Consider the following 72,089-nt stretch of genomic DNA (forward strand, 5'->3'; position numbering starts at 1 on the left):
AGGGAAACGTATAATATATATGTGGAGTGATGCAGTTCGTGAATTCAAATTAAACCTCATCGAGAATTTCTGAGACATACCCTTTGGATTCTATCCCCAAAAACAGTATACGAGGGAAAGAAAAAAGAGCTAGCTTATATAATCCCACACATGTCATGAAATTACACGTAGAAAATTAACCCTTTGGAATATACAAAAATTCTGCTATGCTGGCTATCAATACCAAATGGAAATATATACCTAGTGGCTAAACTAGTTGTGGTTCATTCAGTACCCCCCATGACCATGACCATGATGAAAGAGGCAAAACCATAGCCACCGCTGGTCTCACCATCATGGTGGGCTAAAGGATTGAACCGGATCGATTTGGACCACGAGAAAAAAAAAAAGAATTAGGATGTATTTGATTGTGATTTGTTAAAAATTTTATATCGACTAATGATACAATTAAATTAAAATATATAAGTGAAAAATATCTCTCATGTTATAAGTTAATTTTATAAGATTGAGATGGACTCAAATCTAAATTCTAACATGATATTAGAATCTATATATTCTAATCAGTGCTATTAGTCTTATCGGAAAACATATATCTAGATATTTAACCTAAAAATTTTTATGTTTGAGATGTTTAATCTTTAGCATGAAAATATGTGATAGAGATCTTACCTAAGCTAATGATATAATCAAAATAAACTATAAGTAAGTTGATTTTGTAAAGTTAAGTTATATCTAAATTTAAATTCTAATATTGTTTTCAAAAAAATAGTTAAAGAAAAAACTTTTTTTTAACCAAAGTTAAAAAAAAAATTTAATAAATTTTAGATGAGTTGTCCATAGTATAAAATTTCGTTAGAGATTAAAAGTAAATATATATATATATTTTTTTTACTTTCTATTGGGGTTGGATAGAACCATTAAGGTAAAGAAATTTTTTTCCTCCAATATTTAACATATATGCTCAACGTTTGAATTTGAAACTACTAATTAAAAATCTCGTATTAATTGATATGAAATATATATATATATATATATATATATATATATATATATATATTAAAATCATAACACGTGATATACATGATTATTTTTTTCAGCTTAAAAATTTTATTTGAGATAAAAAATCTGAAAAATTGTCTAATTAATTAAGAATACTAAATATCAAATAAATAAATATTACATACCAAAATTTGTTTGGAGAGAAAGCAAAACCTCTAGTTCAAGCACATGCCGTACACACTAACGTGCCGTTCTCTCTGTTAACCACGTGGCACTGCCTCATTGGTAAAATTGAGTTATTCCCATTTAGTTTCCATCTCAAATAATTTTAAATAATATTATAACAATTTTCTATGGATATATGTAATGGAATACTTCCAAACATATTCTAGCATTTTAATTTTTCCCCTTTATTTCTTTCTGTGCCACCATAACGTATCATCCAATCAAAGAGATAATGGGAGAAGATCTTCCTTCATGAGAATAATATAGTGTTAAAGAGCCCTTTATTACTGAAAGCTATACTTGTTGGTATGGCGAATATCTCCCTTTTCTTTTATCCCTACACTTTTTTCCTCTCAGTCAGTCACAAACACCTTTTAATCTCTCTCTCTTTGTTTGAATAAATTTGAACGAAATTTAATTAGCTTCCAAAAAGTAATTGGAAAGTAGAGATGCTGCTTCGACTGACGTATACATGTTTAGTTCTCTTTCGGTTTAAAAGCTGCAAATTCTGATAAATACGAATTTTGAGTTCTTGAATATGACACACAAGGGATCTGAATTTATGTATCACAGTAATTGCTAGCTAGCTTGAATTATTCGCTTTAATTAAAGAAAACATTCATATTATTTTATCTAACAAAGAATTTCATCCCCTCCCATCTATATTGCATGCCCTCTAATTAAATCAGTCTTGAATAAATTGTAAGAGGTGGTAACTGAAAACATGTTATGTTTAATAAAAGGAACAACCACAAGATTGATTTAACTTATTTTACAAGGAAGACTATTCTAAGTTAGATTAGTTAAATGCGCATAGCAGATTTGGATTTCTATAGCTATCACACTCCATCTTAGAATGAGGTCATTCGTTAATGCTCTCAAACAACTTTTACTTCTCATTCATGTTAAAAGAAAATGTACATAAAATTTAATATTATGAGTTAAGGATATAAGTATGATGGAAGAGGGTTTAGAATGATTTTTATTATCTCCGTTTTGATATTTAAAATGCCATAATTTAAAAAAAAAATCATTTTTTTTACTGAATCTCATGATCAAAATTATTTAATAAAATTATCTCCATGATTAGTTCTCAATGCTTATAATTTTTTGTAATTTTCTAAATACCTCACCCCATCCAAATGTGCTGTAGATTTCTTGAATTGATTGATGGACTCCGGATTTAGAGGGAATCAAACGTGAGCTTACCCTCACCTCTTCATTTTTTTTCTTAAATTATATATAAAAATCCATTATATATATATATATATATATATATATATAGAGAGAGAGAGAGAGAGAGAGAGACTAAAGTTTGTTATTTTTTACCTTCTGTTATTTTTTATATCAGTCTTCGTGGCCTTCTTAATCTTTTATTTGATCTTTCGGTAAAATTCAAATAAAATAGGACGACAAATATATTACGAATTTTTTAGCTTTATCATATGACACAATGCCGTGGACCATTCGATCGGGAAGAAACATTTATATTACCAACATAATAATCATAGAAATACTGTAACACTTTAGCTATTACCCACAAAATTATCAACGGGAAGAAACATTTATATTACGAATTTTTTAGCTTTATCATATGACACAATGCCGTGGACCATTCGATCGTTAATGCTTTCAATTAGCCAGTTATCTCATAAAGCTTCGGAATATATGGTTCTCATTTCTCAATTCCAAGCTTCAAGTTGTACGTAGCTATGATCGTCAATTATTCTTTTCCTTGTTCATTTTGTCCTTTTCCTAGTTTGATCATAATTGAAACACGTAGCAGAGAGCTGTCATAAACTTTTTGCTCGATAGAGAAATGAGGAAAAAAACGATTATGATTGATTGTATGCCTATGCATTCACTAAGATTTTATTGTCATGGGTTAACACCAAAACTCTTTCGATTGCTTTTCCTTTGGTAGGGTAACGAAATTTGATTGCTTCCATGCATGCATGCATGGCCCATTAATTATATATGTGGGAACGTGGGATCCCCTTCATATCTTTACATAGATAAAAATCTTAGCCACTAAGAATTAATGATTAGAGAAGAAAATAATTAGGAGTATGTGTATAGACCCTCAATTTTTTTTTATAAATGTTAATTATTAATTTATTACTTTTTATTAACATGAAAATTCGACTTCGCGACCTTTTTATTTTTCTTATTCCTTTTACCACTAGGTCGACCTTTTTATTTTTCTTATTCCTTTTACCACTAGGTCAATCTTGTATCTTGTGGACTCTCACAATCTTATAAACCTTAAGGGTGTAAACATCAAGTTTAGTTTTCAAATTCTAGTTTTACCATTTGCCAAGTTAATAACGTGAGACAAATTTAGTTTTTAATTATTTTGGTCAAGTCACATTAATAATTAGGTAAAATTCCTAACTTTAAACCTTAAATCATTGGCTTTTTTAATCATCTTATTTTATTTTTTAAATCTATTACTTAAATGGGTGGGTCAACTATTTACTAGAAGGAGTGACCCTTGCCATATTAGATATGGTTCATGCCAGTCAGCGCAACTCCATCTGGGAGGTGCCAACCTAATCTATGCCACCTTTTCGAGTAGTGTGTCAAGACGGGTGACACCACTCTGTACCTCATTACCAAGGAGGCATAACCCCATGGCTTGCTTCCAATGCCAAAGTGTTTTCCAACAAACAGGCACAAAACGCACCACGCTGTTGATTGCCAATAGGAGGCATCATCCTGTTTATTGTCATTAGTTGCTTTATTTTTTTTATAATATTTAGGGTTTAGGGTGTGTTTAGTGTTTAGAGTTTAATAATTGTAATATTATATGTAATTTTTTATTTGGTGCTTAGGTTTTAGGGTTGTTGGATTAATATCTAAAGTTATGGTATACATTTTAGGGTTTAAGGTTTAGGTTTTAATAGCTTTAATATTATATTTAATTTTTTTATTTGAGACTTTATTTGCAAAGATAATAATATTTAAAGTATTGTTCATGTTTTTTCTATTTTTTGATAATGTATTCTATTTCCCTTTTATAATACTTATAGTAAAGATGTTGATTTTTTTTATGAAATCAAATAAAGATATTATAGCTAGAAAATTTTCAAAAAATGAAATGTGAAAAATCTAAGAACCACAAAATGAATTAAAATTACAATGGAAAAATTATTATGATTGTTGTGTTCATTCACGCCAAAGTAATGTCAATTGTGTGAACAATTAGTCTTGTTGTGACCTTGATGCCTACATTGGCTACATGTTTGGGTACATCGAGATTATGTCTAATCCATTTTGTTCCTTATGTACGTAGACTTTGGTTGACCCTTTTCAAGTGTTTAGGATTCATCCTTAACAATAACAGGGTCACTCCTTTTAGGGATGGTTTCCTCACAGCTAAAGGGGTTCCAATTTCCAAAATAAGCTTGAATGATGTTTTTGATTTTGTATACTTTATCTACATACTTGTACATGCTGATGTTAACATGGGCACACACTACGATGACATGGGAGCAAGGATGTTTATAGGCTTGAAAACTCCACACTCGCAATAATGTTCATTCAATATAATAGACCATGTTTTTTCCCTTTTGTGTTGCATGATTGAACGGCTCTTCATCATCAAATTTTGTTCGTCCAATATCATATCTTTTAACATGACAAACACAAGCTCCAATGTGGTTTTTTTCAATGGCATCTAGCAACCTCTTACAGTAGTGTCGACAGACAATGTATTATGTTGTGGCTTGCACAAGTCTTTGCACAAACTATTGGACCAATTTGTCTGTGTAACCTTAGCTAGAGCAATTATGGACATATTTCATGCACCTTTGCACATCTTATTTACTACCTCTGATAAATTGGTTGCCATATGCCCATATTTACACCCACCTTGATCATGTGCTAAGCTCCATTTTTCTTTCGAAATGTCCCCTATCCAACACTAAATTTGGTCATTAATCTCCTTAAACTTTTCAAGTCTTCATTCAAACCGATGCAACACATGTTTTATAGCCTGTAGAATTGTGTAAAAAAACATTAATCTCCTTAAACTTTTCAAGTCTTCATTCATATTTCCCATACAAGAACGTACCATCAATTTGGATTATGGGTTTGCACGAGTTGAATGTGTCAACAAGAAGTTTAAAATCCAAAAAACATGTTTAAACTGTCGGAATTGCGTGTGAAGTGCACCTCCATACCAAAAGTCTATGGTTTCGATCTCGTAAGTGGAACCTCGACATTTTTGAATCATCCACTCCAATCAGCTATTCAATAGATCATACGATTCTTCCCAATTTTCATAAACCCTTGCTAAAACTATTTGCTTAGCTTTCCATGTTTTACAATATGATAACTCAATATGTTTTTGGCTTGAAATTTGTTCTTGAATCATGGATATGGACACAGATAGGTCATTTTCAATGATGGTTGCATTAAAAAAATAATTAGATTTAAAAAGTTCATGCTTAACATGAATATAAAATTGATATTATACCAATAATTTGATAACTTCTAAATATGAGCTATTTTTTATAATAAAAATATATTAAAAATATTTATTTAGCAGTTATTTTTGGCTTAAATGATATGAATTGATATTTTTCTTATTTATGGCTTGCAGATATAAAAAAGAAATATTAAAATAAAAGAAAAGATCCAAAAGATGTCAAAAGGATAAATAAGAAATATTTTTTGCATCAAGCCCAAGTCCACTCCAACAGCTATAAAAAGGGAGTCAAGCCAAGGAGGAAACACACCGAGTCTCAGAGCCTTCCAGTACATAAATCCATATCCCGAGCCTCTCCCTTAGGGAAAATCCTCTTCTTAGCCATTCTCTCCCTTTTTTTGGCTTGTTACTTGTTATCTATCACTCCCTTAGCCTTTGAATTGTAAAACCTCTCATGACTATGAGAGGTTAAACCCCCTCAGTTGGGGCCTGACAGCCAAAAGCTCTTGTAATGAAATTGTTCTTCTTATCTATTAATACAATTTTAGTTTCTATTGTTCTTTCTTGCTTTTATTGTTATTGTGTGGTTTGAGCATCCATGCATCTGTTTTAGGGATTATTCATTGGGAAGTGGTAATGTCTAAAAGAATTGGGAAAGAACATCTCAACATTACATTGCTAGGGATAACGTGATTTTGTTGTGCATCTGCATAGCATCTTTTTACTTAATGTTGTTTATTATTTTGTCTTTGCAAAGGGATTTGAAAGAAAGAATATATAAATTAGGCTCTTCAGCGTGAGGGATCCGGGTTGAGCATATTAACATATGTGAGGTGAAAATTGGGAAAGCATTCAATAGAGAACATTATTAAAATTGAATCAAGGGTAGTTAGGCATGCTAGGTCCCAACATTATCTTATTCTGAACAGACCTTTAACATTAAATTTATTGTTTAATTTTCTTATTACTTTTCCTTTTGTCCTCTTTACTCTCAATTTCATCTTTATCTCTTCTCCTTCTTATACTGCTTACAAAATGAGTATTTACCAACATAAGTACAAAGTCCCTATGGAATCGATACTCGGACTTCCGTTTTAATCTTTATTACTTGTGATAAAATTGGTACACTTGTCAATCGGTTAACAGAATCTCATTGCTAATGAGTTGTGATGTTAGGTTGGCATAATCCATTGTTAAGTTTACATTGAAACATTGATGTGAACCGCCCCATTTGGTTACTGCCCATTTGTCTTTCATGGGGATAACGAAGCTCTCATTCTCCAGGGACATCCGACTTCACTTCTTGGACATTTTAATTCAAGTGTTGTTGTTCTACTTTCAATAGTCTTGAACATTTGGTGCACGTTCATTGAGTAAGCCACTACGACATTGCGGACATCCTATTCTGAATGAAAATGTAATCCTATGTAGAACTCACGATCAATCTTCCACGAACTAGGTACATCCAAGCCAAGAAAATTTATCTCTTGGTCAGGATGATCACAATTAATGTTGGAAAAATATGATGAATTAAGAACCCCAAAGTGATTGTTGTCTTTGGCCTGTGAAGATATATTAATTAGTAGTAAACAATTGTAGTTGGTTAATTAGAAAGTAAGAAAACTAATAGTATTGCGTATCATGTTGTTGTTGATTAATGGGATCGACACCTTTGTCTTCCGTGTCAGAAGAATTTTCTTTTGGAATCCCGACATCCTGACTTCCATTACCCTCATTGAAGTCGTAATGGTCACCATGAACACTTCTTCATAATCATAATCATCACTTAAATTTGTGATGTGTTGGTATATATTTGTGCTAACATGTGGAGGAAAAACACTCTTATTAGCAAGTGTTATGGAATAACCCGACCAATTCACTATGCCAATAAGGGTTGACGAGCTATCAGCTTGGTCAATGTTTACTTAACGTTCAATTCTAGTTTTCTAGTTGTAAATGCATTTTGATGAAAAATACTTGTCATATATTGAACGTCTTCATCATCACAAACTTTAAGTGCATCTTAAGTAAGGGGATTTATTGTAATAAGGAATCTACATGTAAACTTACTAATTATTTGATCATTTGACGGATTAAGTTTTTTGCAAACTTTTTTTTCAAGCTTTTGTAACTAATATTTTTATTAATTTTAAGGCCTCTTTTAGATCCCTCAAATGTAACCATGTTTGGCTCTAAATATTTTCGACTATTCCAATAGATAAAAGCAATGACAAAACTCATTGTAAAATACTAAAGCATTGTAAAAAAATGACAATAAATCAGTAAAACAAACAATGGAATTCACGAGGAAGAAATGGAGTAGGTTGGCTCATTTCCTACATAATTTTTTTCTACAAACTAAAAAATAACAAAAAATTTCCTATTATATTTTCCTACTAAAATATCAACTAAAAAATTATAAACACAAAATAACACAATAACAAATCAATAATACTTATGAAAAAGTGAAAAATAGCATGGCAAGTGAACAAAATAATACTTACTATATATTATAACAAATTACTATATACTTTAAATCCTAAAATTTAGGAAATTGATAATTAATATTTTATGGCATAAATTGGCAACAATAATTTTCTATTAATTTTTTCTACAACTATATTTTTTTCTATACATTAAATTTATATTAATTTAGTTCAATAAAACAATATATTTTTTCTACAAAGTAAGAATAAAATGCCAACAATAAATATTTTGAAATAAATATTTTTCTACAACTGTATTTTTTTTCTACAAAGTCAAAAACAGCAACAAATTTTAAGATTATACTTTAAAATACAAACTAACAAAATGGCAACATATATTTCCTATTTTCTTGATTTTTTCATATCTTTTCTACGATCTCAAAATAAGTCAATAAATCTCTTCTACTGTAATTTTCTAAAATCAACAAAAAAAAAAAAATACATCATACTGTAACATGGAAACAAATATTTTCCACATCATTTTTTTTCCTACAAACTAAAAAATAACAAAATATTTCCTACTACATTTTCCTACTAAAATATCAACTAAAAAATTAAAAACACTAAATAACACTAAAACAAATAAAGAAGACTTACAAAAAAAATAAACAGTAAAAGAAAGAGGACTTGCCTAAATACCAACCAAGCCTCCAAACACAAAAACCCTCCAAGCACAAAAACCACCACAACAAACCCGGCATCCAAGCTAAAAAACGCAAGAACTCCTTCAGAAACAACAATGCCCAGCACTCCTCTTTCAGCAGCGTTTTATAGACAAAACATAGCACCAGCTGGCGTCACAAATCAGCTGGTGACAACCTGCATTGTTCCCTTCTTAGGAACCTGCCTTGACCACCTTGGACAACCTAGTACATCAAACATCATTTAGTGTGGTGCCTCCTGTTCTTGTTTGTTGGAAAATGCTTTGACGTAGAAACCAAGTCTCAGAGTGACGCTACCTGTTCTAACACTTAACCTAAAAAGGTGACACCTCCCAGGTGGAGTTGCGTTGACCAACATCACACATATCTACCATCTAACGTGGTAAAAATCATCCATTTCGGTAAATATTTTTTTGACCCACTCATGTAGATAAGCAGTTTTAAGAAAACTACAATGGTAAAAAAAAAACCTTAAATCATTTGTCAAATAATATTTTAGCTTCGAGTTAATATGGGTAGATGTTTAAATTTATAATAGGAATAGGAATACTATTAAAATGGTATTGGTGACAATATTTAATTGAGTAAAGTGTACTAGTCGTGCAGCAAATAAAGATAAACACATACAGTGGAACAATAGTGAATGAAGAAAACATTGCATGCATGGATGATGGACTCGCATTTGGAGTCCATATATATGACGTACGTCATCAACGTGATTTATGATTTTATGTTCAAAAAGTCCAAACTTACTCTTGATCAGAGCAACCGGTCTTATTCACAATATACAAAATATATGTATCTGCACATACAAACACGTAGTGATTAAATTCAGAAAAGGACTCGTATACTTTAGGGGCAGCAATCGAGTACTACAAGAAGTTGATACTAGGTAAAATTGTTCGATAGCGACTAACGAGTTATAATAATATTGGTTAGGTTTTTTTTTTTCATCTAACCAATATTACGTTAGATTTGATTAGATTTTTTTAAGTTTTATCTTTTTAGATTTGATTTAGAAATTTTATATATTGTAATTCTTTTATAGTGATAAGTTAAGTTTGAGTGTCGCGAAAAAATTCAACAAGCTTCAGTTTTTATATATATATATATATATATATAGAGCAAAAAGGAGATGATAAAAGGAAAGGAACAGGGATTGGCATTCAAACTATGTTGACACCTCAATTCCTACACCACCAAAGACTCATCTCAAAATATATTGCAAAACACTTGGGAGGATCAAATCAGACCTAAGAACTCAACTATGTGAATCTATAGAAGGGAAACTCTTGTCTGAACCTAAAGAGTTTCTCTAAAATAAAAGGGGAAGAAGAATCCCACCAAATATAACCTAAATTCTAAGCACCAAAAGAAACAAACTTGTTAGCACAAGCATTGTCTTCATGGTAAATGTGAGAAATTCTAAAGTTGAAATTATTAGAAAGCTTTATACAAAATAACCAATGATTTAAAAGGAACAAGGGGAATATTGAAAGAAAAAACAACATGAGAATTTAACTTTGTTTCATTCGTAATTCCCTCAGTGAACCACCATATTGTTTGATTCCCAAATTTCTTGAATTAAATTAACCCATTCAATGTTTCATTACATTTCTTTGACTGAACTCTTATGCTTGGATGAATAATAATTTTAGTAGGACTTAAATAGAATTATTTTCATGTACTTAGGTCGTTTATTCTCATATCAACAAGTATCCATATACAAGTCAATTAGTACATATTTCTTCTTTAATTCTATGAATATTTTTAAAATAAAATTTAAATTTATGATATTATTAATTAAAATTAAATAATTTAATTATTTTTATTGATATGATAAATTGGATATTTGTTTTTTATACATTGGACCTAACGTAATATAATGTGATTAGCTGATTAAAAAGTGGAAAAAACTAACTTAATTGAGAAATTTCAATTTCAAAAATTGTTTTGAAAATTTAATAATTTTAAAGATTAATTAAATAACACCTTGTAAGTTCATCAAGTAAAAAGTTAATTCACTCAAAATTTGGAGAAAAGGAAAACAAGGTGAGATGAAATCACGGGAGCTACACAAAAACCTGAAACTGAATAAAGTCAATAAACTGAAAACTCATCCACGATTATAATTTAATTATAAACATTCTCAAAATGATGTGAGGTTGGCGCATTGATTGCAGTAGCTGCAGTTAATTAGCACAAAGCTCAAGCAAAAAGGAGCCACCAAAAAACTTGAAAGAAATCGACAAAAGATAGCCAGAGACCAATCATTGTCAACAACTTATATTCCCAAATATAGAAGAACGGCACACCATGCACGAGCTTGAGAACAATTATACCTTTTATGGATAACACGCATAAAAATGGGAATAGAAACAACAGATTTTATATATATATCATAAATTATTGAAATTTACTTCAAAATTTATTTTATGAACACCCAAGCAAACACACATCAAATTCAACTAACATTTTACACCATGTTTGATTTTGGATCCTGGATGTGATTTTCCAAGTAAAAGCTGAACTGTTAGTTGTAACTTTTCCATCAACGATTCAATGGATAGATTTTTTGAGTAAAAAATATCATTCCAAACACACTATTAATATTTTCACTCAAAGATCAATTTTATTTCACAAAATTATTGTGATAACATGATAAGTAAAAACAATCATTTATTATTTTTGTACTGTTAATTCTAACTTTCGCATTTGTAATTCATTGGATAGATTTTTTTTAGTGGAAAACGCCATTCCAAATACACTATTAATATTTTCACACAAGAATCAATTTCGTTTGCACAAAATTATTGTGATACATGATAAGTAAAAATAATTATTTATTATTTTATCTTCGTTAAGAAAAATAATTAATTATTTTTTACATGAAAATAATTTAAACACACTATTGAGTTTGTCGAAAATTTATATTAATAAAAATAAGCTCAACTTAATTAAAATTTAATATCCAATTTTTACATTTTAGTCAAATAATTAATTTTTTTTCACCTCCATGTTTGTATAAGAGTGTTAGCATAGCTAGTGGGAACGAGGGACAGAATCGTATGCTTTCCCTTTACAAATTTTCCATAACGATTGGTTTCCCTTTAAATCACAAATTTTTATTAGGTAAGGCAAAGTAGTGGCCTATGTTGCTAAAGTTTTCATGCTCGATCTTCATTGCGTGGCATTTTCTTACTGGTCACATGTTACAATGGGCTTGCCACTCACAAATGCCATTTTATACGTACTTGAATTAACTAATAATATACTAAAAACATTCAATTTTTATGGAATGGGGGAAGGATAAAATAAAATATATACATATAAAAAGGGCCTTTTGTTGAAAAGATAATTTCATGTTCAATCTGTCACTCAATGCCACTTTAATCTTGTCGCGGTTGCTGCTCAAACGGATTTTACGAGTAATTGGTATTTAGACAAAGTTAATTAATTGAATTTAAGTTAGGAATGTTTTCTCAAGTTACCATAGATTCTAGAAGCACACTACACATAATTTATATTTCACTATTTTTAATTATAAGATTTTTTTCAAAAATTTATTTATTTATTTTATAAGATTTATTTTTTAATTTTTAGATGTATCAATTTTTATATATATATCCTTACTTAACTATTCTCTTTTCAAATATTAATGAGAAATAATTAAATAAAATCAATAAATAAATAAGAAAATAATAAATTTAAAATAATAATATAAATAATTAACAAATTAAATATGATTAATTAAATTAATTATTTTTTAAAAAATAAATTAATTTAAAAAAGTCTTATAATTAAAGACGAAAAGAATATATTATTGCCACAATGTTGCCATAGAATATTACAGAATCGATGCAGTTAATTCATATATTAGGTTAATAATATATGAATTCATTGAATTGAATATAGTGCTTATGTAATATGAGGCAACTCAATAAAATACATGCGTAAACTACATAGTTTTTAAAGTAAATTTCAATTCCTAAACCTACTTAATTCTTTCAACGCTGAGTTGTGAAAATTAATTCAAAATATAAACATTTAACTCAACTTTGTAAGGTCCTCCCAAAAAATAAAACTCAACTTCTGGGTTAATTAACTTGTGATAAACCGAATCTGCTTGTGAATTATTACATACACATATTTTTATTTTAAATTTGTATTTTTGATTTTTTTTTTCAATATCATATAATGCTACCCTTGAATCAATATACTATATTACCTTTTTTTATTACTATTTTTCTATTAATTTAGATATCTTTTAGATTTTGTATAATTTTAAAAAAAAAATTAGGTTCATTATTTGCAGTTATGTTTTATTCTTTAGTATTTTTCTTATTTTATTTGAGAAAATTATTTAAATTAGAGAAAAATAACCACACATGCCAAGGATCTCACTTTTAAAGGGAAAGAAATACAAATAACAACAGTACTGAATTTTTTTCCCCCAAAACTAGGAGAAAATCATCAATATTGACTTTGCATGAGCTTCTCACTAGTGTTAGGCTTATTCTTTATTAAACTCGATGCAGGAACAAAAAAATTGTGTTATTTTATTTCAAGGAAGCTGTAAATTGGTAGAACTAAAGTATAAAAAAGGGGAATGATCGAGTGCATGCTGAGCTAAATTAAGTTCATTTACGAAGCCTAAAATACTGTAATTGCTAAGTTCCTAAAGGCCAAATTCTTATTCTTTTAATTCTTGTGGGTAGTATCTTTACCTCAAAGCTATTGTCAACTATCCCCAATCCATTACTTCAAAATTTAACCCAAATAATGCTGTCATACGCAATCTTTAATTATTTTATAATGAAGAACAATTAATGTTTCAGCCGATTTTATTAATGAGAAAGGAACTAATAAATTAACACGATCGTGTCTACCGACTAATTAATTATCTAATCAAAGAATGAAAAAGAAAAATTGTAAAAGAAAGAATACAAACAGAAAAACAGACATAAGAAAAGTTTTACTTCAATAATTTAGTCATTTGCGTAATGCATGCTAATTAATATACACCATGCCAAAGGCCACTAAGGTTTGTTCCAATTTGCTACGTGCAATAGTTAATTCAAATTTATAGGTCAAACACTATACTATCGAACCTTTATAGGTTAAAATAATTCGTAAAAAGTTTGAAATAGTCAATTAAGCTTTATTTCTAGCTTAGGTCCACTAATGATGCATGCTAATCCAATACTATACCTGTGAGACTTAAAACAATAGCCCGTGTAGCCGTGTTGGTTGACGGAATCCATTAAATAATAATCAAATTATTAGTAACGTTTTTAATTAGTACTAAAGAAGATGCGGATACTGGCTGCTTAATTACATGAATTAATTAGTGCCACAAACTTATATATGCTTTTTGGTGTAGCAAACTGTCATATGCTTGTGAATATTATACTGCGTACTAGCTAGTTATGCTAAATGATAGCTTGCTATAAATACCTCTTTTAGTTATCTTATCAATAGTAGTATATGTGAAAGAACTTAAAAAGTAAAATTCTCATTCAAAGAATGCAAACTTCTATAAACTGAACCGAGGAGTCAACTCCGAATCGAACCGGCCAGATCATTGCATATTAACACAGCATTATTAAAATTCTATTAATTAAATGGCTAAGCTTCTATTATACTACTACTTTCTTATTTTGGACTTCCATTCCCTCAAAGTCATGGCACTAATAAAATACAAAATACTACTAAAGGAGTACTTCCATTAATTAGCAGCCTCAATATTTGCCTTTAAGGATTTTGCTATTCTAAAGTGAGTACGGCTAAAATCAGAAATCTTAAATGTTAACCACAAAATCAATTGACCATTTCTGCAATACAAGATGAAATTAGTTAACTTAAATAAATGAAAGCACAAAAAAAGAAAATTGTATATTTGAAGGAAAATTTTAATAATATATATATATAATGAGATTTTACTTTCTATTTTATTTTTTTCTTTATCTAATTAGAAGAAGCACTCAAATCTCAACCAGTCCAGCATAATTATCTAACAAATTAAGGCTTATAAGCTATTTCCAGGTAAAATTATGAAGAAAAAAACGCAAACCAACCATTGGGCATTTGAGTTGTACTGTTCTTGGATTTCTTAAATGATATTCCAAACAGCAGCAAAAATTCTTCCATGAAATGTCACCTCACTTGTTTTTTGGCATTTGTTTAAACGTACGTATATCCATCAATTCCTTAATTCTCTGTTTATTCTCATCAAAAGAACTTGTGAAATGAATCTTTTCCCGCTACCACCACCGCTTATTTCCCAGTAAAACTTATTTAAATAATGTAAAGTTTATATATGAATCTTAGCTCGTTAATCTCACACTTTGCTTAGCACTAGATTCGCAAGAGATTTTAAAAATATACACTTTCTTCCACTAAACATTAGATGAGCTAAATGAGAAAGAAATGGCGTACAAAAATGGCATTTTCCATGCTCTTCTTTCTTCAGAGGTGCAGTCTGGATTCTAGTTCAATGGTAATCAAACACATATTACAATAGGCATAGATATTAATATTATATTTGAGGTTAAATGTACAAAACCGCGTGTTATATAATATTGTTCTTAGCTCTGTAGCTAAAATTATATACTCGACATATATAGATATTTATAAGTAAAAATATATATCATTCGTCACACACACATATATATATACTTACTGTGATTACTAGACATTATTAATTAAATGATGATCAACTTACTTGGCTCATAATTATATTTTTTTGTTATACTTAACTCATTGAAAAGTACATTAAATTGTCTCAATTAATAAAATACTTAAAAGTTTGATTATCAAATCCACGAAGATTTTATTTTGTATTTGAATTAATTCAAACTCAATTTACAACTGAGATAATTTAGTTCAGAATGTAAATATGTTGGGCCTAACATGTCAAAACTATTTATAATACAATGTTAATGATTTTCTTTATCTAATGATATCTTTATTTCCACCCACATGTGTTTTTCCTTTTGTTTCCTACTTTTTTTTATTGGCTTGAGGTAACTTACTTTTCATATTGACTACACACTAAGCATGGGCTTTCACGCTAAGCGCGCCTCCGGGCTTCCTCGTGAGCCTTCTTCATGCTAAGTCTGAATTTTTTTGCTTAAAGAGGGTGCACGTTAAGCAAGCTATCCAATTCTTTCCATTTTTTTTTCAATTTTTTCATCAATTTTTCTCCAAAACACTTGAAATTTTCTTCTTTTAACTTTTCTTAATAAAAAACTATAAAAATATTAATTTCTTTATTATTTCATTAAAAAATAACAGTAAAATAAAGAAATTGTAGTCATTATTAACTAAAATTGACTATCAAATTAACTTAAATTTCAAAGTTATCAATACTCCACATTTATTTAGATATCAGTTCGTATATTCGTACAATATACAAATTAAATATTTATTTATAAATAATTCATCATTTTTTCATGAAAATTATTTTTTTTCATTTTTTTTCATGGGTAAAAAAAATATTTACTTTGATGATTTAATAAATATATTAAGTTTCTATTTCTATAATTCAAATATTTAATTAATGATGTAGATAAGAATATAATTTTTTTTGTTTGCAAATATTTAGCTCTTTCATTATATATATATATATATATATATATATATATATATATATATAATTTTCATATATTATGTGATGTAAATATCGGCCTTGTGGTTCAAATATTAATGTGGTTTTTATGTAAAAAAAAATAAAAATTATTCCCTTTGATGTATATAATATTTAGCTATATTTTTATTTTAAAAAGTACTCATGTAAAATTTTCATTTTCACAATGTAAACATTTATCCCATGATTCAAAACCCAAATGATTAATGTATGTGTTTACTTTTGTATGATTTGAATATTTGCTCTTTTAGTTTAGATATTAATTTAATTTGGTGTAACATGTTCATTTTATTATGTGATGGGAATATTTATCCTAATTTTTAAATATTGATATTTTTGAAGTTTTCATCCATGAGTAATACATATATTTACTTTTAATTTAGATATTCATATGTTTGCATGCAATATTTTTATTTATGTACGTATGGTGTAAATACTTGCCATTTAAAATTTATAAAGTAGAAGCTATAATATCAACTTTTCACTCTTATGTATATAAACTTTTATCATTATACTAATAAGGTTTCATATATAGTTTTATTATTGTATAATGTAACTATTTACACATAAATATTTTATTAAAGTGATTAAGTAAAGAAAGAAAAAATAGATTTCCTTGATAGTATGAATATAAATCATTATTCAAGTAAATAATGATAAACAAAGGAAAACAAAATAATGTTATAGTAAATTAGAGAAAAAAAATATTATTCATATCTAACAAAGAAAACTTATTTAAGGAGAATAAGACAAAAGATGAAACGATAATATATCAATTAAAAAGGAGAAATGATATGGCATATATAGTATGCAAATACGCACCAATATAAAGAGAGCATTTATTCATAAATATGCATTTATAAATGTGTACATGTGTTTTTGAAATTTCAAACACAATGAAGACGAGAAGAGCCTGACAATGTAAAAAGAGATGAGAAATAAGTAAGGAGTAATTATTGTCAGGTTTTCAGTTTGAGAAACACGTGAATGAACATACTATACATTGAAATAAGTGGAATATAAAGAGTATGCAAGTATTAAGTGCATGATTGAAGATAATTTAAAAGAATTACCAAGTTATATCGATAACATGTATTTAGTTTTTTTTTAATCGATCTTTCCAGTTTATAAAATAAAAAATTTTGAATAATTTAAAATTTGACTAAAAGATAAATAAAGTCTGATTAAAAGTTATTTTTTGTTAAAAATTAAATTCAAGTATTACCCAAACAATATATTTAGGCTGTAGTAGTTTACCATTTGAGAATTTCATAATAATTAACCATTGGAGCAATTTTTTGAAACAGATGACCTTTTAAAACAAATTAAGAAGCGTGTGAATAAGAAGAGCGTACGTAAAAAAAATTGCGTTAATTTATGGAACAATAATATCTTTATTTTTATGAATACAAATACAAGCAGTCATATTATAAATTTTGTTTATATTAAATAATTATATAAATAGACTCTTGCGTATTTTGGGGTCAGATTATTATTATTATTATTATTATTATTATTATTATTATTATTATTATTACTTGTCATCAACGTTACTGACTGCATCATTTTGGACTTCTTTAATTATCCTTTTCACACCCCAAATAATTGGTATGTGATTCCTCCTTTATTTTGTATATTAAAAGGATAAATAAATTATCAGCGTTTAAAAAGGACATTTTTAGAAGTTGTAAAGCCAAATGTGCTTAGGCCATGCTCGTCCGAATTTGGTACCCAACTATCTCTTTCTATCAATTTTTAGGATCACCACCCTTCCCTTTTTGGTTGAGGAAGGTCTCATAGAATTAGGTCATTATAATCATTAGGGGTGCAATGGCAGTTAATTATAGTTGATCATGTGAAAGCGAGTAGAAAAATATCCTATACATACATCACTCCAAATTATGCATAGGAAGGAACCTAGCATAAATAACATCACAAACCACTCACATATGAATAGTTAAAACATTTACCTTGCGTGGTACGAGCTAGGAGAATTTGTATAAAGGTGCTCCCCCAACTTTGAACGTTGGATTTGATTTAGACAAAAAAACAAACATAATATAAACCATGACATGAAGCTCTATGCTTGGTTAGTGGTGCTTGCCAGTTGCCATGTAAATATCTTCGAGTGGCATCTGCCTTGGCATTTGGTTAAAATTGAAAAGAATTTTTTTATAATAAAAATATTTGTAGAGCCTATAGCGTTGAACGTAGTAGATAAGCTTTTGTAGGTTGAGTGGTCTTGCTTTATAGTTTATATAGGCAGACAAGGAGCATCTAGTTACCTTCTTTGCGTTCCTCAGTTCGTGGCAAAGCTCACTAGTTGGCTTTCAATTGCTCTATGTGTTCATTCATTAATAATCTGTTTATACTATTTGGTATTTCCTATGGTATTATTCTATATACTCTTCTTTCAATTAATCAACATCATCACCTTTTAGTTGGTGGATGTATACTATTGGCCTTGTATATATCCTTTACTTTCTTTACAATACTTTTTTTTTATCAAATATTAATCGGTGACCATGATAATTAATTTTCACCGAAAAATTTAATTAGTGAAATTTATTTTCTTTGTCTTTTTTTATTATTTAAAACTTGACAAGTTTAAAAAATTTGGATCTAATTTCTCTGGTTAACATGATGAAATGTTGGTGTATTGTATAAACCTCACCTCATGACTTTATACACGCACAAATGCAAAAACTAGAGTGATCAAACAGGGAAGGGAGAGAGAGACAAAAGAAGTGAGGTTTGAATCCAAAAGGGGTCCCCCAAAATCAAGACGTGACGCGCGTTCATTTGTTTCCACATACATTATTCCTTGTGATTAAACTATAGTGATTTTAAATTAATATGTATACATGTAAGTGTATTCTCTTTCTCTTAGGCTATGTGTTGTGGGTTTCTAGCCGCCAATCATAATGTCCTTCCACAAAGTTGATTCCTTTGCTTCCTTCTTAAGCCAACTTCACCCAATAAATGTCACTTTCTGTCTTGCCTAATTGGTAACATTAGCAATGTGCATATAGCTGTGCTTTTCTCCATTGAGTAAGGTTATGGTGAAAACTAATTACATCGCTTTCCTTGTCTTGGTCTCTTTGGCATTTCCCCTCCCCATATGATCACTTTTATGTTCCTTTCGAATTTTTTTTAAAAATTTCTTTTGTTTTTGTGGGAGAGGAGGGTAGGAGGCAAATGATGGGTTATTTTTACATTGGAAAGTTTATTTGATTTGCATAACATTGTTGTACAGCTTTTTTTACAATTAAGCAAGATGAGAAATGAAGAGTAGCTGAGGTGTGTGACATAAGATGATTATTTTTTAGAGGTTATAATAAAAAAAGCAGAACTAATGAATGTTTGTTTACAATCATAAAAATTTCCTTTCTAAAAGAAACAATTGATTTTATGAGAGAATATTTAAAATGGTTTTTAATTTTAATCGGATTTTATATTCTTTTCCACTTCTGATTATTTTTAAAAGCTATGGACCAGTTTGTTGAAAAATAAAAAAAGAAGTGATATTGATATAAAATAAACTAGTGATTATCTTTAAAGATTAAAAAAAGAAGAAGTTAATTTATGTTTGCTTATAATCAAAACAATGATTTTATTAAAATAAATAATTGGTTTTAACAGTTTTTATTATAATCAGGTTTTTTTTATTTTCATTTTTTGATTATTTTGAAAATTTGTAACAATCACATAAAAAATTTAAAAATTTATATTTTTTAAAAACAAATTATTCTTTGTTAATAAAATGCTGAAATAAATGGGCCCTAAATCAAACACATTTTTTTAACAAACCTAAATCAAACACATGAAACACTAAAAAAAAGTGATTTTTTTATTAAAAAAAATGATTATTTTAAGAAAAAAAATGTAATAATGTCAATGTAAAAAGTATATGTAAAAATAATATAACTCGTTTGCTTTTATGTATAGTTGATCAGCTTTGTCCTTCCATTATTAATTTAAAGCAAAGTTCAAGTTACTGAACCAGGAGAATTTTACCTATGCTTTTAAGATTTTTACATTAGCAAAAGTAATTAAGTAGGGAACAATGAAAGTGACCTAGCTTATTGCATGAACCAGATGAAATATGCAGGGGACTATCAGTAACTAATGCATGTTTAACATGATAACATATAGAAGCGACAATGAAGAATAAAATAGGAGTCACTCCTACAACCAAATTTGATTAACTTACAAATCTTCATCACAGGTTTAAACACTACGCATGGAATTTTGGAAAACCACATATTAAAGCATGAAAAGAAATTGAAAAATGTTAGCTTAATCAATACAAATAATAACTTTAAGAAGAATTATTCTTTATCTTTATTATTTATTATCTTTTAATTAATATAACAATAATTATAATAAGTAATTCATCTTCAACCATTTTAAAATATGAAATATTTGAATAGAGACTAACTCCCTCTCGTGCTCCCTCCCCCTCCTCTCTCTCTCCATCTTCATTATTATTATTATTATATAGATATATATAATTAATGGACCAAAGTAATTGATAAACTATATGTCCTGATCAGTAATTTAATATATATATATATATATATATATATATATATATATATATATATTGTTATATCAACTTAAAAAATATCGATATATATATACAATAAAACTTAAATAAATTATTCATAATAAAAAATACCTTTGTTTTGTAATTTATTCAATTTATTATTGTAATTCCATTAATATAAATAATGCAAAATTTTAGAAAAAATAACTTTGGGAACATTTGTTTTACACATAATTTTTTTAGTCCCAAGAATAAAATATTCGAATATTATTCCCAGATATACTGTTAAAGTTTGTTAAAAGAATATATAAATGTGTCCTACGTAGGTAAAAATGTAACTACCCATACGAATGCCCCCAAAAAAAAACCTCATTACAATTCATCACAAGCCCATCATTATTTTACTCATGATTACATTTTACCCAAAAATATACATGAAGGGAGGCTAAGAGGATAGTGGGTAATAGATAATAAGGAGGATATATATTTATATTTACTCACGAGGAGTGACTCCAATCCCATGGGAAAAAATATTATTTGAAGGTGGTATTATGACTTATCCAACAATAAAATTATGTAGGGTTAATTATTTTATTATTACATCGTAATAAATGCAAGATAAATTTTTCTCTTTCAATATTTTTAGGACTAAAAAATTTATTCCTGCTACAAATTAACGCTCCCTTTATATTTAATATAAATATTTTCATCTCAAATTCAAAGAATTTTATTCATCATTTAGAGAAAAAAAGACAAAAGTATATTTATCATCATAATAATAATGTATACTTTTAAAACATATAGAGTAAATAAATAATTGTATGGGTTATAATTAGTCTGGAATTAGTTTCAGGTAAATCCGAATCTATAATTATGATTTTTTTATATTTTTTATGCATATAATAGGTGTAAATATAATATTTTTTTAATTATGTATATAATCAATGCAAATGTAATATTTTATACCGATAAAACATATAATTGATATAAAAAGTTATACACGTAGGTTCGGATATCTAAATCTTATTTCAGATGAAAAATAACACATTTAAATTTTACAAAGACAAAAAATAAAATCTAGATATTTTTTTAATTTTTGAGAATGAAAAATATTTTTTAACTTAATAGTAATAAGGTTAATTTAATAAAATGGTTACTCTCTGATCTATTTTAGTTTCTTAATTTTTATCTATAAACAAAACTTAGGAGGATAACTATAATGACACAAAAGAAATAAATATAATTATACGTGTGTGATCCATTCTGATTGTTCATCGTCATCCATTTTCATTCCTTTCCAGTTTGCATGCATCTAGTTATGTAATTCAGATCACAAGTGAATAAAACATGTATTGCGGGACCGATCACAGCGTATTTGATGTCATGTGAATCAAAACGCGAGCCCTCTTAGTATCCAAACACTGTTCCTGTTTCTCTTCCCAAAAAAATTCGTATTTTATTTAAGATTTTTCTCATAATTGACTGTATTCATGGTAGACTTTATCCAAATATACATGATTGGGAATTGATGTTATTGAAAAATTAATTTTAAAGATAACTTTTATACATTTTATAACTAATATTTTTTTTATTATCAATTTACACTATAAGTAAAATGCATAGCATTAACTAACAACCAAGGTTAATAATGAAAAAATGATTCTAAGAATGATTTTACTGTTGGTAAATATCTAATTTGATCATTGAAAGAGAGAGGCGCTGATATATTAATTTATGAAAAATAAAAGTTTTAAATTTAGCTTTCAAATTGCAAAAAGTAAAATATATTTATCTATTAATAATTTAATAATAAATTCATCCTTAAATTTTTGATAACTTATGTTAAATTGATCTTTGAAAATAGAAGTTATTATCAAATTTATCCATAAATATTATAATTTAATAAAAGTAATTTCATAAATTTGACGGCTGAACCAATATTTTATTACATTTTTCAAAAATTAAAATAAGTATTTATAATCCATTTATTGTCCACTAAGCAACTGTCTCAAGACCCGTGCTACGAAGGTCATCAATAACTTGTTTTTATCAATTAAAAGAGGTTGTTGCTTAATAGTACAATTAAATATTAATTAAAGAAGAAACACTAGTTAAGAAATTAAAAAAAAATTATTATAAGAATCATAAGATAGTGTAAAAAAAATAATGAATATTATAATTTTATGTATTCTAATAAAAATATTTTTACTTTTATTTTCTTAATTAATGCATTAAAAAGACTTATTAATATTTTTCTTAATTAAATTAGCTCTTAAATCGTCACTGATACTTCTTTTTTATAAAAAAAAATTGTTGTTGACACTATTTTATTTTTAGTTTAATCCCAACAAGGTCTTAAATATTTTCATAGATTTATATATATAGTATTTAAGATTATTTAATAATTGGTTACGTGATCATGTATTGAGAAATTTATATATGTTTGATGTTAGATTAATTTTGGTACTTTATCAAATTACAGCAACACTCTTTTTTATTCAATAAAAGAGCTTTTTTTATTATCAAATTACACATAATATTACTTTTTTTTTCTTTCACTAACCTCCCTTTAAGTTTAAAAATATTATAATAACATTCACTTATATGTTTAAAAACAATATATTGACGACAATTCCTCAAATCTTACATTTATACCGATGGTCAATATAATGGCTAAAAAAATGGGAGATATTTGTGTAATTACATAAAATCTAAGAAAATATTATTGCAATTTAGTCTTTATTTTAATATATTTAGACTCTTTGGAAAAATAAATAAAAAATTGTATTATCCATATTGAAATGAAGTAAATTAAATTGAATTTTAAAATCAAATTGATTGAATGGTCAAAGAACAGAATTAAAAAGATTGAATAGGATTTTTTTTCTTAAAATCAATTCAATTCAATATGTGAACATCCTTATGTTATTTATTTTATTTTATATTTTTTTTCAGTTCTCTTCTTATCACTTCCTTAATTTTTTTTTATTATCAGTTATCACTTCCTTAATTATAAAAATATTACAGGAAAGGAAATTCTCTATAAAACTATAGTGTATGTCTCTTGAACTTATACAATATTAGAAAGATACATATCCAAAACTTGAAACATTATATTAAAAAAAACTAAATATTACTTTTATATTTTCATATTTTTCATTTTGATACATTAAGTTTTAAAAAAAATACTTTGATCATTTATATTTTTAAAGAGTTCTATTTTGATTTGTTTTAATTAAACATTAAATGTGTTAAAAAAAACATTATTAACACCGATTGAAATACTCATGTGACATATTAATTGAATCGATATGATTTTAAATACATAGCCCTCTGAACCATAAAGCTACTCATATGTTTTAAGTCATAAGGTATTGATAAATGTTGACAACATGAATAAAAATTGATCTAAAATAATAAAAGGACACATTATCATTTTGAAGAATCCATGACAAAGCTGTGTCCATAATAAAAAAGGGGTGTTTTCCTGGTGCTTAGGTAGGGTCCAGTGAACACGGTTCCTAAAGCTTTTGGCCCCCTACAAATAGCCTCCCTCCATTCATTCCCTTCATCAAACACAAACCAAACCATTCCAATTCTCAACACTCAAACTAACTGCAACTTGCATTCCCTAGAGAACACACCTCTGTTGCCTTCCTTCACTTCAGGTAATAAATGAATCTTCTCATCTGCTTCTTCCCTTGTTTATTTTTCACTCTTAATTACTCTCCTAGTAACAATTCTAGACCGTTTATTATTTTATGAATATATCCTACGGCTGTTACCTATATCTGACTCCACTTTGAAACTTGAGAAACTCACTTCACGTACGTTGTTGGAGGGTGGTGAACGTTGTTGATATTTGCCGTTTTGTTTTGTTCTAAATTCTTCAATTTGTCACTTGTTTTGTGCAGTTAGCTGAGTGTGTTGGTAAGCACTTTCCTTCTCCTTTGGGTAGTTATGTCATCAGCACCTATGACCGACAACAACAAGGTTCAAAACAAAGGCCTTTTATCTTCTTCTTCTTCTTCTTCTTCTGTGAGGATAGAGGAAGAGATCATGAAGCAGGGCATCATAACCATTTTGAACTCAAACACAAACACAAACACACCTTCTTCTTCTTCTTCTTCTTCTCTGCGAAGAACTCTCTCCGCAGACATGTCCTCAAAGAACTACTTGCATGCAAAAACCATTGCTGACTCAGAAAAAGAAGAAGAAGATGATGAAGATGAAGCTGAGAGAGAGAGGCTGGAGATTTGGAGCTCCATCCAACGGAACAAGAAGGAGGAGCAAGAGAAATCAGGAGCCTTTGATATGTGGAGCTCAATCGTATCTCTCAAGGGCAAAGATGAAATCTCCAAATCAATGCCTATTACACCTTATGTTCACCCTCTTGTCAAAAGGTCCAAGAGTTGTTTGAGTGGCAAGAGCCTCGAAATCTGCACTGAGAGTCTCGGCTCCGAGACTGGCTCTGATGCCCTGTTGTTATCTTCTCACTCTTCTTCTTCTGAGACAGGGGATGCAACAGAGCAAGAACAAGACAAAGAACAAGTTAACGAAGAAGAAGAAGAAGAGTTATGCAATTATGCTTCAGTGGTGGCTACAAAGAAGGCTTCGGCTTCGGCTTCGGCTTCGGCTTCACCACCACGCGCTTTCCCTCCACCACTTCCTTCACTCTCTCATCACCAAGCAAGTTCTTCAGTAACTCACATGCGTTCCCACCGCGACAATGGAAGGTTGGTTCTCCAAGCTGTTTCTGTTCCTTCTCACAACAATTTCAGCATTCAGCGCCAAGATGGTCGCCTTGTCCTCACTTTCTCCAATCACCAAGAGGAGGAGGAGGAGGAGGAAGAAGAAGAAGAAGAGAATGGTGATCATGTGGAGGAGTTGGGAGAAGAGTGCTTTGGAGGGTTTGAGTTTGGAGAAGAGGAGGATTATTATGACGAGGGTGAAGATGAAGAGGAAGAGGAATACTTTCTTGGCACGAAGCCACAGGTATCCTCTATTGAACCCAATTCTGTTCTGATGGGGTACGAGAGTGTGATAGAGAAAGCGCCGCTATTGCCTAGTGGGGTGACAAGTAGTGTTCATGAGTTGGCTTTGATGATGAATATTAAGAATAAGCCAATTGGGGTAGTGAATAGGAATCCAAAGTGGTCGGAGAAGTTCAATGAGATGACCAATTTTGATGATGTTAATGTGGCAGCACAATCACTGCCTCCAAGGCCAAGGGTGGCAAGGTTGATTCCATCAGCACCAGCTGCTTCTTTCAATTTCAATGCTTATGAATACTATTGGAGGACCAAGTCTGCATCATCAAAAGGTACTAGTGTTAACCTTAACCAACTTGACCAAGAGAAACTGAAGAGCAAGGTTGTTGTGTCCGGGGACATGAACAAGGTGGTCTCAAGGGAGCAACAGCAGTTGCTGGTTCTTAGAGGGAAGAATGGTGATTACTTGGTTCACAATTTGAAGAGTTGCAAGGATTCTAGAAGGTCGTTTCTGTTCTGGGAACCCTATTGCATTGCCACCTCCTGAATCAGTCACAAACAATAACAACAACAACAACAACTAATCCAAAATCCATTGCTCAAAACACTATTTATTACTCCATCATCATTTTATCTCTACCTGGTTCAACTCTTTCAGGGATCTGTTTAGTGTAGTCAAATAAAGGAAAAAGGGACTGGGAGAAAAGGATAGGGAGAGAAGAAAATACTTTAACTTGTATTTGTAAGATCAGAAAAATGACTTGAACAGTATTGTATACTATTACTACTACTATTTATCTGTTGTATTTGCTATTGGCTAATAATCTAATCTAATACATATATACACAAACGTAATTTTAGCTTTTCAACTTTGACTTGGTCGATTGTCTTGTCCTGCCCTAAAATTATCATCGTTTCTTGGCTTTTCAACTTTCTTGCTTCTGTAATCCTTGCCAATGGGGTTTTGGAATCGGTTCTGTCGTGCCTAATTGGTCTTATTTTTTGGGAACACCATGATCATTCCCTGATATGCTTTGCCCCTCCTCAGTTTTAAGTTAGGACAGTCACAAATATATATACACAACACAGGCAAGAAAATTAAAAAAGATATAATGAATATTTCTTAAGATTTAACAAAAGGATCCCCTTCAATTTCAACCACCATATTAAATATGGGTCTTATTTTAGATTATTTGTAATGAATTACGGTCACATCAGATATGTTTATCCATTATAATATCAAAGATCATGATATTTAAGTGATTTAACTTAATTGAATAAATTATTGTAAATTTCTTCGATTCATATAAATAAAAGAAAATCATGAAAAAATTGTGACTGTTACTACAATTTAAAACCTTCGTTATATCAATGCTTTTGTTATTCTTAATAACATTTAAAAACGTTAAAAAATGTTTCTTAAGATATAATGAATATTTCCTAAAATTAAAAAAAAAAAAAGGGTATTATTTCAGACTCACATCAGGTATATTTATCCACAATGTTCTACAATATTAAAGATTGGGATAAAATTGTGATTGGGACTACAATTTAAAACCTTTGTTATATTATGTTTTTGTTATTCTTAATAACATATTCTCTAATATAGACTAATTTATACAGCAGCTAATACTTGTTCGTGCATTTTCATTTTACTTTTGCATCCCTTGGTTTCAGAAATAAAGTTGGGTAAAGAGCCTACCACGAGAAAAGGAAAATGTAGCCATATGTAGCAGCATCATCAATGCATTTTTTGAATTATATGATTAAACATGTAAAGCAACCATCAAAAGGATGATGACAACATCTCCAACTTCAACTGAAATACAGTATTATTTTAGCTGTCAATTTTATGCGGGTGGACATGACACGACGACTTATCAATGCAAAACAGAACTATACAAACTTAGGAATAAAAAAATTAACATGGAGTGTGATTTTACTTCCAATAAGTAACTAATGGTAAAGCATCGCATGCGTCACATGTTGCTCACTGTTTTTTGTGTGTAGTAACCTACCTTTTTGGTAAGCCTATCTCTTTCTTCTCTTGGGACCAAAGTTCCTTTGTATAACTTTTCTCATTATCCATCCATCCACAGTTCCACAACATGAATTAAGTAGCTGGAGTCTTGTGTATAAAAAACCGTGGCTTTTAGCCAGAGATATCCTTCTTTTGCGGTCCAAAGTATTATAGTTCCTCAAGGAATTCGTTTATCTTTATTTGTATACTTGGTCGTTTTAATCGCCTATTTGTTTCAAATTAAAAATAACCTTAATGAGGTGCAGGCATTTAAATCAATCATGTTTGGATCTAACAGAAAGGACTAGTATCTCACTACGTGATGAATTAAGATTTAAATTTTCTATAAGAGATATATTTATATTTAGTATTTAAGCTTGTCTCACACATGATTTCCTATAAAGGAATAGACTAGTTAGCTGTGGGAAAAATAAACTTATATCACAATTTCAGGTATTCATAATAAATTAAAAATATCATTTATATATTTAAAAATATTTATTTATTATAAATTTTAACTAATGGTTTTGATTAGGATTAACCAATCAATCCTATATTTGTATTCGTACTAAACAGTTTTATTATTTTAAAAATATATAATATTTTTAAAAAAAAAATACCTTTTAATATCACTAAAATAAGCCAAACCAAGACATAGAAAAATAGAACTCTCCAGTTTTATTTGTTTCATGGGTGGGCTAAGAAAACCCGGTTTAACCCAATACTTTTTTTTCGTACATGGTGTAAACCTATTTTTTTAATAACAATAATCAGAGCTTAACCCAATATTTAGTTCAACACAAAGTTACAAATAAAATAAAAAAGATAATAGAAAGGATAAAGGAAGGTGAAATATGAGAAATTATTTGTAATTGTTCAATTATTTTATTTCGATTAGAATTGAAATTTTATTTTGATAATTAATTATATTAAAAGTTAATATAAATAACTCAAGTAAGACTGATTTTGATATAAAAATATATATTAAATAAATTTAAAAAATTACATTAAAGTTTTATATTGTTTTATTTTTTTTAACTCAAGGCATTTTTCTTTAAAAGATAAAGATTAATCTTTAGAGATACTAAAATTCATTTAAGAGGATTGATATCTTTGAATAGATAAATTCTTTAGGAGATACTTAAGGGACAAGATTATTAATATTGATAAAGTTTTAGTCTAATATGCAGGTTGAAGAATGAAGAACTTCGACACTTATAATAACTTTATTTGTTTTAAGCATAATTGACTCCGATAAATAATGCATACGTACAGACAGAAAATCTGTTAATGTTTTTAGCAAAATAATCATTATTCTGTAAAAGAAAAAAACCAAAATGATTTATTGTATATTCAATATTATTAATGAGTTCATATCATCATATAATTCATTAAAATATCATTATTCAATATTATTAAAAAAAGAAAGAAAAGAACGAACCTGTTGAACAAACAAAACTAGGAAAAGAAAAAACGCAGCGCCGTTTGGAGGTGGAAAATTGAATTTGAAGGTTTGTTTTTAGGTGTTGGAGTTATTTTAAGGTGGAAAATTGAATATCAGAACCTGCCCTTTGATTCTTCAGCTGAAGATGTTAAAAAACAGTATCGAAAGGTAACTAACTCCTTCCTCTGCCTTAGGTATATGTTTTAAGTTTAACTAATTATGTAGGCTTCTTATACTTTTGTTAATCTTTTGTAGATGTCGTTGATGGTTCAACCTGACAAATGTAAACATCCTCAGACAAAGGAGGCTTTTGCTGGTTCATGATTACAATTTACTAGTTTAGCAGCTAGAGGGTGGGTTATTTACTTGTATGCAGCAATTGTTACTTGATCAAAATGAAAGAGATTACCTTCTTAGCCCAGTTAATTCGGCGAAAGGTTAGTGTGAAGCTTGATCAAAACGAAAGCTGTGTTTTTACTATCTTTTATTATATATAACAAATGAAAGACACCCCCCAAAAAAATATTTTATTTTCTTGTGTTAGAAGATTTTATTGTGGACCATTTATCTTCTGAGTACTGTGATTCCCTCCTCCTGGATAAAAGTTTTTGGTTTGGTGTCTGTTCTTTGTGCTTGCTCATATGCCTGGATTCACACTGTTGAGGAGTTGCAACATGTGTTTTGAATAGTGGAAGTGTGCATTGGATCTTGAGGGGGGCCTCCCCCAAAAAAAGAAATTCATAACATGGATTTTTGTTTTTTCAAATAATAAATTTAACTTGGTCCCCCTCAAATGAATTATTCCCTTTATGGTTTCCCTCACAATCATCTTTTTGTTACTCCACTACTGGTTTGATGGTTATTGAGATTCTCAAATTTTGTGACATGAGGTGAAGCGAAGGTTTCTCTTATTGTGCATGCATTGTTATTATTCTTCCTATTTCTCTTTAAGTTTCTTATATTTATTAATCTATTTCTTTTCTTTTTATTATCATGTTTATTTTTCCTCCTGTATATGTTGAAGAAATGCTTTCTTCTTTAGAAATTTTGGGACATATTTGGGGGAAAAATGCCTCAACTAGTGAGATAAAAGAGTCGTCTATTTTCCACCAATATGGCCCGCAGAAGAACTTAGAGCAAAAAGGAAGAAGCAGCTGAAGAAAGATACAGCTCCAAAAATTAAGTCTTTGGTTGAAGAGGTACATGTAATTTTACTAGCATTCATATCTAAGTTGTGGACCGTGATCCCTTCAGAATGCACAAGCTAATTGCGGAACCAGTGCACACTAAATAGTGATATTACCAGATTTTAACCTTGTAAAATTAGTATGTTACAAATATTAATTGGACAAAAGTATAAGTATGGACACTAGAAAAGTGCTTGCCAATGCAAATTTGACTGAGGGAAATTATTTACATTTGTAATTCATGATTTGTGACCTTGGCATTATTCATGATCATGAAGATATCAGAGGAGGAAGGCAGATTAAGAAGGGATGAAGAGGAACAAAAAGAATTGTGGAAGGAACGAGAGCAGACGATTAGTTTTCTATGATTTCTCTTATGACCTTCATGTATTCATCATCAACCAGCAGCTCAGCAAGTGATCATTGACTTGAAAGGAATCTTAATTTATTTTATTTTTTTTAATAATTTGTGCCTGCAAACTGATTTCTATAATAATGACATTAAAGCCACTGTGGCATGACAGCATATCAGTTGATACTAGTAAGAGTCTACGTGTGCGCGTGCCCCCGCATTATAAAAGCGAGATGTTTGAACAGAGGATGAACCACTGATAAATTAACACCGATAATTTCATTATCAGGACACGTATCCAGTAATTTTATGAAGGGTGGAAAGAAGGTGAGATATTAAGCTTGGTCGTTGTATAAGCAAATATTCAGCCTACCAATTATTTGAACGAAAGATGTGACAAATTGCTTGACTTCATTACCTTTCAATCTGCAGAATAAGAAAGCAGAAGCCACCTAAGCTTAAGACAGAAATCCCAACAAATCCTATTTTCAGAGGCCTGTAAAGAGAGGTTAGGTTCTGCCATTTGTTTTGACTTTTGAAGGATTTTCCATAGGCAATCGATAGTAGTAAAAGGGAACTTGTGCAGGCTATTGCTGCTTCTACTTGATACTTGTAACTGCATATTTTTGGGTTGTGTTGTGGGAAGCATCTCGAGTGGAATGTAGTTCATGTAGACCTCCTCAAAGGAGTGAAATCTCATTTTAGGATATTACATCTTAACAGATAAGAATTTTAAGCTCTATACCACTTTTTAGTGAACTGGTGTATTTCATGGCCAAGGGTCAAACTTAATTTTGTTATTCTAAGATCTATTTAAGAGACTGAATTTTTGTAACAGAAGATAGTTTTTTATTATTATTATTATGGGCAAATGTTAGTTGTTAGTTCTATACCATTCTCAGTTATTTTGTGATAGTAGTAGTCGATTATGTCAAACCAGTATCTACTGATGTAGGGTCCAAAAAAGAAATTTACTAGGAGAGAAACAATATTTACTGGTATAATAAGCAGGCAGACAGATGAAGGGTTGGGTTATACTTAGGTTTATGGACAATTCTATTCTGGTTTTATTTAATATTATTTATTTAATTCTGTTACAATTTCATTCGTCTACATCTGAGATGATGGTGGTGGTAATCACATTTTCATCGACGAGTTTGATTGATTCCTCATATCTGCAACTACACCCATCTTGGACACAGTTTCCCCCCTTGTAAACTAACAGTATAAAAATGGATTACTAAGAGCTCGTGAATACTTTGTGCTTATATGATAACTAAAGAATTTTAAGTTTAGATTAAGAAGGCTTATATAATACTTCCTCCATCCAATCTCTTTAGTTGTTTAAGGTTAACACACAGAATAAAAAATATTGAATAGAAGCAAAATATTGTTAATGTTCTTATTTAATGTTGTTATCTATTATGGTTGCACCATTTATAGTGGATATTAAATGAGAATATATTTGAGGAAAAAAGCGTATTAGACTTTGAAACTTTAAAACAACAATTGTTTTGAGAACAAAATAGAAGGCTAAAACAACCAAAGAAATGGGATAGTTGGGATGTCATCCCCTATTGGTCAATTACATATATACAAAGTGTCTTTTGCACTAGTCATGTATAATGCAAAAACTGAAACACTTAATTTATAAATATAAACATTACCCCTACAACTATAATTCTATATCGGTCACTGCCTGCAACTGCTATACATCTTCAGGAACAGTCTAAAGCTATTTGCAGCATAAGGCAATATACAAAATTCTATTCTCAAAATTCACATTTCTGTCAGAATATGTTGATTCACACAAAAATTAGTTGTACAGAGCATGGATGGGAACTACACAACCCCTATGATACATGGACCCCCAAGAAAGATTTCTGATTTATATATCTCACCATCACAGGAAAAAAAAAAAAACCCTTGTCCTCTTGATTTAAAAATATATAAATTGAAAAAAAAAAAACAATAACCTAGGGACAATGAGTAAAAAAAATATGTAAAAAATAATGAGAAAAATAGCCAGCACTGACATTCCATGACACGGACATCCATCCATGACCTTGATTTTGTACCCTAGGGCTCAATTTACAACAGGTGGGTAGGAACCCATACTGCAACTTCTAGCTTTTGTCAATTGAACCAACCTAGCAGTGGCTACCAACTTTGCTTGCTTCTCGAACTTGTATCGTCTACAGGCCAGATGATTGAGTGATGAGAACCGGGACAAATAAAAGCTTGATCCTTGAAGCTTTCTGCGGGTAAGCTCGAATACCCTGTAAACGGCATCATGCTATATACGTAACACCGGAAATTCAGGCAATAGCACAACCCGTCAAGGCATAAACAATAAGGCCATTCTTAATAATGAATAACTATATCCAAGCAAGAGAACCTCGGTCGTTTGTTACTTGAGGACGGCCTCTAGTTGGTGTTGGTGGTCTGTTAGCATTCAACTCCTATATACGTTTTTACCCAAAACAAGAAAAATGTATGAATACCAAAAAGAAAACTTCAAAAATATAGCTCTAGTCCCATAATACTGTAAGATAATCAGCTCAACATTCATTTTAGATGTGAACATATTTATTTAATACCTGCATCCATGTATCCTCAATATGACGTTCCGGTGACGTTTCTGGTGAAGAAATTGCAGGCGGTAATGGATGAATCAATTTAGGAACCACAACGAGATCTCTACCCAAAACTAATATTGCCCCAGCATTATTTGCCGTACCTATTGACACAATAGCGTGCCAAAATTTAGAAGGGAGAATTATCTGTGGAGGAAAGTGCAATGTAGAAGCTAGTAGCAAATACCACAGTAGTTTGTAGCAGAGAAAAGTGTGATCAAATGCCCCTGGGCAAAACGCTCAAAGCCATCCATCACACATTCATGTGCACGAACAATCAGCTGAAGATCATTGTTGTTGCAAAATTCCATTACTCGATCAGGCTGCAACAGTAAGACTGATTAAAGATGAGCATAATAGCACATATGAAAGTTTAACCTATTGAGGTAACACTAACAGTTGCGTAAAAATTAAGAAAGCACAACATCCAAGGAAAAAGAGTAAAAATAACAGCCATCATAAAAAGGAATTCTTCAAATTAGACGAAATATCAAATGTTGGCATTAACAATAACATGACCAAAGGGGAAGGGAATAAATGAGATTTGAGATGTGCAGCACAGCAAATCGAAATCATGGCACTAACAAAATGAAAGTAATCAGTTTTAGAGTTTTTTCAGCTTATTAAAGCATAGCATCGAAAATAATTGTCTTAACAGATGCATGTTACAATTACAAAAGTTTCAGGGCATAAACACTGCACGATTGATTTGAAAAGTTACAAAAAATGCTTCAAAATTCGGAGTCACTAATACATCAATATGGATTTTCTAGAATAATAAAACAATTAATACATGAGCATTAAAAATTATCAAATTCAATCATAAACCTGTATTGATCAGAATTCAGAATTTAATATCATTATCCAAGAAACTAAAAAGATAATAAAATAAATAAAAAATATTGATCAGTATTAATATACAAATTGAATTAGAATGTACTGGCATTGAAAAGATTTTATTCACCATCATCCAATCATACATTGTCATGTAATAAGATTGTTGACTTCATAATAATTACTTTAAAAGTCATATTTAGTATAAATTTTAATTGGTCAATAACGTAAAAATATTCAAAATGACAGCATACAAAAATTAAGCTCTTAATATATTTATTGTCAAATTTAAAAATATCAAATCTTGAATCTATTTATATCATTCTCCAGGAAGAAAAACAAAATAATGACCATTTTACAAAATACCAAATAAAAATCACTCACCCCAAAAGTGACTAATCCTGGACCCCTAGCATTTGGCCGCAGCCCTTCAACACTGTCATTCTCCGTAGGATCAGACCTAGAGAAACATTTCATGCTGTCATTCTTCCAAAAGAACATGAAATAAATTATCACAAACATGTTTGAGTATACAAATGCACCAACCATAATAGATCCATAAGCACAATTGATCCTGCTTCCATCGTAATTGGACGCTGAATATTTTCAATTTGTTCCACATGATTTATTGAACGGCCAATACCCCCATGCATGCAAATAATTTTTTTCTCAATTAGGGCAGCCAGAGGAAGCCAATTAAACAGACGGTTTATACGGTGCCATGTCCAAATTCCATCTCTCTCACCCTATCAGCAGATTACAAAGGTTGCTTGAGTGCCAAATAAGAATGGAAAATACTGTCCACTATATGAAATTCCTTACCATCCTCTCAATGCACTCAATTCGGAAACCAAAAAGGGCATTAATATCTGCAGCTTCATGGTTTCCACGTATTAAATGTACATTGTTTGGATACTCAACCTGCAAAATCCAAATAACCATGCATAAACCTTATGGCATTAAACTTGACAAACAAAACAAAAAGGCAACCTATACATCCAGAGTACCTTCAGAGCAAGCAGAAGGCTGATAGTTTCCAGGCTGTGTTGGCCCCTATCAACATAATCTCCGAGGAATAGATAGTCAATGTATCTGAGTCATGCATCCAAAATTAGCATTAAAGGAAATTAAATGCCTAACTCACTCGCAATAAAATACTAAAAATAGTCCAAACAAAATATTATGCTAGCCAGTCATGAGGGAATGGAGAAAAACCTATTAACAATTTATTCTCCTGTTTGTAATCATAAACTCTCAGATCACTATATAAATATAGCAATTCATTTGCTTATATGCACTAAATCTAAGAATCAATCTTTTTTCTGTATTAAAATTTAGGGGGAGAGGATGGCGCCCCAGTCCAAGGCAGGGAAAGCCTCCAGTATAAGAATCAATGGTACTCATACTATTTTGCCCAGGAACTAGTAAGGTATGCCCAGGAAAAATCCCGTTTAGAGCATAAAAAATAATCTACAAAAACAATGGTACATCATACTATTTTGCGAAGGCAATGCATGTATCATATACATTGGTGCAAGCTAACCAAACTAGGTAGGTTACAATGCAAAGATATAAAAAAATTGAAAAGAGCATGAGATCACTATAAAATGCTGAGTTGGATAATCAATCACAAGAACTTGCACCCAAAGATAAAAGATCAAAACAAGTGTATAAAAACTAATAAAGTTAACGCCATAGTTACTAAAACTGGACCGGACCAGTAGCTTTGACTGGATGAATAGAGAACCAGTCAGATCATTCCTTTGGACAGCTACAAAACTGGTGGAGCAGAAAACCAGCCAAAAAACCAACCAAACTGGTAAAAGGTGGGTAAGAACTGGCACACAAACTTATTTGAACCGGTCTTCACAGAAAAAAATAAATTGTTTAAATAAATAAAGGCTCATATATGATATTTACACACTTTGCTATTATTTATCTATTTATCAATAATTTTTCATTCATTAGGACATGTAATATGATCCTTTTATGCTAATTTAAAATTTCACTTATTTTTTTATTATTTTATACTAGTTTATTGCTTAATATACAATATTAACAATATATATTTTATTATTACCACCGATAGACCCTCTACTTCAGCCACAATGATCCAATGAACTGTAAATCAGTGCCTTTGGTCCAACAGTTGGTCTGATTTTAAACATTGGTTAACACACTCTAAACTTGGACTCCACAGATGTTCAAACCATATTATGAAACCAAACCCACTGGCAAAAATAATTAAAAGCAGGTTCTGGTTTTAACATCTTGATATATTATCAATCATGCTTAGATGTGCGCTGATAAGTAACTATTGACCCAGAGGTTATGGCTAGTGGCACATAGTAACTATTCTTCATTCACATTTAGATATAAAACAATCTGTGGGAACTAAGGAACTTACGCTATGTCACCAGCAGTTGATGGTGCACCATACTCATCAAAGAGGCGCATGAGATCTCCAAATTGCCCATGTAAATCACCAAATATTTTAATTGGAGCCCTAAGCTGTAACACGCTCGGTTCACTTGAAAATATGCGTTCTGCACTATCACAAAGATCTGCAATTTCATTGCAGTCCAAGAAAAACTGTCGACGAACTGGTGGTTTCCAGCCACGAGGCTTTAAAAGGTGAGCTACAACCTACAAAAAAATGTCAGGAAACTCCATAAGAAACAAGTTGAACATAACTTAAAGCCAACATGGCGGATGGTTCAACATAATACTTATGGAAAAACCAACATGGAGACATAAAAGAAAATCAGGATTCAACACAAGGGTGTGAAAGAGTAGGTAACGCCAACAAAGGGAGGTTAATGAACAGGGCTTATTGAATGTTCTGCACCTGACCCTACTCATGACTCCCAGATTTTATAGGTCAAGTAGGCAATTTTTAATAGTTCATGTTAAGTTAAACCAATTAGATATAGATATATAGTGCACCAGATCCACTACCATTGCCTAATTATTAAATAAAATATCTATTACTTATAATAAAATTTAATTTTGATCCACTAGTACTAACAGTGTTAAAAGTTTCCACACTACCATCCAATCACGTGTTTTCAGTTTTCACTTCATTAAAAAGAATTTGACCATGATAACCACTATTAGCCAGGTCAAACTCTTTCAGTAATGTGGCAACATACTATTGATAGTGGAAGAACATTAAGCATTTTTCCTGATAGTACGAATACTCTACTCAATTACAACTAATTATAGAGACAGGTTAGTACCTTTTTTGGGACACTATTGATAGACATCTGCCGGTCTAATAATTTTCTAGCAGCTGTTGTACTTTCAGGAGTCCCATAACTGACCCGCCTGCCTTCATTCTCAAACTGGTCAATTGAAAGCTGTCTAACCATGCCACCTAATGCTCCGCCAGTCTCTGCAGCAACAACCACCTGCAGAAAATTCCAGAAAATAGATATGGAGCTTGAACATTACTGGCACAGCATAAATTTTCCTTGGAAATAAAAAATGTACTACTCACAGCTCTGTGATGCAGCCTCACTCCACCAGGAGGAATGCTATTTGACCCAGCAGAATCAGGCTTAATCAAGGAAGATATTTGTTTCCCGCTAGGTGTTGCCTCAGCCCCACGGTCTCGGTCAGGCAATTCAACTTCACCGTTCACTTGCCGTGCCTTAGCAGCAGCCAGTGTGGCACTGATAGCTTCAGCTTCTGCAGCTGATGCTTCAACTAGATACTCAACTCCTTTGCTCGTTCGCCTGTTCGAAATTCTTCATATGAATGACAGCCAAAGTAACAATTTAATACTTCACCTAAAGAGATGATCAGATGATAAAAACTGCCATACCTAGATCCCGGGAGCAAGGCATTTTCAGTGCTGATATCAGTATACATGTCGCCATTTACAGGGGGGGCAACTGGATTTCCCAAAACTACTGAACCATCAGGATCTGTTTCAGGCATGGTTTGCCTTGTCCTATCATCAATAAATCCATACCGTCCAGGTAGCCGTCCGGCCTGTACATTAGATGCTGCTGCTGCTGCAGCAGCATGTGAAGCAGCAGTTGTTTCAGCAGCAGCAAGATCTTCAGCAACAAGTAGGTCATCCAGCAAGACACCTGCAGCAAACACGTAATACACCATAGTCAGTCATACATGTCAAGAAAAAAATTAGAACTCACCACAATATAAAATACCAAAGCGAGCATAAGAGCAAGCATCTCAGCTTGCAAGATCAACGGGAATTGACTGGCCATCCATCCACAAATTTATATATAAAGAAAAAAGAATTCAGCAACTGTGTTAATTGGAATTATCTCTTGTAATTGTTCACTCAGCCTGAGCCAATAGTAAACCTAGTTTTATAGTAATACACTAATAACCCAATGTTTCTCTTAAACAGTTTAGATGTGCTCTTCTCAACTCAAGTTTTTTTTCTCAGAACACCTAGCTAAACATGCATCAGATCAAAAGAATTGAAGCTAAGGTGATCACGTGATTTGAGCAATATTTCAAAGTTTCTCTCTCTCAACTCTTCTCCTAGCACCATTTAACAATTCATACTCTAATAGAAGACATTAACATTCTATACCATCTGCTCCGAGTCCAAACAAAAAAAAACACAAATTGAACAAAAATAAAACATGTAAATCAAATACAGTAAAGTAAATAAAATTGTCTACAGAAAGCAGGCTGACCTAGTGAACTACATTGATCAAACATTCATGCATCGTCAAGCAAGTAGGAAATAAATTCCATTTAGATGAATCCAAGGAACATTAAATTTATGACTTACCACCACGTAAACCACCATAAATAAAAATTAAGTCACCAATAGCAGCAGCCGCATGCCTACAACGCCGTGTCAACTCAACTGCAGCATCTCCACCTGCTGCATCAGCACTGTATCTACCCGTCCTTGGACTGGTAACAACAGATTTGGTATCACACCAAACACCAGCAGCAGTGTCCAACACTATACAAACAAGCAAAAACAACAAAAAAACTTCTAAATGCAGCATTAATTGGCACAACAATAAATCTTATTTTCACATACGAAAAAAGTTACCATTGGAAAAAAAAAAAAAAAAAACTAAAAAATTACAGTGGCAACTAGGCACCAGCAAGCTACCCTGCAAATAGTAGCTACAAGTACAATAGTAATGAAACTTTCAAAAGTATTTGTTATTTCTTATAACAGATCATCCAGATCTCCACAAGAATATTCTTTTTCTCAATTTCACCATAAGAAAAGTCATCCTTCTGTCAAAATGAAAATATATGTACAGGAGAGTAGAGGAAGAGTGACCAAGGTCAAAAAGACCAATAAATAGTTTGTAAAGGATTTAGCTTCTCTAAAGTGAGGGATACACTTTAGAGGATAATAAAGTATAAATTCTTAATTGTTGATGTAAAAATTAAAGAAATAGATTTTAACAACTTCACAGTTTGTTCTACATGTGCATGTATTTTATTACAATCTAAGACAATTCTTTTTCAATCAACAATTATACCCCTTCACTTTACTCAAGATCAAACATGGCAAAATTGAACCAGCGAAAATGCAAATTTTAAACAACACCATAATCAAGTACCTGCAACACTCGATGAATCTTCAACCATGCGTCCTCCTCCAAGGGCCCCACCAGACACATGGAGCCTTGCATTAACAAATACCTGAAATCATTAAACAAGTATATTACAAATTTAAAATCCTTGGAATATATGACCTAGTAAGAAAAAATATTTAAAAAAATAAGAAACTAAATCATACCGCTGCATGCTGATATCTAGGAGATGGTGACACACCAGGAGCAATAGCCCATTCCCAGCGACCATCTCTATGCTTAGCAAGTCCATATGCACTTGACAATGGCTATAATATAAAATTTGGGGAAAGGTTAGAAGTAAGCAATTCAATAGGGTCACATAAAAGTATATAACGGAAATTAAACAGAATCACATGAATCCATCAATTAGTGTTTGTTGATAAGTGTTGAAAATCAGAATATAATATTCTGATTCTATTAATAATAGTGGTTAATAGGAACATAATCTTTGATTTAGAGGAAACAAATTATCCTCTACTTATGAGTAATTAACCTATATAAGCATGCGTTTGCAGTGTATTCTGACACACGGTTTTCAGTTCATTATATCTTTTTTTCTCCTATTTTAACAATAAGAATAACTATCAGTAGACACATGAGGTCAAACATAAAATAGCCACAACTATCAAGGACATCTAAAAGGAGAATTGCTAATATTGACTAGCAGGTGATAGCCTGCCTGAGCAATTAGAGATTTTGAATAGTTGTTGGATTTTTCAACAGGCTACCACCAAAAGTTTTTATCTAGCTTGTTTATTTCAATTTAAATATCAATAAGAAAACATTCAATTATTTATCAGCAGATTTCATACCAATCCTATGCATGGGTAAGTAAGATTTTCAAATTAAAAGCATGGGTACTAAGATTAATTCAAAAAAAATGTTTTCCAAATGGAGAAGTAAAAATGGTGGAGAAAATGAAGATACAGAGTTACAGACTATGCTTGGTCAGGGGAGTGTGATCTACAAAGTGATTATCTTGCTACTTGTTGGATTTTGTGCTTCATTTTGAAAAAATGAAGTGGTAATGTGGTTATGGACTTTTCCTTCAAAGGCATACCTCTATATAAGGAAACAAGTTGAAGTTATCACTTATCAAGAACAAGTACAGCTTAAATCAGAATGGATGGAGATGTCAATCCCCAGTGATTGCTTCTACTCACGCTAATCCACAGATGCTTATATCTCTTATATTTCTTTCAAACCACTGATCACTCTTAATCTATGTGATGGCACCCATATAAAGTTTTATGATGATGCCTAGGTGGAAACTGCATCTGTCCCTAGACCATATGATCTTTCTGCTTTTGATAATAGCCAACATAAATAATCTCTATTCTAATCAAGCTGCTCCTTAAATTGGGATTTTAGAGGAGAAAAAACTTCAGTAATATAGGTAGGTAAGCTAAGTACTCATCATTTTTTAATTCACTTGAATCTACTTGTTGTGCATATTTTGATACAAGGGTTTGGACTCTGCACGTTTCTGGATTATTCTCTTTTTATCCACCACCAATTTCTCACTTATTCCCCTAACTGTCTAAAGTTTCTCCTAGACAAAACTTGCTGGAAGTCCAAAGTTCCCTCAATACTAATATTTTTTGCTCAACAGCAGTTTCAACAGGATTTAGATATTATTTTCCACAGATTTGCAAGCCTCGCATCACTCTCTCCCTTGATAGCATCACATTCAAGTCAAGCCCACAAACAGTGCATCACTTATTTATAAAGAATTGAAAGGAAGCCACCATTCTTTGGATCAATCCAATTTGCACAAGAAATTGACTGTCCTGTAACCCAATACACTACTATTATCTTTGTTTTTTTTTTCAACTCTCGTCCATACCTCCTCTTCACCCCTAGTTTACTTCTCTTCTCTATCATAATATTGACTTATATAGCAACCAGGCAGACACAGACCTAATTCTTATGATGAATTGGAAAACAATATTAAGCTACAGATGTAGCTTAAGAAAAAGGGATATTTAACTCTTACTCATCACCATAGATAACTCTAGAATGTTGATAGGCCACCATACAGGCAACCCACAAGGGCAAAAGGGGGAAGAAGAGTAATTTCAATGACAAAATAAGGTAAACTTGTACTAGGAAATTCCTAGGCAAATCACATCAATCGAATGAATAGGTGAAAATTTCTGAATAGATAACTCACAACACTATTGGCGTCCCTCCCTCCACAAAGCAGAAGAAGCCCATCAGAGCGTGCACTGGCAGTTGCATACCTACTCAAAAGTAAATGACAAAACAGCAACTCAACCCCAAATTATAAGAAAATCCAAGCACAAATTGACGGACAATTTAAATAAAGACAAGGAAAGTTTAAGAGTTATTTGATGACATTGATCAAGGTTCTTAAAGTACACTCTTGAGCTCAACAAAAACACAGCAATAGTGAACCTATTTCATTCCAAAAACAGAATATTAATGCTAAGAAAGACTTTAGCAAAAAGTTTGATGATTGATTAAGTAAATTACTAAAGGAAAAAGCTCCTCTAGAGCTAGTTTGCCTCCAACGTGAGCTACTAAGGGCATATTCACCCTTGCTTCATTTAGTGGGTTAAGGCTTAAGATTACAATGTAATTTATTAAACTGAAGGTGGATACACACTTTATTATTGGGAGACTTTAAATGCAAACTCACTATATAGGAGCCTTTTCCATTACACAATAATGTAGCATTTAACATTTCACTCTTCTTCCAGATATAAATGTATGCAAAACTGAGGATTTGATCAAAATTGCAGATTTTCAAAAAAATGTGAGGACTAAAATCACAGGAAAAAAAATTGGGAGACTAAAATCACGGATCAGGAATTAAAGGAGAACCAAAATTGCAATTTGGCCAAATAAATTTAACAACCCCAAAGCATATCAGTCCAACAAACCAACACATCTACATCAATTCACAAGCATATCAATCTAACAAACCAGCATGTCTACATAAATTCACAAAGTGGAAACAAAGGATTTAAATCTATTTAACTCAATTACAATCACTTAATGTTAGCCACCAGAACCTAGTTCATGACATCAAAGGCTACGGAACAGGAGAGGTATATATAAATATATATTAGTCAAGAAAGGTAAATTTCATGGAGACAGTACATGCATGGAGGTGGACCCTCTCCTTCTGGCTCCAACTTGCGCCATTCATAAGGCTTGGCAGCTGTGTCCAAGGCCCATACATCAGCCAAAGGTCTCTTTCCTGGAAAGCAGGGATAAAACAAGTTAACATTCAATAAATTGACATTCAGAGCAAACATGAACAATGTAAATGGGAGTATTCAGGTAGTTACCATCATTGCCTCCAATTGCCATGAGATACCTCTGCCCCACCAAAGCCATAACATGTCCATAGCGTGGCCCTGGTCCAGGGCCAGGAACACCAACTCTAAAGACATTCAGAACCCACTGTATCAGATAAACATCTTTTAAAGAGGAAAAGAAAACATAGGTTACTGTTCTAACCTATGCCATCGTGGCCGTTGCTGAGTGAGATCAAGAACATGAAGGTCCTCTGCAGACAAACCAGCAGGGCCAATGCCACCCTGTTTTATGGTGCAAATACTCCACTAAGAATTAAGGTACTCATTTAAAGGAAATAAATTAACTAATACTAAGATAATTTAAGAGATAACCTCTCCACACTACCTGAATAACTACCATGGTTCCAACAGCAGTTGCCACATGTGCAGCCCTTGAGGATGGAGGCTCGCCAATGGGAGTTATCCTGCATTAAAATTCCTTATAAGCACTGAAGCAAAGTATACAAGCATAATTTAAACCTTATCAAAGGCTGGAAAGAGCCTAGTTCTGAGCTTACCTAGACCATTTATTAGTTATGACATCATAACAGTGGATATCAGCAGTGGCACCAGCTAAACCTGCAGAGCAAATGAAATATACCAATCATGACAAATTTCAACCATAAATACTAACCAATCCAATCAATATCAGTGCTTATACAAGGGAGGAGGGGTATGATTGCACCTAATCCAGTTTTAACTACAGTATTTAGTTTCTGACATTGGCATGCACCAGAAATAATGAACATAAACAGCATCCTACTTGAACTTCAAAAATTACACAATAATTGTATGGAGCTTCAAATGGCATACAAAAGTAGACAGTAAATTATGATATAGAGTAAGGCGTGTCCACCATGTGGAAATGGGAATTATTTTGCTTGAATGAAACAATGGCACTTGGGCCTAGATGAGAAATCAAACATTCTTAATCTGCTTTTTTTTTTCTTCTTTGACAGGTAGTAGTATATCAAATAACAGACATTTTTCAAAAAGAAAAAATAATCACACCACAAACAGCAACAACCAGCCATCAACCTCATGAAACCAACCACGTATGGCCCATAATTTAGGTCAATTTACTATTGATACTACTTTAAGCTGCAATTTATGAGAAACCAGATATTCATTCAGAAAATAAGGAAGCCAAATATGCAAACAACCATCTCTTGACAGAGACGACAGGTTCTTGTTTTGAATCCCCAGTTTTTATGGACTCAAAGGAATGTTTTCATGATACATCACAATCAGCATCTCAAACAAAAAAATTTAGCAATATATATGAGCCATACAACAGCAAAGGAAGCAATAGGAAGAAAGGAAATAAAAAAGTTCAGATAAACGAAGCCCAGGATACTAAATGCAACACAGACACAATATGATATGGAAACAAGGATACCGAAATTTTGTAAAAATCCAAGATATAGTATATGGGTTAGATATGTTAACAAGAATTAAAAAAACAATACTTCACATAAATGCAGAATGTTTGTAAAGAGATGCAGATTTTTTCTCATTAATACATGACTATATCAGTGGATGATGATCATAATTTACAATAAAAAAATACTTGTGATCATTACAAAAAAAAATAAAAAAATCCCCTTGCACATATCTCTCCCTTCACAAGAATTTACATATTTTTCCTTAACCTGTGTTAGAAAGTGACAGAAAGCATAATTTATCCTATTCAAAAGAAGTCTTAGCTCTATATAAATGCCTATAGCTTTACAGATATAGAGGAAAAGATACAAAATATATGTAATTTTATTTCTATTCAAAGTATCGGAATTATATCCGAAGCATATCAGTCATCAAAATTTAAAAATAAATAAAAAGAAAAGAAAATTAGAGGTTACTCCTTGGATACATATCTTTTTAGGCTTAACTCTACAGTCTATACAAACTTCCAATTTTACCCACAAACCATAAAAAAGGAAACACAGTTACAAAACAGCAAGATTGGTAAAAATTTCACAACTCGTTTGGTCGCATTGTGTTCCAAGGACGAAGTATCCAACGAAACAAGGTTTTAGAGAACCAGAGTTTCCATGACCAAAGACTAAAAAACCATCCTAAAACAACAACGCAATAGAAACCTTTGTATTTAAACATATATAATAACCACACAGATATATGCCCGTGCAGGTAAATTAAATTCAGCTCTAAATTTCAAGATTCTAATCAAAACTAGCAAAGCGAATATTCAGAACACTAAGCAAAAACACGAAAAGGAAAGTAAAATACATACGTATGCCAGCATTTCCAGCAGATGAAGGAGTCCCTGAGACCGCGGAATTCCCTTCAAGCGCAGTGGCACCGCCGAACAAAATCAGCCTCGGGCCAATGTACCCCGGCGTCCCCTCCTCTCCAACCGCCGCCACCGCCGTCAACGTGTGGCCGCACCGCGGCCCCGGCCCGTCCTCCTTCTTCTCCAAAATCGCATTCACCACTGAGTAAGTCGGCGCGAGCCTCGGACCAACCAGCGGATTGGGCTGTTGCACCTGAGCCGCCGTCGGAGGCAGCGGCTGTTGGTGCGGTTGCGCCGGAGATCCGCCTCCCTCCGACGGCGGCGGCGACGGTGACTCTCCTAGCTGGTCTCTCTCGGCATGGTTCTGCACCGGCGGATCGTGATCGGGCTCCGGCACCATCGAGGAATCAACGTCCATTCCTTAACCCTAAGATTCGAGCAATTCCCCTGAGATCGGAGCTAGAATTGCCGCGAAACCGCGTCCCGAACCAACATTCCGATTCGGTTAAAAAAAAATACGATTGGAAACCCTAACTCAGATCCTCCGCTCCTCAAATTCAAATAAATATTTTGACACACGCACACAAAACAAAAAAAAGAGGGAAATTCGATTAGGTTTTTTCGTTTCTCTTTCTCTCTCTGTGTGTCTTCGCACTCTTTCTGTGCGAAAATCAAAGAAATGAAAGAAAGAAGCGGTGAACGAAACGAAACGGGACGGAGGAGATAATCTGAATTGAGTGGATTTTCTCTCACACAATCACAAGTCACAACCCAAAGCAGAAAAACTAAAATTATTAAAAAAAATGGAAAAATAAAATAAAAAGAATTGTTTTTCTTTCTCTGAGACAAAGGGATCGTGTCGGTCTTTCTCTCTCTACTTTTTTTTTTCTGGTTTTCAAATCTTTTTTTCAAAAAAAGGTATTTATATATTATTATTATTCTGAAGGGTATGTATGTGTTTATTGATATTCAATTATTTCGGTAGTATGAAGAGTGCAGTTGGTGACCGGAAAGTGCCGGTAGAGGAGCGCGTACGAAAGAAAATGGAGGCGGAGGACAGAGCTGAGAACGGAGAACGGTAACCGGGGATTGATTTAAGTAAGCAATTAACGGTGTTCACCGGTTCCTAGTTGTAAGGAAGGAAGGTTTGCGAGAGAGAGAGAGAGAGAAAGAGGGGTTAACAAAAACAACTCAGCTAGTTATCGTTCTGTTTTTTGAATTACTGTACCAATCAACATGGAAGGTGACACCCCACTCTATATATGGAAAAGAAAATCATACTTTGATATATAATTATTTGGGCATTTTTTGTACTTTGTTAAGGAAGTTATCCTCCTTAAAACTAACCACTAATATTGATTCACATCATAAGGCACATAAAATAATATTTTTCTTTTAATATATTTTATTTTATATTCAAGGATAATTCAGAATTCAAATCATAAACCACTTTATTAATGGATATAAGCATATCATTATCAACCATCTTTGGTATTTGGGGATTTTTATTTTGGTAAATGAGGTTTGATAAGATTTTTTAAACACTTAGGGGACATTCTAGACAAGAAAAATTTTAAATTTTATGGGAATGTGAAAAATTTTGTTTCTCATGTTTGTTTTGTTTTTTTTAAAAAAAAAAATAACATTCACAGAAAATGATGATTCCCAAAAAAAAAATTCACTATGTTTTCCACAAAAGTCATATTTTCATGAGGATGTGGAAATCTAACTTTTTTTAGTTAAAAAAATAAGTTTTGCTACAATAAAATTATTGCATTTCTATAATTAAAGATTATGATTTAAAAATATTACACTACTCTTTTATTCTTGAAAACTTATATTAAAATATTTGATCAATCAAATAAATTTAGCCATTCATTGAAATTATGATTCACAAGATTTATGATTTTGAGGAATGATAATTCTCAGTGAGAAAAAAAATCATATACTATACAATAATCTCTCTTTGATAAGGGACTTGTGTGCAATAATATATTAATTATGTTTGACAAAATTAGTTTAAAAATAAATTAAAAATTGAAAGATAAAAGTTTTTAAACTAGTTTATTAAGTTATAAGTATTCAATAAAATTAGTTATTGATGTGACTAAAAAATTTAAAATGACATATTAAAAAAGAGTAATAAAAATTGAATAAATATTTAAAGATAAAAAGAATAAAATACAAAAGATTATAAATTAGAAGATAGTGTTTTAAAAATATTATTTCAAGTAGTGTTTCAAAAAATGTTACAAGCTACTAAAAATTACTTAAAAAATTTATTTATGAAAATTTTCAACTAAAAAAAAGAAACAAAAATTAACTAAAATGACTTGTCAAAATATAAAATGTAATGTGTTGTAAACAATTAAGTGAGTCATGTGTAATGTACAAAGAGGCATCGGTACATGTTTTCAAAATGTGTAATTTATAAAACCACATAGAATAGTTAATGCATTTATTTTAAAAAGAAAAAAATTATAGTGAAAAATTTAATTTGCATTCACTTTTCCCTATTATTATATATTATAATTTTTTTAAAAAAAACTTATTTGCAAAATAATCAAATTTTAACAGACTTATTTACATTACTAGCTGAATTGCATCCTCGGTAATCATTATCTACACATATTATAATAAAAGTATTTTATAGTGAAAAAGTGTAGTATAAAAAAGTACTTATTTACAAAATGATCAAATTTTAACGTGCTCATAAACTAATAACTATATATTGACTAAATATGTAGAATTCAAATCTGAATATTGAGATCGAAGTAGCATTGATAGTTATAAAGGTGTTAATAGTCATGAAGTATTTTTAAATAAAGAAAAAATTATATTAATTAGTTGGCATCTGGTAATTTCTTTTTTACATCTATAGGAATTAAAAATAAATATTAAAAATTTAAAATAACTCATACACTTACTCAATAAACTGGATTAAATCTCTTGGTTCATTTTTGAATTCTAATAATAGTATTTAACTATTTATTTTTGTTACAACAACATATATTAGCGTTGACTTTCGTTATAATGATAAGCAAACATATAAGTGAAAGTGTATCAGTAGATGTCCCCAAAAAAAAAGAAGTATTATCTGTTAGACAAAAAAAAGTGAAAAATAGTATGACATACTAATTTGGGGAGGACAGAAATCATCAATGATTCTTTTTTTCTCATTCGATTGTATTGTTTGTGAACTGTGCATTGTCAATAAGTCAAAGAAAAAAGGAAGAGAAATGTTGAGTGCAAATTTTGATTGTACTAAAATAAAATAAAAAACAACGACAACATGTGAACACTTTTTTCTTTTCATATGAAACAAAGGGTATAAACATTTTACGCCTTTATTGTACTTTCTGTTTTAAACCATACACATAAAAATGATGTTATTAAACATATCAAAGTAGAATCTTTTTGATGAAAAACTGTTTAATTAATGTGTTATAAGTTCAAAATATTGACCAATTTTATAATTAATCTTTGCTAAAAAATTGACTAACCATCTTTAATGAATCTTTTTTATCAATAATTTGTTTCACCTACAACATTAAACTCGAAACCTTAACAAATTAATTTAAACTCAACTTTGACTCAGACTTGTTTAAATGTTTATTATACCTTAAATACAAAAATTGTTTATTTTTTATAAAAACTTGTTAATTTATTAAATAAATGAAAAATGAAAGCGGATAATTCATGCTGAAGGCAAATTTATCCTTCTCCATATGATCATGGGCAAATGGAATATTTACATGCATACTTTAATGGCATGAAGGGCACTTTGTCTAGTGTAAAGCTATCATATTCCTAAAGACATTAATGCTCTTGAATTGAATGACATGTTTAGGTGAGTACTCAAAACATGAGGGTACACATTCTTTCTCCTTATGGAAAAGCCCCTTTTATTAAATATACTACAATATTCACATTTCATGACTCAATTCCTTTTGCTTAGCTCACTTCCTATGTCATGTCAAATGCCAATTATTGACAGCAGATCAGGATAGTGTCTCCCTCCATTTCGCGCCTGTGCATGCCATTCTACACAAGCTTCATTCGTTAAACAATAAGGTATGAAAAACAATATATATATCTACAAATTTCAACACACTTAATAGATGAGATAAATAGTGGGTTTTTTAAGTATATTGAGAAAGATCAGATTCACTGTACCATACATGTGAAAAAGACTTTATTGTGAGAAATAAAATTCATTTTAATAATCTATGACTTGAAAATAGTCTCATAACTTTTGAGTATGAGAACATTTTATTTTCAAATGAATATATACATATAGAAGAAGAGATCAAATTATTCAAAAAATAGTTATTTTAAAGTTACTCTTCATTCTTAGTATTTTTTTTTTAAGATCTAATGTTATAATAATTAATTATTCAATCATTAGATCTTTAAAAAATGAATGATGAAAATGAGGGGTAACTTTTTTTAAAAAAATTTTAAAAGAATTACCTTGAAGAATTCTATCACTCATCTCTCTTTATATTATATATATATGTGTGTGTAAAAAAAAAAAAAATGATCGTACCCGTGAGTGATAGAATTATGTGCTTTGTTTGAGACTGTGATCATCACAAACAGAAATTAGCACTTATTAGAGCAGAAATGTTGACTTTATTTTTGTCAAAAAAAATGTTGACTTTGTAATAATGTTTTTTATACACACAGAAGGAAGGAAATATATTTTTTAAACACCTGATAACGTATATCTAAAACAAAATACAGTATAGTGTTAAAAAGACTTGGACAATAAAAATCAATTATTACAAATAAGTAAATATATCATTAAAAATAACTTAAAATTCTGAATTACAGAATGTCAGTCCACTTTTAGAATTATATTGGCGTGAAATTTTGATCGTGATTCTTGAGAACTTGATTAGATGTTCGTCTGAGAATCACAGGCTCAAATAAACTTAATAACTGTGAAGTACTGGAGCGTGCTTATTTTGTACGATTTGTTAGTTAATTATTGGAACTTTGAAATATGGTGGGGAATTTATGTTTGGCACATTAAGCAAGAAGGTTAGCATGTATTATTTCAGATCATCATCATTTTCATTGTTTTCATGTGAGGTGGAATCTTAGAGACAAGGCCACATGGACCAAAATGGTATTGTATCCCCTTCTTATTGTTTTAATTTAACCAATCACCACTTGTAGATATTTGCGTTTTGCGTTTCAATGGGGTTTATGATCACGTACGCATTCAATTGCCAGCGTGAATCGTAAACTTATAATCAAAGAAGCTCTCAAACTTGTAATTTATTTTACACGATAAAGATTTTTTTTATAATTTAACATGGAGATAAAATTAGAAATTTATTCTTTTATAATATAACTTATCGGCATCAGCAATTAAAAAAAAGTTAACGCAAAAAAGAAAAAATTAAATAAATAATGAAGGAAATAAATAAATATCTTTTTTGGCATTTTGTTCTCTTTTCTTTATCAAGTTACAAGCCAAAGAAATCATATTATTTATATTTAATAAAATATTAAATTGATATATATATATATATATATATATATATATATATAAATAACTTCAAATTTTCATCATTTGACTTATCAGAAGCATTCTTTTAGGGTATGAAGCATATCTAGTCAAATGAGTATTTGTATGAGAAGAGAAAATCTAGATTATACAACTACATGAATTTGTTTGATTTAAAGGATAAAAATAGATAGAATAAAAATGATTTAGAGTGTAAAAGATGTGAACCCCAAAAAAAATATAAAATTTTATTTCCCAAATTATTTTTCTCCATTCTACCAAATACACCTTATAGGATGGAAAAGGAGCTAATACACCCTAAAATGCTAACTACGGTTTGCAATCTCACTTATTTATCATGCCTTAAACAAAAAAATATGACTTAAATATAATTTTAATCTTTGTAAATTAGTACTTTATCATTTTTTATCCCTATAAATTTATTTTTCTAATTTTAATTTTGATGTTTTTTTCAATTTTAATTCCCGTAAGTCTTTTTATTAATTGTTGGTTCCGTGAGTTTGTATTTTTTTTAATTTTAGACTTTATAAGATTATATTTTTTTCATTTATAATCTTCATAAGTTCATACTTACAAGAATCAAAAATTGAAAAAACACAAACTGGTATTAAAAAAGAGCAAAATATCTCACTAAAACAAAAATTAAAAAAACACAAACTTATAAGGACTACAATTAAAAAAATTAACTTACGGAAAAAAAAGAAAAAGACATTAACTTGCAGACAAAAAGAAAACATATTTAAGTCCAAAAATTCGTATTTGGATTTGCTCAAAATGATCGAAACAAAATTGAAAAAAATACAAACTGCAAAAAGAGTATAATTAGAAAAATTAACTTAAGGGATAAAAAAAAAGACATTAACTTACTAGTAAAAAGAAAACATATTTAAGCCCAAAAATTCCTATCTTTGGATTTGCTCAAAATGATCAAATTATATCTGTTCTTGTTTCCACTTTCCGGTCATTTTAGATTTATGAAAACAGTTGACATAAAAAAAATGCTTTTGTATAGTTTGTATGTTCAACATAACATGCAACCTTCAATGATTGGCAGCACTACGTTTAACATTTTTAAAAAAGACGCTGTTTTCAGTTTCCCCCTTCTCTCTCTCTCTCTCTCTCAATTACAATCTGAGCAATATATGAAATACGACGTTTCCTCTCCATGTACCAATTCATCCTGCGAATTGAAAGAATGAGTGAATAACTACAAAACACTATACTCCAATCAATATTGACAACGATACTTCAACCCCTCAAGGAATTCTGCCAATCGTTTTGCTTCTTTTTTATTTATGGGGCTTAATTCAGACTAGCCTTGTCTCACACACAACATAAAGAAACCAACAAATGCTCTTAACTCTTGACCGAAAATCCTAGTTCCTAATTTTCCAGTCCCATGACAACATTTTCAATCCATTGATAAGAACAAAAAATCATCGTTGTGAACACAAGATTTTCCCAAACATTTTTTTTCGCTGTCACAGGACGAGCTTCCTCTCACCTCATCTATTTCCGCAATGCCTCACAAACAAACATTATTTATCGTTAGCCTCGTATTAACAACATACATATGGGTTTTTAACACAAGCTGTTGTGCAAAAACCAGAAAGTATGGCCTTACCCAACCTTCAGAGGACCTGTATTTGCTGGTTTCTGAAAGAATCTTGCAACTGGCATCCCATCAGCATCCTCGTTTCCTGCTTTTCCTGCTCTCCAAGAACGATCTTTTTTCCTCTGTGGCTTTTTATGGTGGTGCTTATGAGATGCCTTAGGCTTCTTAACAGTAGTAGTATTTTTTGGAGCAAGTCCATTAGCCATGTCAAATGAATTGAGGTCAACCAATACATGTTCAAGATTTGGTGCAAGTTCGCTCTCAACATCTGAAGCATCTTCAATAGCAGATGAATCCGATGCATCCAAGTCAACCGAGTCATGTCCAGCAGGTTCTTCCAAAGCTTGTTCCTCATCTGACGCTCCGGGAGGCATTTGATAGTGAGGCAGCTTCCCATCAATGTAATCTTTCAACATCTGACGGGCAGCCCTGGTTTCATCAGGGAGTCCACTAGAGGCAACATACCCACGAGAAGTACAGTATGCTCTCAAAAGTTCAGATGCTAGAGGGGGGCGCGATTGGGACTCATATGACTTAGGTTTAGGAAGCCTTATCTTATAAATCTCCTCAATGACATGTCTCGGGACTCTATCAGCAACAACTTGGACAGATTCCCTTTGTTCAGTCATCCTATCAATAGGTAACACCCCACAAGCAATCATCTCATATCTTGAGCTTGAGAAGGATGGAAAAACTAATCCAGGACAATCACAAAGGGTCAGCTCATCAGAGATAATTAATGTCTGAAAGTGCTTTGTTTTCCCTGGGGTAGAGGTGACACCAGTGCGTTTTTGACCAACCAGAGCATTAATAGTTGAACTTTTCCCCACGTTAGGATATCCAACAAATCCCACAACAACATTGCTCGATGATGAACTACCAGCAGTATTTTCAGCAGGGGATTTAATGTTAGATGGTCCTGCCTCAGAGGAGCCAGAATTTCTCCTTCTGTCAACTATCTCTTCTGCCTCAGATTGCAAGCGGGCCAAAAGTTCATCCCTTCCATATATCTTTGTGTCTGGGCTATTAGTTCTCCCCATGTTATCATCCTCCCATGATGAACCAAGTTTTTTGCCTTCCAAGGCAGCAGTAGCAGCTTTAGCCGACCAGAAGATGAAGAGAATATCATGAGCACGAAAATATTCGGCCCATTTCTCTCTGCAGCAAAAGAGAAGAAAGACAGGACAAATAATAAGGCAAGATGCAACACCAAGGGCAATGATTTGATACAGTATAAACCTCATGGGAATAGGACATCCAAACCTGATAGAAGCAGGTAAAAGATCTGCCTTATTAACCAAAAGCAATGTACGTTTATGCTCATCAACCTCCCGTGCATAAGCCTGTACCAAAGTACAATTGGTGCAAAACAGATCATGCTTAGCACACAGAATTGTGAGTCTTAATAAAAAAAAGGTCCAAAGCAGGCTACACAGATTACAGACAGTAGTAGAGACTCTGAAAGGATGCTTTGACTGTTATGAACTTCATGACATTAAAGCTGCCACAAAAGAATATCCAGTCCAAAGTCTTCCACTATATCTGATCCTTACAATCAGTTAGATTTGCCACAAACCTAGCCATCTCTAGAGTTGTCAAGTTAGCATTTTGCCACCAATTTTTTATGGAAGAAAGAAAGTCTCACCTCAAGATCTGGACAACGATAGAACAGCGGATCTCGCGAATCAACGACCATAACAAGCTGATAAAAAAAAAAAAAGCGAGAGGATCATCAACTTTCAAGTTTTCATGAACATAAGAAAAGAACACAGCAAATATCAAGATAAAAAAACTACATTATGAACATTTCTAACCATTAGTAATAAAAACAAAAATATCAATTATCTAAATGTTTTCATAATATATAGGCCTTTTTAAATTACAGGAAATACTGATAGGAATAAAAGAATGAATGTACATCAGGGGAGGAATAAAAACTAGGTTATTATCCAAGATCCCAAGTTCCCTACTAAAGCTTCTGTTTCTTTTTCTTTGGGGGGGGAAGTTGAAAAGTGAGATTGTTATTAGTATCACTGTTTAGTTTGCAGCTCATGATGCAGGTCCAACCTGTTTAGCCTTTTTTTCGCTTCTTTTTGTTTCAATAAGAAGCCAAATTAAAGAAAAGGGCAGCTAGAAATCTAATAATGTAATCAATACAGTTAACCAGGAAACAATAACAAAAGATCAGAGAATTGTGGAACTCCTGTATCTATTAACATGCTAACAACAACCATCTTAAATCGAAGAAGGGATCTACATTATATTTGAACTTTACAAATACAGCATTCTTTTTCCTATAATGACTACATCACAAATAGTATACAGTCTATAGAACATACTGAGAAAAATATTGCATGGATAAGCAGATGCAGTTGTTTGGCAACCATATATTCATAAAAACGAGAACCATACCCATCTTAACTGAGTTCAATCCTAATAACTAGGCCATTATCATGCACAGTGACATAGCATAATCAGACTAGTGTATCACGATTCCAAAACTAATACTTACCTCCAAATACAACAATTCATTTAAAAGAGAGAAAAAAAAATCGGAATCCTTTATCAACCCATAAAACTTCAAAGATGATACCAACATACCAGATCACTGCGCTCAACAACCCGCCAGAGCTGTCTCCAGATGTCAAGATTCTTCTCAAACGGAGTAAGAACAAGCTTCTTATTCTCCTCAAGCCTGAAACACAACCACATTGCCATCATCAACAAAAAACAAACTACAAAACCTTAAATCCTATAAACAGTCAAATTAATCCTTCAATCAATGCCAGCCACATTATAATTGACTAAAATTACATTCTTAGTCCCCAAACACGAACTCTTTCATCTAACTAATCCCTACATATGCAATTTAACCATAAAATTAGAAGTTTATTTCGACAGAAGACAATGCACATTCATTCGCGGACCTTAACACTAATTTCCATCATATAGTTCTCTAAATTAGGTTCCAAGCCTACAATCCAAACAAACCCTAATTTTTTCTCTGAATTAGATTCTAAGTCTACAATTCAAACAAACGCAGATTCTAACTGGAGAACTCACCTCGCCAAGCTGCGGCGCCAGGTCAAGAAAGCTTGGGTTTCGCTGGCGTTCAGCTCGTCGGCGGACATGTCGGGAGTCCACGGCGGGCGGCGAGGAACGCGGAGGCTGCTGGCGTGGAGCGCCTCCTCTTGCTTCTGCTGCTTCCTCGCTTCTTCCGGCGTCGTCGTTTCATCGGGCACGGAACCTGGTTCACTACTCTCACATAACAACAACAGAAACAAATGTCACAGAGCAATTGCAGAAAGAAGAAAGTGGGCGCGTGAATGCGGAACGAAGAGAAAGAATACTCACAGGCTGATGAGAGTGGTTGAAGCGGCAGCGGCAAGTTCGGGGAGGGGTTCTAGGGATTGCTCGACGACGGCGTCGATGTCGGAGACTTCGGTGAAGGATTCAAGGAACTTCTTCCTGTAGAAGCGAGACTTGTCCTTGCTCTGTTGGATCATCTGGTTGTGCTGCTTCACCAGGGCTCGACCTAGCCCCGTTTTCTGGATCTCGTTCTGCTTCTTCCCCATTTCTTCTACACAGTGCTCCTCCTCGTTCCTGCTTCTGTGTTCCTTTGTTTTGCTTCTTCTACTTTGTTTCGTTTATCGCTTTCTGCCTGCTATGCTGCCATAGTTGGTTTCCTTTTTAGGGTTTTGGACTGTTTGGGTCATTTACGGGCAATTTCATCTCTTAATGACAAAATTGAAATCTTTATTTACATTTTGTTTTATGTTTTCAATATTTGCATATAGGAATTAGGAATCATGAAAACTTTTTTTTATTATAAATAATCATTTTCGTCTTTAAATATATATTTATGGTAACTCAACTAGGATTATTTTGTTTTTTTTAATTCTCAAAGTTATTCAAGATTAATTTAGTACATGTTTAAATTAAAGTTTAAAATAACTCAACTTAACCCTAATGATGGATTTCCTATGTTGGTTGTTGATCACAAGATTGTTAATTTAGAATAAATGATAAATTTTATTCTTAAAACTGAGGGTAAAAAATATAATTTATTACTCATTTTTTAGTCAAAAAGATATGACTTAAGAAATAATATAAATATATTTTCAAAGAATAGTGTTTGGTTTGAGTATTTTTTGTCTTTATTTTTAAGTAAAACAAGAAATAAAAATAAAAATATGTTTATTTCAAATTTAGAAAATATATTTTCTGAATTTATTTTTTTGAAAAAATGGACCCAAAACTAAAGATAGAATACCAACATTTCCAACCTTGTCGATACATATTTTTTTAATCTTAAAAATTTAAAAATAAAAACAGAAAATAAAATGTTAAAACCAAACACCATTTAAAATGTCAATAAATATTTAAGTTTAGGAACTAAAGTAACAATATAGAGACTTTTAGGAACTTTTATTTTTTACAATATTTTTATTACTTTTATGACTTAATTGATAGTGCTCGTACTTTCAAAAGGACAAATTTTGGTTATTTATTTGTTAATTTTATTTAGAATTTGATATATTTTTGTTCCTAAATTTTTTTCAAATTTTTTAGTCCCTAAATAAATTTTTTAGCATTTTTAGATTGTATATTTTTCTTTCTTTTTTTTTAACAATTTTAATTTGTGCGGTCAATTAACAACGTTAACTAATGTCATGACAATTAGTTTAGGACCGAATAGCACATATATTTTTTGTTAAAATGTATTTTAATTCCTTGTATAATCATATTAATTGATATTATCAAACTAATTGATGAGGGATTAAAACACACTTTAGAAAAACAATACATGTGATTTCCCTTTTATGCACCTTGCTGACATGGCAAAACATGGGACTACCAACATCATTATTGTGTTAATGATGTTACATGATTATAAGAACTAAAACTACTAATAGAGAAAAAAAAATATAAGGACAAAAATATTAAAAATGTTATTTATGGACTAAGCAAAACACTAAAATAAATTAAGACAAAAAAGATATTTGTAAATGTACATGAGCTCTTTATTTGCACTAGATGAACAAATGCTCTTATATGAAGATAAGGTGATAGATCATAAATACTCTTATACTAGTTAAAAGATATTAATGATAGTTAGACTTAAATTTATTTTTAGTCCTTAAATTTTATCATTGTATAACTTTGATCCCTTAAAAAATTATTTCATATTTGATTTTATATATTTTTAAAATTTAATAATTTTAATTCACCATTAGTTTATTATTAATTTTTTAATACAAATTGATGATGTGACATTTATATAATGATATAACACTAACGTGACAATGTGTAAGATAAAATAACAATCTAATGCATAAGAGGACATGACATTGACCCTTTAAATTCTAATCTCTACTGCCATATCATAACATTATCCACGACGCACTGACATATGTGTCAAACTCTCAAGTTAACATATCAATGTTATGTTGAGAATTTTTGTTAAAAAGTGATAACAAACGACTGATAAATCAACACTGCTAAATTTAAGAAATGTAAACGTAAAATATGTAATAAAACTTTGAGCCACTAAAATTATACAATCATAAAATCATAAGAATCAAAAGTCAATTTAAGCCTAACATACAAATATCTTTTAACACACATAAGAGCATTTGTGATATATCACGTAAACTTGTTACAAGAGCATTCGTTCATTTGTGGTTTTGATGCAAATAGAGAGGTATGTATTCAGTGAATAAAAAATGAAAGTAGTTTTACTTTTATAAGTTGTATATGATTAAGTAGGTGTTTTGTTTGGTGTTGGAGAATTGATTTTGAATTTATAATTGATTTTAAATATATTTTTACATGTTTGATTTCAGGTTAGAGAATAATTTAGAATTAATTTTGTGTTAAAATTGATTAAGGGTTGAAATAATTTTGAGTAATTTCTATATTAGATTCAAAATTTTGTACTAAATTTTAGTCCCAACTTGATTTTATAATAAAACATTTAAATATAAACCACGTCACTTTAAAATCAATTTTAGTCCAAATCAATTTTATCAATATTCATCCAAATAACCTCTCTCCGTAGTTCAAATTTATTTTTTGTTCCTGAACTAGAAGATTCAAACTTCTTCATGTAATGCCCTTGAAAGTCAAGTTTTGACTGAGGGTCTTCACAGCTCAGTTTGGTTTGATTTTTCTTCAAAAATTCACTTGAACCAAACTTAAAAAACATTTGTGATTCTATTTAGTTCGATTTTCATTTAAAATAAAATTCAAACTAAACCAACATTTTGTGATTTGGTTCGATTTTTGCAGGTTTTACTAAAATATTATTTCATTAAAATTTATATACTTTTTTTATCTTTTAAATTAAATTACATTAAAAAAATTACTAATAACAATTTACAAAATTTATTAATATGTTAAACATTCTACAATAAAAATCTGTCAAATTTTCATCCATTTTAAGTCAAACATAACTTTAAGATATATAACATTAAATGTTGTGTTTTGGTTAGATTTCAAAAACACAAACTACAAATCGAATAAAATCGATCGTTTTAAGAAAAAAAAAAATTTAAACAAATCAAAAAAACTTCTAATCTTAACGGTTTACACTCTAGGACATTTAATTAGAGTATGCTTAATAATGAGGTTAAAGTTATATGTATGAACATCATCTGCCATGTTATGTTGTTGTTATAGCCGTGTGAGAAGACTTGCCAGGAAGCATCAATTATTACTTGCAAATATAAATTGGAGAGGCTTGCGCCACCCAGCGTATTAAGGGTGCATAAGGGGTACGGTGCACACTTATTCCTTAATGTTCATTTTTATATTTAATATTTAATATACTATGATCGTCAACAAACTTTATTTATTAGTATATCATATTAATTAACACATTAGATCGAGTCAATGGTAGTATGGTACAAAGAAGAAGAATTTAATGCTGTGTAGCCAGAGGATCATTCCCTGGAAACTTGGCTCTTTTCTTTTTATTGTTGTTTCCTCCATTCTCAAAAAGTAGGGAGAGCATCAAGCACGTCTATAAAAACTCGGAACTGAAGAAATAGCAGCAAGAAAAACATAGCAGTCTTTGTGCACAAAAGGTAATATAAAAACTTCAATTTACTATTCCGTTTTCCTAATGGATTTGTTTTACTATTGTTTCATCATGTGTATAGTTTTCAGTGTCACAAGAAAACGAGAAGACTGGTATTGTTTTGTTTCCATTGCATGGCTGCTGCGAATGTTTAATGAACCGCGTAACTAATGGATTTGCTTCTTCTCTGTCACTCCTCCCACCATCCCCTCTCCATCTTCTCTTTAATTCTTCTTTCTCTATTTTATTTTCTACGCTTTGATACACTTGTCGTTTGTGCAGCAGAGCAGAAAGAGAATATTCATTATGGTAAATTATAAACATACACTTTATTCTCTCCATCTCATTTTTACTTTGTTGCTTTTCTTGTCTATGCTATCTTTATTTTTTTGGTACGGATCTCTTTCTATCGTATTTGTCATATAATTTATTATATCTATTATTTTTTCATTTTATCTTTTTTTTTCCATCCCAAAATATATTTTTTCTCTCTTTATCTATTTTTTCTTTCCATTTCAAATGAGCTATTTGTTAACTCCTTGAGAAGCACAAGTCGCACAAATAGTATAAAATAAAAGATTAAGTATCGTATTCATAAGGAGTCACGTAATACTTGACAAAATAACATTCACTAGTTATGACTATAAGAACAATGGTGATTTTAATTGGATTGCGGAAATGTAAATAACAATTGCATAAGTAAACAAAAATTATTTTTGACATTTTTATGAAAACATAGAGTGCAATAAAAAAAAGGTAAAATAACATAGAATAAAAGCGTTGGAATTAATTTCACTAAACTACCTCCTCATGCAAATAAAAATCATTCATCTATTCAAAGTCCAATAATTATCATCAACTCACAAAAATACTCAAACACCAAATCTCGGATGGAAAGAATCTAAGCTTCTTGACCAAACTATCAATCCCTTAACTAATCTAACCAAGTGATTTGCTTTAAGAACAAGAGCTAAAAGATGACTAACCAACCTTGCTCCATCCCTAAACACAAAACTCATTAGGTGTTCCTCTCCATTTCTAAGTTCAAAAGTATTTTTCAATGACAATTCAAATCCTACATCAAGAAAAGGATGATCAAGCCAAAACAAACATTAATGCATAGAAGAAAACACTTAATAATGAACAATAAACATAGATTAATAATCAAAATGTAAACATAAGAATGAGTTCAGGTACATCAACCCCCAAAATGGTAAATCTAACTACATAACTGCAAGAAAAGAAGAGAATAGATGATGAGAAATGATAAGAAAGCCGTAGAGAGAGCTTCCCAACCTTCATCTTCAACCCTATACATCTCCCTTAACCAAATTTGTCTTCAATTCGCATCCTTGGAGCTTCAATAGGATCAAACGTGTTGCATTGTCGTTTCTACATAATGATTTGCGTGCTTAACCCAGCTTTTACGCTAAGGGCGCATACAAAAACAACACTTGTCTAAGTGACTGCACGTTAAGCCTGAGGTGCACGATGAACTTGTATGCAAAATAGAACTGTTATAAGTGATTACGAGCTGAGCCTAAGGTTCGCGCTTAGTCCAAATCTTTGGCAGTAGGGACAGTTTGCTCAACACGCACCTTCGTGCTAAGAGCACATCAGGTTTTAGTTCACGCCCCTTCGGACTTGAATTAGGTCTCACATAAATTATCTTCTTTCTTCATTAATTTTTACACCAAAATAAATTAAAATCAGATGAAAAATTAAACATTTGAACTATTTTAAAGTTATTCTAATTTGTTCAAAACTTAATTATAAACAAGATTAAACAAACTTAAATGTATTAAAATTTTAAGATAATTATTTATAAAATAATTATTAAAATAAGATTCTTAAAATAATTAACATGAGGACCAAAAAATATCTTTTTTTAAAAGGCAAAAGATCAGCTTTGGCAGAAGCTAGTCATTGTTTTAATACGAATCAAGTTGGCACCAAAACAACCCAGCAGAACCTACGCCGCTCTTCTTCATTCATCAAAGGAATAATAAAAAAATCATGACGGCTGTGACACAACCAAATAACATCATACTTGGAGTGTATGGATCAAGCAATGTGAGAAAGGACAACGTGGTGGAGCAAATCACCAGAAAAGTTGAGAGGGACATGTTTGATGTGATTGTGATGGCAAGTGTCATGAAAAAGAATAATACATGGTGTCTGCGGTGGAACAAATCACCAGATGTGAGAAGAATTCGGAACTTGGGAACAAGTTGGGTTAGCAACTCCATGAAAAAACTTTGAATAAAAGAGCTAGTTGTTTGTGTGATAGGATAAAGATGGAGGAGAAGATCCTTATCATCTTGCATGATCTCTAGGGTGGAATCAACTTGGGTAAGATAGGAATAGCATTTGGAAATGATCACAAGGGTTGTAAAATTTTGTTGGTAGCTGAGAATCATGAGGTGTTGTACAAGAAAATGAAAACCCAAATAGTATTTTCTGTGAATGCTAGTAGCGAGTTTCTATAGGTGAGGTTTGAAATTTAAACATTGTGGAATAATTTTATGTGGGGATTAGCTTATTATATTTGTTTGGTTAAGTTTACAAAATCAAATTATATATTTCTTTTGTTAGCTTCTTTACCAAAATTATTTCAATAAATTATATACATTCAAGCATTTAATTTTTAATAAATAAGTATTTGATGAATAGAGGAGTGTTAACATATTCTTTCAAACACACTCTTTCTTATTGATTAAAATTTATCAGAGAAATTCATAGATTAGATTGGATAAATTTTAAATAAAAAAATCATTTGAATACCATCACTTTTGTTTACTAAATTACTCATGAAAATAATTTGCTTTAAATTTAAATCCGATCCAACTAATTCAATTTTTGGTTTTAGTCATTTTTTAGTATTTAACAATTAGTAAGATATATAGTGAAATAATTGAAGAACAACCGTCTGTCTTCCGGTAAAAGTTCTGCAGCCTACCCCTCTGAAACTCTAGCACCTAATCAAATGGAAACTCCAAGCCTTTCAGTAGTCACAAACCAAAATCTCAATTCATCAGATCCATGACTTACAAATATTCTGAGCATAGCCTCCTCCAATACTCAAAGTCAACCAGGGAATTTGTATAACAAACTGGTGAATTTGAATGTTATAAGAAATACAAAGGCCATTTTATTACTACCTCAAGTATGCACTATAGGTCTTTCACGTTTCAACTTCCAAATTCCATATATGAAACTCGTGCTTTTTCCAACAATATATAGCACCCTCCTTATACACTTCAAATTATGCTGCAAAACATGAGAATTTGATACAGCAAAACTTAGAGTATTTTAGTCGGTACAAAGTGTGTAGTCAAGTTTAATGTAACACCAATAAGGAGTGGTTTAAGTTGAAGCTAACAAAGGTTAAGGGGAAATAACGATAGGCCAACACAATAAGACATATTGTAACTTGTAATTGAAGATTAATTATTACAAGCCTATAGTAAGGCACCGAGTAGCAGGAAAAATATTTAATTAGCAATGCAGTGAACATAATATAATTAGTCTCACTTGTACTTCGGTAATGCATGATGAAACAAGATGGTTGCAAAAGTAGAAACTTTGCTTTGGTAAGATGTCAAAACTAGTGGCATATTGGAAAAAAAAAAAAACACACGCACACATGAAAGTGACACTGACAGTTTAGAACATTACCTCGGCATTGAACAAGATGTTAAGAATATAGGTCATGTTTGGCCATTAGAAAAAAACACACACACACACATGAAAGTGACACTGTGGCAGTTTAGAACATTACCTTGGCATTGAACATGTTAAGAATATAGGTCATGTTTGGCCATTATATCTAACATCTTTAAGGGGTTGTGCATCATACGTCTTGGTCTCTTGGGCAATTAGTTGCCTCAAACAAAATTACTCATACCCACAGAGGATCGTGAAAACATAATAACGATTAAACGGTAAGAAATATAATAATGAACACAAGAATTTAGTGTGGTTCGACACTTCTTGTCTACGTCTACAGAACCGTCTCAAAAGTATTTCACTATCACAAAAATGATTATAAGATTGTAACTTACCATAAATTGTGTAAAACTCTACAAATCCGAGTATCCTACTCAATAGTTACTATAAATTATAACACTATCACACAAAGATATTTTTCTCTCAACAAACTTTGTTTTACAATCTCTCTTCTTACGCACTCTTTCTCATGTGTATCTTCTTCACTAGTTTTCTTCTCTATTTATAATAAAAATTGTCACAAACTATAATAAATAAGTTCTCTTAGAAATTAGGTTAAATTACTTATTTGGTCCCTATAGTTTCATGATTCTTACATTTTTAGTCCCTATAGTTTGAAAGTGGTTTTTTTAGTCCATATATTTTGTATTTTAATTCTCTTTTAGTCCCTATAATTTGAAAATGATATTTTTAGTCCCTATAATTTATATTTTAATTACCTTTTAGTCCTTATTATAAAAATATATATAAAAATAATTAGTTACAAATTAGTTATAAATTATCAATTATTTTTATTACAAATTATCTTACCATAAATTAGTTACGAATTACTTGCTAATATTTTTGTAGTTAATTGTAATTAATAATATTACTCATATTTTGATGGTAAAGACTAAAATAGAATTAAAATATAAAGTATAAGGACTAAAAAGATCACTTTCAAACTATAGGAACTAAAAGAGAATTAAAATACAAATTATAAGGACTAAAAAAACTACTTTCAAAACTACAGGGACTAATAGAGAATTAAAATATAAATTGTAGAGATTAAAAAAACCACTTTCAAACTATAGGGACCAAAAAGGTAGAAACTATAGGGACTAAATAAATAATTTAATTTAAAAGTTAAAACAAAAATAACTTTCAATACATTTATTCAAATAAGTTTCATTTAGTAAAATGACATCTTTCACTTTGCATTTAAATCACCTAGACTTTAATGGTAAAAATTCAATTCTCAATATATATTAAATACACCTTATTTTTTGACTTGTAACTCTACAATACCATAAATGTTAATATTATTGCAATGAGCGCTGAAGTTCTACTCCCTAGCTTTGATCTTACCTTTTTGGCTAAAGCTATATTTGATCTCTCCACAAATATGGTTATATTGTACCATATTTTGTGTTTGACGAATGATATTTATTATTTAGACATCCTTAAACATTGAACACCCTATCAACACTCCTTTTATCTCTATCTCACTCTAGATGTTATTAGAGTGCCAAAATCAATTGACATCTTGAGAGAGATAAAAGAAGAAGAAAAAAATATTGATATGATAAATGATGAGATGTGACAAAAGAAGAGAAAGATAGACAAAAGTTAAGATCGTTAATGATGTGTTTAATATTTGAGAATGTTAAAATATAAAACTCATTTATTTTAAATAGATTGAAGCCATGGTCCGAGAGTACAGTCCGAGAGTACATAACAATTTATGCTTCATGTGTTATAATAATAAATAGGCAAAATTGTATTTTTGGTCCTCCTAATTGTCTCCAATCTTGATTTTAGTTTTCCTTTAAATTTATTCACCAATTTAGTTCTACAATTATGTCCAATCACATAAATATAGTTTTCAAGTCCAAATTTAAACGTTTGACTGTTGTAAAGGAATGTTGACGATCACATGTCACATTCTAATTGAACGTTAACGGTCATGTGTCCTGTTTTGATTAGACGTTGACAATAACAATATATTTTTCATTGTTCAGTCAAAACGTGACACATGGGAGTCAACGTTCATTTGTAATAGTCAATGTCAAAATCTGGACTTGAAAACTACATTTACGGGATTGAACATAATTGAAAAACTAAATTCATGAATAAATTTAAAAAGAGACTAAAATTGAAATTAAAAATAACTAGGGGACCAAAAATGTTACCTGATAAATAACCTCTCACATCTCATTTAAAAACACTTTAAAACTGAATTTATGACATTCAACAACCTCATGAACCGTACCTCCATTCTTATGCTCTCATAATGCTTAATTTCTTGCCATAAGCACATAAACTTAGGTACATTGGTTGGTTCCCGATGTCCAACGAGAAAGTCATGGGACAGCTATAAAATGTGTCAAAATTCTGCGCATTGCCAACTTCTTTTCAAAACTAGCCACTGGGGTAATTGAATATAACAATTATAATCGATTAATTATATCAGTACCACTACCAGCACATTGCCAACGGATTAAATTTAGAATTAAGAAATTAAAACAGACCAAATTCACAAGCCTTTTGAATTCTAATCTTCACTAGCCAATATAGCAACATGTACCAAGGAGCCACTTCCTCCTTTCTTTTCCCCTCACCACTGATCCTCTCCATTTGAAGCCTTCCACCTGTCCCCTCTATTCCTCTAGGTATAGATATAAGAAGGGATTATTATATGTGATAAGAAAAGAAATAAAAATTCAAAATATTAAAGTATTCAAATATCATCATCCATTCCTCTAACCCTCTTTCAACCTTCACAGATCTCACTAGCCATACCACAAATCACTCATTCTCCTTCCCTTTCTAAACCCCTTTTTCCAAATCAAGGAGCAACGGGACCTGCTGAAGATGACTCCAGGATTATAGTCTTTAGGGTGTTTTTTTTTTCTTTCTGTTTTTGCTGACTATGGCTTATGATGCCATTATGGACTATGTTTTTTCTATTCTGCTTTAGTTGTTTTTGTTATCTCTTATTTAGCAATAGCTAGTTAGTTGGTGGAACTTTGAAGTGGTTAATTTGCACTTTTGCTTGAAGCTGACTATAGCTTGTTGGTTGTGTTGCTGACTTTTTTTTTTGTTTTGATGATGACTCCTTGACATGCACCATTGGTGTATCACCCCTTATGAAATGACATGATTATTAATGAACTCTATATTTCTGTTTGATATGCCTCGCCTTTCATTTGTTAGTATTACTTTATGTTTTGTTTGGATTTGATGATTGCTAAAGGGGGAGAAAGGTGCGTGTGTCTTGAAATTTCAGATACCCCAAAGCTGATCGACACAAATGACCAAGCTGATAACCAACACATTGGCTGTGATAATCAAATAGGGAGAGTTTGTTGATGCTAGAAGCCATCCTTTAGAGCCAAAAGAAGATTTGATGACTTCCAACCAATTGAAGATTTTGAGTGTTGATTTGATTTAGTTGTAATTGTGTGTTGATTTGGCTTAGTTTGATGTTGATTCAATCCCTAATGCCCAAGTTAATTGAATAAAAGTCTAAGCAATTAATTTGTTTTCTAAGGAACCCAAAAGAACCCTATCCAATTCTGTTTAATCCATTAATTAAAATGTTCTTGAAAGCATTAGTTGCAGAAACGTCAGAGACCGAAATTATGGATTTTTCTCACTTCTGTACTTTGCAAGAAGTCAAGAACCAGTAAAGCAGACGCAAAAGTGAGAGTATTCATTTTTTTTTTCTTTTTTATATATGTACTTTTGCTATTTGGAAGGTTATGCCATGGGTGATGGGATGTTATTGCTAGAATAGGGATTGAGTTTTTGGAGTCACTTCAGGTATAAGGTGTGTTTTCGTAGTAGTTTTGTATGACTTGTTGGTCTCAGTTTGGTACATCTTGTGCTATAATAATACAAAAATTGCTTTAAGAAAAATGTTTTTGAAAGCTGGAAAACAAGTCAAGCATGTTTTAATGTTTTTATAGATTAAATTCTTACTTTAATCCATTAAAGCCGTGCCAGCTTTGCGAGAGTTATTTTTTTTGTGAATTCGCTGTGAGTTTTTGTTTAAGCAAATTAAGTGGCTGTAAGGCACCAAAATTTGATTTTGTTTTAACACATTAATAAAAAAAAATTAATCTATTAATCTGTTCATAACACAAACCCATATTTGGGGAAAACAGATTAAATCAAATTTAATCCATTAAAACAGGAAGTTTATATAAACATCTTTTTTGACTTTTTTTCATATTACGAAATTTCATTTTTACAAATCACTTTGAGACAACTTAGAAAGAGTTTCAGAGAATTAGAATCTTTTCTCAACTTCGTCTTGGGCATTTAACACTTAAAATCAATGGATCAAGATTAAAAGAGTCAAGATCATTATCTCAAAATAACCAAGTGTTTTCTCTTTCATTGCCAATTCAACCACTTAGGTGATTTCTCCATTTAATTTCCGTTTTAGTGTTGTGGGTTTTGTAAATCTTGAGAAAGAGGTCATGGTAGGGTCCCATGAGATTAGTTCATAGATCTTGTATGGTTCAAGAAGAGACTTATGTTCTTTTTTCATTGTTTGTAAGTTGCTTGCTTATAGAACTTTGCAAAATTAGTAGATACCTAATCTTATTTAATTGGGTAACCAGATGTAACTCTTTAAGATTGAAAATGAATCAGTATAAAAATTGGATTATCTTTTTCATTCTCTCTTAACTATTGATTTTGAAGCCTAATTGGTTTCTTAAGAATCTCATTTTCCTTTTATCTTGGATTTCAAAGATTGAAAGGAAAGTGTATTGATTAAGTGATCTATAAAGGCTAATTGTTTAATTAAAGAAAGGTTTTATCTCAAAAGTTTGATTGATTCAAAGAAAAGGATTGTGTGAATTTTTTGAAAATTAGAATGGAAGTTTAATTTACTCCTCTCTTGAACCTAGCCATTGCACCTACAAGGATAAAGAGGGAGGAGAAGATCCTTATCATCCTACATGATCTCTAGGGTGGAATCAACTTAGGTAGGATAGGAATAACATTTGAAAATTATAACAAGGGTTGTAAAATTTTGTTAGTAGCTAATCAAAAAGTGTTGTCCAACAAAATGAAAACCCAAGGACGGTTACAGTTTTTTGTAGACACTATTAGCGAACTTCTTTGATTGAGGTCTTAAGTTCAAACTTGTGGAGAGATTTTATGAATTTTATTTGGACTTATCTTATTATACAGAGAAATTTGTTTGGTTAAGTTTACAAGAACAAATTATGCCTTTCTTGTCAGCTTTTAAAAAAAATATTTCAATGAATTTAATAAATTATAAATGTTAATTTGTTTAGTTTTTATTAAATAAGTAATTGATGAGTATATTTAGTTGTGTTCTAATAGTTGAGCACGAATTCAATTTGAATCCTTTTTGGAGAGAAAAATTATCCGATGTTATCACTTCAGTTTTCTAAATTGCTCATCCAATCTATTTGCTTTAAAATCTAATCTAAAATCCAACTAATAATAGTATAACTCGTTAAATAATAATATAGCTATTAAAATTAAATTTATACAACTTAAAAATTACATTTATATATTTTTACTCAAATACTTACTAAGAAATATTTTAAAGTAATTATATTTTCATAAATATAAGTATAAATCATGTGAGAATAATCTTACAGATATACAAAAAATAAAATGTACACATTCAAAATACACAATTTCAGATTTGGAGGTAAACTGTATTATGAAGCCAATAAAAGAAACAAGTAAAGGCACTTGCAGCCTACTAAAATGTACACACTCTTCACGTAAAGTTATAAACCAAAAATTGGCAAGCAATAAAATTTCCAGCAACAATTAATTGAGAAGGCAAAGAGGAATAGTCACAAAAGTTACCATACCATCCTAAACAAACAAAATAATCCACAAGAGGAAGATCTTTTTGCTGTTAAAAGAATTTGTTATACTGGCTGGTGAGAGAGTCCCTTAGATTTGAGTACAAGCCATAGAGAGAGTACTGCCGCAGGTTTTCCACTTCAAACCATGAATTAAGCACTCTGAGATGCCTGTCTGTACCAGAAAATGCAAGCTGAATTCCAAGACTACAATCTACTGCACCTCCTCTGCCTTTGCAAGATGATGTTCGGATTGCACAATCTTGTTTGTTGAGGCATACCAAGTTCGATTTCCCCTTGCATGAAGAACAGCCGTCTCTCTTCCAGTACAAGTTATGCAGCCTACCCCTCTGAAACTCTAGCACCTAATCAAATGGAAACTCCAACCAAGCCTTTCAATAACAGACCAAAAACTCAACTCATCAGGTCCATGATTCACAACTCTTACCAGTGTAAAACTTGTCACGGTGTATGTGCTGTTTGCGACAAACGCAAGTGGAGAACGTGCAGCATATTTCTTTCCCGCAAATGCCACCATATATCCACCGTAGTTATCCTATTTATCACAGCAAAAATGAAAAACATATGTTAGTTGTTACTTCTTACAATCACACTACTCGTGCAACTTTTGTTTTAGCTTCTTGTGTGTCTTGTTCTCACCTTCAGGGTAACTGAAATTTCTCTATCTCTAACTCACGTACCTAAAAAAAAAAAAGTTGATCTAATTCACAAATAGTTTTGTAGACATGTTTTGTCTTTCTTTTCCGAAGCAGCATATATTGTGTAGTAAATGAAACATAGGAAGCAGTTGGTTTAAGAGATCCCATTTCAAGTCACCATGACTTGAGATTCTCGTTTCTATCCTATTTAAGTAGTGATGTTAAAGCACTGTGGTTATTTAGAAGTTATTATGGGGGGGTAAAACTATAAGCAATAAGCCATAATCTTTGGAAACAACAAAAGCATTGTGGTTTGGTTCATGGTTATATTTTGAGCATGGCCGCCACCAATACTCTAAGTCAACCAGAGAATCTGTATAACGAATTTGTGAATTAGCATGCTCTAAGAAAAACAAAATCCATTTCAATACTGACTCAAACATACATTATAGGTCTTTCAAGTTTCAAATTCCATATATAAATCACTTGTTTTTTTTCTTTCAAAAATAGCAGCCTCCTTGTTCACTTCATATGCTGCCTAATTATTCCGACTCATGATTACCAGTTTTATGCATGTGAACAAGCCTAAACATTGATCACATTCAACAAAGATCTGACCAAAATTGCTATCCTAGATTTGACGTTTATTTTCAATATTGTGTATCAGATGTACATTTTAGCCATGTGTTAAATAAATAAACTTGTCATGTCAAGCAGAAATAGAAATACTGCCAAGTTTGCCTAAACTCTGCGTTGGTAAAACAGGGTGGTTGCATGTTACAGCCTCAATTTTTGAAGTCACAGTGACGTAAAATCAAACTAAATAGTGGCAAAAGAGAGAGAAGCAATATTTGAGAGTAATTTTAGTTGGTGCAAAGTGTGCACTCTAGTTTAATAACCAATGAGGAGTGGTTTAATTTCAACAATGAAAAGATAGATACAGCAAAACTTGAGACAATTTTAGTCAGTACAAAGTGTTCAGTCATGTTTAATAGTAACACCAATAAGGAGTGGTTTAAATCGAAGCTAACACAAGGATAAGGGGAAATAGCAATAGGTCAACACAATAAGAATACATTATGGCTGTAAATTGTAATTGAAGATTATCACAAGCTTATAAGGCAATGAGTAGCAGGGAAAATATTTAATTAGCAATGCAGAGAGCATAATATAATTAGTCTCCCAAGTACCTTGGCATGCATGATGAAACTTAAGATAGCTGCAAAAGTAGAAACTTTGCTTCATTGAGCGGGATGTCAAAACTAGTGGAATATTGGAAAAACAAATGAAAGTGACAGTTTAGAACCATAACCTCGGCATTGAACTAGATATAAAGAATATAGGTCAGGGTTGGCCATTGTATACCTAACTTCTTTAATGGAGGTTGCAGGACAGGGTGTGTATTGTATGGTAGGTATTATAGTAATATTTGATCTCTCAACATGGTTATGTTGTGCCATATATTATGCTTTTAGTAGGTTGGTGCAGCAATCTCAGAGTACATAACAATTTTTACTCCATGTACTATAGGGACAAATAATCTCATTTAAAACACTTAAAACTGAATTTATGACATTCAACAACCTCAATATACGTACCTTCATTACTAAGCACTTATGCTGCTTAATTTCTTGCCATAATGAGCACATAAATTTAGGTTCAATGGTTAGTTCCACATGTCCAACGACAAAGTCATAAGATAGCTACTTCTAAAAAATATTTCTACTTCTAACTTTTTCCCAGCCCAAATCCATATTATCCAGCAAAAAATAATAAGGATATAAATTGATTGTGGAACCCTCACCATCATAAACACAAGAAAGATGAATTAGCAGTTAGAAAACAGTCGCTGTGTCATCTACGGGAACTACAACAACCCGGAGAAGTCACCATGTCAATATCAAATATAGAAGTACCCACTTACCAACCAATGAACAGAAGCCACAATCCCATTATCCCCAGATTCTACAATGACAATAGTATACGAACATAT

At 31.1% G+C, this 72,089-nt stretch overlaps 4 protein-coding genes and 1 long non-coding RNA gene across 8 annotated transcripts in view; 2 read left to right on the forward strand and 3 right to left on the reverse strand.

The window, feature by feature from the left end:
• Positions 1 to 24,548: 24,548 nt before the first annotated feature.
• LOC100787948 (protein FAF-like, chloroplastic) lies at positions 24,549 to 26,842 on the forward strand. The gene is made up of 2 exons (XM_006592295.4): positions 24,549 to 24,669; positions 24,916 to 26,842. The coding sequence occupies exon 2, from the start codon at positions 24,962 to 24,964 to the stop codon at positions 26,537 to 26,539; it is 1,578 nt and encodes a 525-aa protein (XP_006592358.1). The 5' UTR covers positions 24,549 to 24,669; positions 24,916 to 24,961; the 3' UTR covers positions 26,540 to 26,842.
• Positions 26,843 to 29,429: 2,587 nt separating this feature from the next.
• LOC102670113 (uncharacterized) lies at positions 29,430 to 33,360 on the forward strand. Of its 2 annotated transcripts, none has more exons than XR_005887589.1 (5): positions 29,430 to 29,624; positions 29,712 to 30,655; positions 30,922 to 31,322; positions 31,428 to 31,503; positions 31,582 to 33,360. It is a non-coding gene; the product is annotated as an uncharacterized lncRNA (long non-coding RNA). The 2 variants fall into 2 exon arrangements; XR_001383753.3 differs by having other exon boundaries at positions 29,712 to 29,893; positions 30,499 to 30,655; positions 31,428 to 33,360.
• LOC100788485 (serine/threonine-protein phosphatase BSL3) lies at positions 32,753 to 46,886 on the reverse strand. 3 transcript variants are annotated; one of them, XM_041007475.1, is made up of 22 exons: positions 45,631 to 46,886; positions 43,898 to 43,958; positions 43,726 to 43,804; positions 43,543 to 43,622; positions 43,371 to 43,465; positions 43,180 to 43,279; positions 42,227 to 42,296; positions 40,218 to 40,319; positions 40,039 to 40,120; positions 39,240 to 39,419; positions 38,292 to 38,562; positions 37,965 to 38,202; positions 37,705 to 37,875; positions 36,873 to 37,111; positions 35,473 to 35,557; positions 35,288 to 35,386; positions 35,012 to 35,211; positions 34,850 to 34,925; positions 33,819 to 33,954; positions 33,596 to 33,735; positions 33,394 to 33,457; positions 32,753 to 33,291 (listed from the first exon to the last, which is right to left on the reverse strand). In XM_041007475.1, the coding sequence occupies exons 1-22, from the start codon at positions 46,046 to 46,048 to the stop codon at positions 33,287 to 33,289; spliced, it is 2,991 nt and encodes a 996-aa protein (XP_040863409.1). In that variant the 5' UTR covers positions 46,049 to 46,886; the 3' UTR covers positions 32,753 to 33,286. The 3 variants fall into 3 exon arrangements, 2 of the variants coding, with proteins under 2 accessions (XP_040863409.1, XP_003540821.1); XM_003540773.5 differs by having other exon boundaries at positions 32,753 to 33,457; XR_005887588.1 differs by lacking the exons at positions 32,753 to 33,291; positions 33,394 to 33,457 and having other exon boundaries at positions 33,819 to 33,968.
• Positions 46,887 to 52,433: 5,547 nt separating this feature from the next.
• Positions 52,434 to 56,515, reverse strand: LOC100817523 (GTPase LSG1-2). Its single transcript, XM_003539805.5, has 6 exons — positions 56,139 to 56,515; positions 55,848 to 56,039; positions 55,386 to 55,479; positions 54,430 to 54,486; positions 54,048 to 54,127; positions 52,434 to 53,942 (listed from the first exon to the last, which is right to left on the reverse strand). The coding sequence occupies exons 1-6, from the start codon at positions 56,357 to 56,359 to the stop codon at positions 52,790 to 52,792; spliced, it is 1,797 nt and encodes a 598-aa protein (XP_003539853.1). The 5' UTR covers positions 56,360 to 56,515; the 3' UTR covers positions 52,434 to 52,789.
• Positions 56,516 to 69,206: 12,691 nt separating this feature from the next.
• Positions 69,207 to 72,089, reverse strand: part of LOC100818051 (uncharacterized) — a 4,204-nt gene continuing 1,321 nt past the window's right edge. The window contains exons 2-3 of the mRNA NM_001253998.3: positions 69,886 to 69,993; positions 69,207 to 69,802 (exon numbers count right to left, since the gene is read on the reverse strand). Of these exons, the coding sequence (NP_001240927.1) occupies positions 69,491 to 69,802; positions 69,886 to 69,993 (420 nt within the window). The 3' untranslated portion in view covers positions 69,207 to 69,490. The remainder of the gene's footprint in view (positions 69,803 to 69,885; positions 69,994 to 72,089) is intronic.

This window comes from Glycine max, chromosome 12, assembly GCF_000004515.6.
Source record: "Glycine max cultivar Williams 82 chromosome 12, Glycine_max_v4.0, whole genome shotgun sequence".
In the NCBI taxonomy this organism is placed as follows: domain Eukaryota; kingdom Viridiplantae; phylum Streptophyta; class Magnoliopsida; order Fabales; family Fabaceae; genus Glycine; species Glycine max.

What these genes read in the sequence shown, in the direction of transcription:
- LOC100787948 (XM_006592295.4), top strand. Translation starts at nt 24,962, where the DNA reads ATGTCATCAGCACCTATGACCGACAACAACAAGGTTCAAAACAAAGGC.
- LOC100817523 (XM_003539805.5), bottom strand. Translation starts at nt 56,359, where the DNA reads ATGGGGAAGAAGCAGAACGAGATCCAGAAAACGGGGCTAGGTCGAGCC. An exon ending in TTGTTGAGCGCAGTGATCTG is followed by an intron (nt 54,487 to 55,385) that starts GTATGTTGGTAT and finishes TTTTTTTATCAG; the next exon opens with CTTGTTATGGTCGTTGATTC. An exon ending in ATCGTTGTCCAGATCTTGAG is followed by an intron (nt 54,128 to 54,429) that starts GTGAGACTTTCT and finishes ACTTTGGTACAG; the next exon opens with GCTTATGCACGGGAGGTTGA.
- LOC100788485 (XM_003540773.5), bottom strand. Translation starts at nt 46,048, where the DNA reads ATGGACGTTGATTCCTCGATGGTGCCGGAGCCCGATCACGATCCGCCG. An exon ending in GGCAATTGGAGGCAATGATG is followed by an intron (nt 43,280 to 43,370) that starts GTAACTACCTGA and finishes CCTGCTTTCCAG; the next exon opens with GAAAGAGACCTTTGGCTGAT. An exon ending in TTGAGTGCATTGAGAGGATG is followed by an intron (nt 35,212 to 35,287) that starts GTAAGGAATTTC and finishes ATCTGCTGATAG; the next exon opens with GGTGAGAGAGATGGAATTTG.